Source organism: Homo sapiens, chromosome 11, assembly GCF_000001405.40.
Source record: "Homo sapiens chromosome 11, GRCh38.p14 Primary Assembly".
NCBI lineage: Eukaryota > Metazoa > Chordata > Mammalia > Primates > Hominidae > Homo > Homo sapiens.
Window position 1 is genome coordinate 55,801,490 of NC_000011.10, and position 67,655 is coordinate 55,869,144.

General features: G+C 36.3%; 4 protein-coding genes and 1 pseudogene across 4 annotated transcripts, besides 1 other annotated feature; all 5 read left to right on the forward strand.

Annotated features, from left to right (window-relative positions):
* On the forward strand, positions 9,878-10,987 carry OR5L1 (olfactory receptor family 5 subfamily L member 1). The gene has a single exon (NM_001004738.2). It carries the CDS (start codon positions 9,978-9,980, stop codon positions 10,911-10,913), a length of 936 nt encoding a protein of 311 aa, NP_001004738.1. The 5' UTR covers positions 9,878-9,977; the 3' UTR covers positions 10,914-10,987.
* Positions 16,405-16,568: a silencer, noted in NCBI's record as "fragment chr11:55585370-55585533 (GRCh37/hg19 assembly coordinates)". NCBI's record gives its function as "represses an EF-1alpha promoter that drives an FKBP-Casp9 reporter gene in an ReSE screen in K562 erythroleukemia cells {active_cell/tissue: K562}" and the evidence as "EXISTENCE:reporter gene assay evidence [ECO:0000049][PMID:32094911]".
* OR5D18 (olfactory receptor family 5 subfamily D member 18) lies at positions 18,141-19,082 on the forward strand. Its single transcript, NM_001001952.1, has one exon. It carries the CDS (start codon positions 18,141-18,143, stop codon positions 19,080-19,082), a length of 942 nt encoding a protein of 313 aa, NP_001001952.1.
* A 6,647-nt stretch (positions 19,083-25,729) lies between these two features.
* Positions 25,730-26,665, forward strand: OR5L2 (olfactory receptor family 5 subfamily L member 2). The gene has a single exon (NM_001004739.1). It carries the CDS (start codon positions 25,730-25,732, stop codon positions 26,663-26,665), a length of 936 nt encoding a protein of 311 aa, NP_001004739.1.
* Positions 26,666-37,262: 10,597 nt separating this feature from the next.
* On the forward strand, positions 37,263-38,249 carry OR5D16 (olfactory receptor family 5 subfamily D member 16). Its single transcript, NM_001005496.1, has one exon. The coding sequence runs from the start codon at positions 37,263-37,265 to the stop codon at positions 38,247-38,249; it is 987 nt and encodes a 328-aa protein (NP_001005496.1).
* On the forward strand, positions 54,103-55,032 carry OR9M1P (olfactory receptor family 9 subfamily M member 1, pseudogene; annotated as a pseudogene).

Consider the following 67,655-nt stretch of genomic DNA (forward strand, 5'->3'; position numbering starts at 1 on the left):
CACTTAAAGTCACAATTTCCAAAAACCTACTGAGGATGTTAAGTGAGGATGTACTATAATATAAATGCAATATGTAAAGATTAAAAATATGTTTTAACCATGTTAAGTATTTTAAACAATAAAGTTTGGCAGTAAGGGAACTCTCAGATTATAATAGTGTGTTCACAGAAGGCTTATCTAAAAACTTTACATTTGACCAAAACCTAAGGAAAAGAATTCCAAGCAGAGGAGACACTAGTCAGAATAGGTGGAGAAGACAGCAGGGAAAAGAACTAAAGAATAAGACAGAGATTTAACAGGGACTATATCATTTATCCAATTCAATGTTTGCTTTGTAAATATTTCTGTTTTAACTATAAATAAGTCAGGACAACCTGAAAGCTAGACCTTCATATTTTTCAATATGGTCCCAGTGTGCAGTATTGAAGAAAAGGATAATGTAAGGCAAATAGTAGTCACTCAATCAGTATTTGATAACAATTATCTTAAAATTACACATATTCTTATAATTATAGAAATATATGGGAGTTATCAGAGGGCTGAGGAAGATGACTTTTAAATATAAATTTTTTTATATGCAGTGCTCCTAATGCTCTTATAATTTTTTGCAGGTTTTGTAGTATATTGCAATTACATCAGATAATTGTGATTAATTTTAATTGTCTTTTTGTGACCTCAGGAGACTGGGACAATAGGTAGTCTCTAGGGTTCATGTCTCCTAGGTGTAACTGTAGATATAAGAATGCATGTATCACTCTCAGCCTGGAAACATCCTACCTTTGCCATCAATAGGTTTGCATTGAGATTCTAAAGACAGATTGATATTAATTTCAATCCATAAAAAAATCTAGGAGGAGCAAAATGCACCCTTAGAACTAAACAGTTCTTGAAAACTATGCGTGAATATGCAAGAAACAGGAAGTACTCTCTTTCCACACAACTTTGTATCAGAAGGCCTGGCTCCTGAACAACAGCCTCATGTAAAACTGGTACCTGGGATGGGGAAATAGAAGAACTTTGAGAATATTAGGAATGTGTATTTCCTTGCTTCTGTTAAGTTTTGGAGGAAATTTCAAGACAGAATAGACAAGTAGTTATGTAAATTGAAATAAATAGAAATGAAACAGACTCTCTAGTGAAAAAAACAAGGGAAGGGATCTGCTTTAATTAAGATTGTATAACAGGAAATGCATGTCACCCCTAAGAGCAAAAATAACAGCTAAATTTGAAGGGGTGGGGGGAATTGACAGAAAAGGAGATTTCATCTGCCATATTTCCTGGAATCAAATATCTAAACTTTTAATAACTATTCAATAGTTGCATTTGTGACACAAAACTCATTATGTAAAATATAACATTAGTTTAAAATAAAATTTTAAATGCTTTAGAGGAGTGAAATGCAGTATTGGGAAAAATGTCCTAATTAGATTTTCTGGGTTTGTGATGGACTGTCTTTTGAGATTGTCTTTAATACTCAAATTCACTAGTATAGGAAAAGAGGGCCATTGAGTAACTTGGTCTTGCATGTAACTGGAAATCTTTCTTGATGGGCCGTCTAAAACTTTCTTGGGTGTTGTGAATAGAGATAATGTCTTTGATGATAGAGAAAGCAAATACAGATATGACAGGATCTGAGAGGTGTTGGACACTAATTAGAGAAATTTAATGATTTCCTTTCCTATTCCTTTCCTTTCCCATTAATGTTTCCTGTTTTCTCATTAAGGGTCTTGATGTTGCAGTAGTACCTCTAGTTTTTAGTCCTTCTCCTTCATAGGTAATAGAAGGACAAAATTAAAATCCAGTGTGTCTTGAAGGGAGTGAAGAGAAATAGAGATGGAGATAGGGAAAGACAGAGAGGATCTTGAAGAGAAGAGAAATTTGCAAGTCATAGTCTTCCTATAGTTATTCCTCGGTGAGAAGATTTTCCTCAATCCCATTCTCATGTGTTTTATCTTGATGCTGCTTTCTAGTGTATCTTTGTGGCAATTAACTATTGTTGGGCTCTTTCTCACACATGTAGAGTCTCTAGACTGCTTATTAATGGAAATATAGTTATTAATGAAGGGAATATGTTAGTATCTACATCTGGATCATGGGGCAGATTTGGGGGCAGGTAAAGGGATACATGGCTAGGAGTCTGAGGATCAGAGCTCTAGTCATGCATAGGTAGATTGGTCTTTATACATGTATCAATGGAAAGGTCAAAGTTTCTCTTTTTTCTCCTTTGTCACCTCCAGAATAAAGAATAAACTAGATTATCTGTATAATCTGTTCTAATTTGATTATTTCTCAGGCAATGAGGAAAGATTGCTAATTAGCACACCCTGAGTTAAGGAGCATACACTCTAAAAAATTAATTAAGACGTATTTCTAAGTTATTTTTACAAGGTTGGACAAAGAGTAAAGCGCTATATGGAATTAACAATAAAGGCACAAATGTTAAGTGTTAGGGCTATTAATAGTTAATGTCACTGGGAACATATGATGTAAAAACTAATTTATTTTGAAAATTCTGATTTGTATTACTGATTACAGGATTTACATAATCAGCCATCATATTATACCAGGATTATCTTTTATGAATTTTCAATATTCAAGGAAGGCCTAAGGTATTATGTAAATTTCTATTTAAAATAATCACACATATTGGGAGGCCGAGGCGGGTGGATCATGAGGTCAGGAGATCGAGACCATCCTGGCTAACAAGGTGAAAGCCCGTCTCTACTAAAAATACAAAAAATTAGCCGGGCGCGGTGGCGGGCGCCTGTAGTCCCAGCTACTCGGGAGGCTGAGGCAGGAGAATGGCGTGAACCCGGGAAGCGGAGCTTGCAGTGAGCCGAGATTGCGCCACTGCAGTCCGCAGTCCGGCCTGGGCGACAGAGCGAGACTCCGTCTCAAAAAAAAAAAAAAAAAAAAAAAAAAAAAAAAAAAAAAAAAAAAATCACACATAATTTAACCTCATCTTCTTATATTTGTAAATATTAAAAATTACAGTTAATAACAATATATTATTCAATAATTATATTTTTCTCAAGAAAATTTTAAAAGATTACAATTTTCTACAACTTTAGATATTTAGTAAATCTTGAACAATAAACACACAGATTCTAGAAGAGATATTTTCCTTCATGCTTCTCAAATTATGGGAAGGCTACCACAAAGACTTCCCCAAATTTAATTATGTAATAATTGATTATCTTCTATTATTCCACATTGAAGTAACTTATTTAAAATAATAAAATTTATTTTAAATTTAAAATTGTTGATTGAATTAAAACTAGGTAATGCAATATTTTATTCATATGGCATTATCTTATGTGGTTTAAGTACATGTCATCAAAAGTGTAGTGCTTCACACTTATATTATTCGATTTATGGATAGTGACCTTGACATTTTTTCCAACTATTTTAAATTTAAATCAACTTTTAAAGACTCCTCCTATCTCTTTAAGCATAAGGTAAATAGGTAAGTAAAACAGCTTTCTTGTGGGTTGTCTATATGACATAAGGCAATACTGCCAATTATGTTTTCTATAGATGCATTTTCAGCTTTTCTATCATGACTCTCTTCCTCAAGAGAGACGCATTTTGTGATAATAATTTAGCAATACACTAAGAACAAAATGAATAGATAATTAACAAAGGTTTTCATTATTCTATTATATATCTGAGTGTATATAGTATACTATATATGTGTATTAGTTCATTTTCATGATGCAAATACAGATATACCAGAGACTGGGCAATTCAAAAAAGAAAGAGATTTAATGGACTTACAGTTCTACATGCCTGGGGAGGCCTCACAATCATGGTGGAAGGCAAGGAGGAGCAAGTCACACCTTACATAGATGGCAGCAGGCAGAAGGGAGCTTGTGTAGGGAAATTCTCCCTCCTAGAACCATCAGATCTCGTAAGACTTATTCACTATCACCAGAACACCATGGGAAAGACCAGCCCCCATGATTCAGTAATCTCCCACCTGGTCCCTCCCACAACATGTGTGACTACAAGATGAAATTTGGGTAGAGACACAGCCAAACCATATCGTTTTGCCTCTGGCCCCTCCCAAATCTCATGTCCTCAAATTTAAAAATCAATCATGCCTTCCCAACCATCCCCCAAAGTCTTAACTCATTTAAGCATTAACTTGAAAGTCCACAGTCCAAAGTCTCATGTAAGACAAGGCAAGTCCCTTCTGCCTATAAGCCTGTAAAATCAAAAGCAAGTTAAGTACTTCCTAGATACAATGGGGGTGCAGGCATTGGGCAAAGACAGCCGTTCCAAATGGAAGAAATTGGGCAAAAAAAAGGGGGCTACAGGCCCCAGGAACATCCAGAATCCAGCAGGGCAGTGAAATCTTAGAGTTCCAAAATCATCTCCTTTGATTCCATGTCTCACATCCAGGTCACGCTGATGCAGGAGGTAGTTTCCCATGGTCTTGGGCAGCTCTGCCCCTGTGGCTTTGCAGGGTATAGCACCCCTCCTGGCTGCCTTCATGTGCTGTCACTGAGTGTCTGTGGCTTTTCCAGGAACACAGTGAAAACTGTTGGTGGATCTACCATTCTGGGGTCTGGAGGACAGTTGCCTTCTTCTTACAGCTCTACTAGGCAGTGCCTCAGTAGGGACTCTGTGTGAAGGCTCTGACTCCACATTTTCCTTCCCCACTGCCCTAGCAGTGGTTCTCCATGAGGGCACTGTCCCTACAGCAAACTTCTGCCTGCGCATTCAGGCAATTCCATACATCTTCTGAAATCTAAGTTGAGGTTCCCAAACCTCAATTCTTGACTTCTGTGTACCCACAGGCTCAACATCACTTGGACTCTGCCAAGGCTGGGGGCTTCCACCCTCTTAAGCAACAGCCCAAGCTGTACCTTGCCCCCTTTTAGTCATGGCTGGAGCAAGCGGTATTCAGGGCACCAAGTCCTGAATGTATGCAGCAAGGGAATGTAGGCTTGGCCCACAAAATCATTTTTTCCTCCTTAACCTCCAGGCCTGTGATGGGAGGGGCTGCTGCAAAGTTCTCTGACATGCCCTGGAGACATTTTCTCTATTATCTTGGTGATTAGCATTCAGTTCCTCTTTACTTATGCAAATTTCTGCAGTTGGCTTGAATTTCTCCTCAGAAAAATGGGATTTTCTTTTCTATTCCATTGTCAAGCTGCAAATTTTCCAAAATTTTATGCTGTTTCCCTTTTAAAACTGAATGCCTTTAACAGCACCCAAGTCAGCTCTTGAATGCTTTGATGCTTAGAAATTTCTTCTGCTGGATACCCTAAATCATCTTTCTCAAGTTCAAATTGCCACAGATCTCTAAGGCATGGGCAAAATGCCACCAGTCTCTTTGCTAAAACATAACAACAGTCACATTTGCTCCAGTTTTCAACAAATTTCTCATCTCCATCTGAGACCACCTCAGCCTGGATTTCATTGTCCATATCATTATCAGCATTTTGGTCAAAGCCATTCAACAAGTCTCTAGGGAGTTCCAAATTTTCTCACACTTTCCTGTCTTCTTCTGAACCCTCAAAACTGTTCCAATCTCTGACTGTTACCCAGTTCCAAAGTTGCTTCCACATTTTTGGGTATCTTTTCAGCAGCGATGCCCTCTACTGTTACTGATTTACTGTATTAGTTTGTTTTCACAATGCTAATGAAGACATACCCAAGACTGGACAATTTACAAATGAAAGAGGTTTAATGGACTTACAGTTAGTCCACATGCCTGCGGAAGCCTCACAATCATGGTGGAAGGCAAGGAGGAGCAAGTCATATCTTACATGGATGGTGGCAAGCAAAAACAGAGCTTGTGCAGGGAAACTCCCCCTATTAGAACCATCAGATCTAACGAGACTTATTTGCTATCATGAAAACAGCACTGGAAAGACCTGCCACCATGATTCAATGACCTCCCACTGGGTCCCTTCCACAACACGTGGGAATGCAAGATGAGATTTGGATGGAGACACAGCCAAACCATATCAATATGTATATATTATGCATATAGTCATACTCAATAGCCACCAGCTTTTTTTTTTTTTTTGAGACAGGATCTCTCTTGCCACCCAGCCTGGAGTGCAGTGGTGCAAACACAGCACACTGAAGCCTGGAACTCCTGTGCTCAAGTGATCCCCTCATCTCATCCTCCCAAGTAGCTGGGACTACAGGTGCATGCTACAAAACCTGGTTAATTTTTTAATTTTTTGGTAGGGAAAGTGTTTCACCATGTTTCCCAGGCTTGTCTTGAACTCCTAAGATCAAGCAATCTGCTCACCTTGGTCTCCCAATGTTCTGGAATTAGGGTCAGTAGTCATCATGCCTGGCCAAGGTTATACTGGCTAGAATACATGTCAACTGCCTTTCTTTGCCATGAAAAAAAATATACAAACACCAAAGAGAAACAAGTCATACCATGGGTTTGAAGTGTTCTGATTGCAGGCAACTTCAGGCCTCATGGATAGCAGCATTTCAAGTTTAGGCTTTGCATATTTGCTTTTGTTTTTCTCATCAGAGTGATTCACGTGGAAAGATGTGTACGGATTAGAGAAATCCCTTGCTTTTAAAGAGTGAGAGAAAAGTGGTTGTGAGAATGCTAGGTACAAAAGGAGACCCAGATAGTCTCCTCCAATTCAGAGAATTCCCAGATCAATTTTGGAAAACACATATAGATTGTAACTCATTACATCCATGGAATTATTCAAATGTTTGGTTTATCTAGGGTCACACAGACTGAGATTTGAACACTTTGTTCAGGTTGACCTTCCTATATCTAGTCAAGAAGGAGGCAGAGCTTGAGGAGGTCCTTGAGAAATTCCCATTTAATGACCACCAGCATTGAAGAAGGAGTCACCCACACCAGTACCATTCTGGAGCTCTGCTCATCCTTATAGATACACAGATGGCACAAACAAAAAGCTACACTTGGCTGCTCTCTACCAGGGAATCTGTGTGTGACTGTGGGCAAGTTACAACTGCTGTGCCTCCATAACCTTATTTTTAAAGGAGAAATAACAACAGTACTGATGTCAACCATTTTTATGAAGAAAAACATGTGTTCACAGTTAGATATAGAATAGTACCTGGCACAGGTGAAGTACTCAGTAAATGTAACCAATTATTATTCTTAGTAAAATAGATTCATTATCCCCACCCCTTTCTGGTATTTGGAGGATCTCTGGTGTGGTTTCAGACTCTATGCTCTGTAGGAAGGAGTTTTTGAGTATAATAAGACAAACGAAGTTTATAAGACCTATTCATATATTTCATAATGACAGTGTGAGTATTGGCTCACAGAGGCAATACTTGGATGTGGCATACAGTGTTCTGCATTTCATCATGAACTCTGAATGTAATTGTATTAGATTACAATAATTTGTACCAAGTTGGATTTTTTCTCACCCCTTTTATATTCCATAATGGTCAGTAATTGTTGGAGTCCCAAGATATGATGGTTTCCTTGATATTTTGTTGATATCCCACAGAGATCAGTGATTGTTTTGGGAAGCTTATGAAACATGGCCCCAGGGACACACACACACACACAAACACACACACAAATATAAAACAGCATTTTCCATCATAGCATCTTCAGAAATAGGAGAAGCAATGGCCCTCCAATAGGTTGGTTAGTTGAACTACATTGTGTATTTTTTAGAATGAACATAAATTATATGTTCTGGGAGCTGGAAGCTTGACTTTTGTTCCTCATGGAGGTAATTTATTATAGTCATGCATTGCTGAAGGAGGAATTCTAAAGGAAGGAAATAGTATTATAAAATGTTTAAAATCTGTGTTTTATCCCTCTCTTAATCAGATAATGTTTTTTCAAATGCCATGGTTTGAGCACTGCTTGATGGCAGTATTTTTCTCATTGTGTATTAAGGGACAATTTGGTGGGAAGTGGAAACTATTTAATCTGCAATACCAAATATCTTACAACAGCTATTAATGTGAGATGAAAAGCAGTCTGAACAAATTGGGATGAACACTTGTTTTCTCTATCCTTCCCTCTTTCCCCTCTATCACACTAACTCTGTCCAGACAACCTAGTAAAGACTGCATGGAGATTATCTCCAAAGTCACCTTGATGCTGAGGGTGGTAGCAAGAGGCAATAGGAACAGGACTGTTCATGGAGGGACATGAACATGAGAACCACCTCTGAAGCAGAAAGAAGAGGAATTACTTTTTCTTTTTGAAAAGCATGTTGAAATGCCTCTCTATGGCAGGTTTCTCAACTAAGGCATCATTGAATTGTTGGTCCAGATAACGTTTTGTTGTATGTGCTGCAGGCAGGGACCTTCATGTACTTTGTAGAAGGCATTGTAGATTGTTCAACAACATCCCCACTACATGTCAATAGCACCCCCTTCCTCTTGTAACAACCAAAAATGTCCCCAGACATTGACAAATATGCCATTGGGATCAAAGTCACTTTTGACAAAGAATCACCGCTCTATGTGCAATTAACAGCTTGATTTTTTTTTTCTTTAGATTTGAAAGCAGGAAAGGGCTTTCAAAAGTGTGTATTAGTTTGAACTCAGGGGAAGATACACAACTCACCTCTCCTGGTCATTTTAAGAGAAAACACCATATTATCAAAACAATTTTTTTAAATTTTCAACCTGGCATTTAGCAATATGCATGCTGCATATCTTTGAAATCAGTTGAAGAATGGGAAAAATGTCTGGTTGTGTTGGTCTCTAGTCCAGATTTTTTTCTTGCAGGAGTGCTTGACTGGTGCTTCTACAATGATGTATGAACGTATCAAGGGTCAGGAAGAGAAAGAATGACAAGATTCTCACCCTCACTTTACGTTTGCTGTGTGTCAAAGGTCTAAAAAGTATGTGTCCCTAATTTTAAAAATTCCAACGTCTTTCCCCATTTCACTCACTAATAATGATGTTTTGGGAGAAGTAAGACAAGTTAACAGATTTTTTAAAATAAATATTTATGTTCATGGATGTTGTAAGGATTAAATATACGATTGTGTGTGGCATAAATATATGTATTTATATTATACATTATTATATACTATTTTTTCTCTACATTCTGGCTGTTTTTAAGTATTTTATCCCTTTTCACAGTCATTTATTGATATCATTAAGATGATTTAAAGTTATCCTTTATATGACTGCATGCTTTTATATTATATACACTACAAATGTGATCATCTTTCTCTTATTTGATATTTTATTTCTAAGTTTTAATATTACAAACAATACTGCAATGCAGCAGTGGGAAGTTTTCTTAGTAATTTCCCATGCACATCTTTGATCAGGTCTTCAAATAGATTGAAAGCAGTAAATTTATTTAAGACATAATTTTTTAAGACTGTGGAGTCATACTTACAGTAAGTTGTCCCCAAGAGTACCAATTCCCTAAACCATGGCTGACATTGAAAAATGTAATTAACCAAATCACCATACTAATTTTACAGAGAAAATACTAATACAGATTATAAAATGAGTTTCTTCATCTAAAATATATCAATAAAATGCAAACACTTGACTGCTAACATCTTAAATAAGTGTATTTCTCATCACTGTAATGAAAAATTCAGAGAGAGGTGCCGTAGATTCTAAACATTATTTTCTAGGATCCCAATATTTGGAGTTGGCTAAGAAAATGGGATTTGAATTTGAAAGAGTAAGGAGGCTAATTAAATAGTAAGTTGACCTCATTCCCAATGATTCAGTGAAAAGCTGTCAATTCTCAAAGACTAATTAAAAGAACAATATAAATTCATATATACGTTAATATTTTTGTTTGATCTTTGAATTAAACTAAGTTTATGCATTTGTGTTATACAAAGTTGAACTTTTTAAAATTTCACAAAAAGTTTTATTCTTTGCTGATAAGATAAACTATCCTACTTTTTCTGGTGTCTTTTTACAGGATACAGCCAAAACTAAAATTTAGACTATATAATGGAGAATAATTTTTAAGTTTCTTTTCCTCCAATCTCATATAAATTGGAGACATGGGCAAGGAAAACTGCACCACTGTGGCTGAGTTCATTCTCCTTGGACTATCAGATGTCCCTGAGTTGAGAGTCTGCCTCTTCCTGCTGTTCCTTCTCATCTATGGAGTCACGTTGTTAGCCAACCTGGGCATGATTGCACTGATTCAGGTCAGCTCTCGGCTCCACACCCCCATGTACTTTTTCCTCAGCCACTTGTCCTCTGTAGATTTCTGCTACTCCTCAATAATTGTGCCAAAAATGTTGGCTAATATCTTTAACAAGGACAAAGCCATCTCCTTCCTAGGGTGCATGGTGCAATTCTACTTGTTTTGCACTTGTGTGGTCACTGAGGTCTTCCTGCTGGCCGTGATGGCCTATGACCGCTTTGTGGCCATCTGTAACCCTTTGCTATACACAGTCACCATGTCTTGGAAGGTGCGTGTGGAGCTGGCTTCTTGCTGCTACTTCTGTGGGACGGTGTGTTCTCTGATTCATTTGTGCTTAGCTCTTAGGATCCCCTTCTATAGATCTAATGTGATTAACCACTTTTTCTGTGATCTACCTCCTGTCTTAAGTCTTGCTTGCTCTGATATCACTGTGAATGAGACACTGCTGTTCCTGGTGGCCACTTTGAATGAGAGTGTTACCATCATGATCATCCTCACCTCCTACCTGCTAATTCTCACCACCATCCTGAAGATGGGCTCTGCAGAGGGCAGGCACAAAGCCTTCTCCACCTGTGCTTCCCACCTCACAGCTATCACTGTCTTCCATGGAACAGTCCTTTCCATTTATTGCAGGCCCAGTTCAGGCAATAGTGGAGATGCTGACAAAGTGGCCACCGTGTTCTACACAGTCGTGATTCCTATGCTGAACTCTGTGATCTACAGCCTGAGAAATAAAGATGTGAAAGAAGCTCTCAGAAAAGTGATGGGCTCCAAAATTCACTCCTAGGGAAGATTTTATTAGCACAATTCAGGATTCCCAAGTAGTGGCAGGCGGGGGTTCACGGGAGAGGCACAGTGTTGGAGTACAGAGAAGAAGGAGCTCAGTAGTTATAAGCGAGTCTTTTTTGATTCACTTATCTTTGTGCTTCTTAAACTTTAAGGAGTAGGATTGAACATATTTCAAAATTTGCTGCCAACTTTTAAAAAATAAATACATAATGTTTAAATGGATATGAGCAATAGTATTATTAAGATAGACAAGTTTTGCTTTCTCTAAAACCATTACAAGTCTTCTAATGAAGAACTTACAAGGGTTACAATTTATTTCAGGATCCATTATGGAAACTACGATTCTTTTCAAAACAAAGTTTTCATTATTTTGTATTGATGATTACATTGTCATTGAAGTTTGTAGAATTTCATATATATATGGATTATATGTATATATGGAATATATATGTGTGGAATACATATGGAATATTTATATATTCCATATATATGTATAATGTGTATATATTTATCAGTTTTTGACATTTTAAAATTCTTTATTATTTTCTTGCTGTTGTTTTAGTTTCCAGTGTCATTGGAACTTTGGATAATATGTTATATGATAGATGAAAAACATAATAATTTCACAGGACTCTAGGAAAATTGAATTTAAAAAGCTGGAATCACTTACAAGGAGCTTAGAATAATCCCTGAAACATAATAAGTAGTTCTCTCTTTTTCTCTCTGTCTATGCTATATACATATATATTATATATACATAAACATGTGCATATAATAATTTAGAATTATTATGAATCTCAGCATTTCTGAATTAACCATCTTCTCTCACTTTATCTTTACTTCTTATCTTCAAACTAACTCTAAAATCCATTGAGGAAGACATGCTTACTGACACTTATAAGAGGACTTTTAATCTCTGTTCATGTTCTTTTCATGTGTTTTTAGTTTTGCTGAACTCCCTTTTATTTCACTTTCCATATGTACCCCAACCACATTTCTGAATTCTATATTGAATTATATGCACCATTGATGCTTTCTTTGTGACTTCATTATGATTTATGTCAATTTCCTCATTGTGTTTATTTGTTTGACAAGATTCAGAAAAATTTTATACTATGATACCGTGTGAAAGAATAAAGAAAGGTAAAACAAAAACTAATAGCAATAGGAAGAGGTGGAAGCAAACTTAATAAAGACAAGTACTTATTTAAGTGTTATTAAAACAAAGTTTGCCAGCAAATGAGAAAAGAATCACAGTTCGAAAATATGAAAAGATAAATAAAAATCCTTTAATCTTAATTTGAATTAGAAATTTACTTTGAAATGAAGTTTTTCTCCTAATTACCACTAAAAGCCATAACAGAGTCACTGTGAACATTCTTATTTCACAAATTTTCTCTGAAAAGAAACCTATTCCCTCTAAACAGAGCTAGGGCTTCTTGGAGAAATGGCTGTAAACATTTTTATTTTCCAAATTTTCTCTAAAAGGAAACCTTTTATCTCTAAACAGAACTAGGGCTTCTTGGAGAAATGGCTAATTTGAAGTCTAGGGTGGAAAATATGCAAGATGAGCCTTGGGCTGTTCGATGTTCCAGGAAGCTAGAATACTGTCAACAGTTAATCAGATTGTCTCTAAGACACATAGGAAGAGATTTGAAATTGCTGCCACTGGTTTATTGTTAGAAGATTTTAATGTAAAAATGAATATTGATGCAGCTGATTTAAAGGCCTCATGTATGTTTCTATCTAGATACTAAAAAAGAAAAAATATAAGAAATCATTGATTACTACTAATGGTTGTCAGGGTACCAACTCATTACTCTGAAAATACGTTATTAAAAAATCAAACATTCATTCCAATTTTCCTATATGAATTATATTTCAGCATCACCTCAGAGGTGAAGTTCAAAAGAAATAAAAGCATCAAGAATGAAATCAGACAATCACAATTGTAGAACTCCACATTTAAAAAGTGGATCAAGGTGACTTCAATGAACATAACAATCATTAGGAAAAAAGTTTGTGGGTAATTTTAAAACAAAGTAATTAGGTTGACACTACTTGAATCCAGAGATCAGAATGATCATCACTTAAAGTAGGACAACTAGTTGTCATCAACCAGTTATCATATGCTTCTCAATGGACTGCAACCAACAGTAGTCAGAAAAATCAATGAAGAATTTTTGCCTAAAAGACACTAAAAGAATGAACCTGAGCTAATAAGTCATCTTCATCTGAATATTAGTTTAAAAAATTGGTACAGAAATATATACAATGACACAAAATGAAGCACTAAGCCAAATACAGAGAATGCTTCATTATTATTATTTTTCCCCCAAAATATTGCCTAACACACACACACACAGAGGCTGTCACACAAAGAATGGTTATATAACAAAGTAAACTTTTATAACAACCATATTTATCTGAATCTTGATTCAAACTAACTGGAAAAAATATGCCTTTGAGACAATTGGGGTAATTTAAAAATGGATTGGGTATTTAATAATATTAAGAATATAATGATGATTTTGTTAGGTGCAGTTTTGGCATGAGTGTTTGGTTCAAACATTAAAGACTCTCCAATCAAAAAGTGATAAACTACCTATCAGGTATTATGCTTATTACCCAGGTGATGAAGTAATCTGTACAGCAAATCCCTGTGACAACAATTTACCTATATAACAAACATGCACATGTACCCCTGAATCTAAAACAAAAGTTAAAAAATGAAAATACTCTAATCAGAAGTCGATAGTTTGGCCTGCATTGTACTTCAGCATCGCCATGCCCTGGAGGAACTGAAGGGAGCAGGGAATCAAGTGGGATCTAACTGGGTGGAGCGGGAAGACTAACAATGCGCTCAAATTTCAACTTTTTCTCTAGGTCTGCTTTTAGTTCTGTAATTTTGTTAAGTAAAATCTTACAACTAGCCGTAATACTTACATGAGTTCTTAATTTTATCTGATCTTCCCATAAATGCCAATAGGCCAATTGTTTAGAAAGAGTGCTTTCTAATTTTTTTTTTAATAGGGAAGGCTTGGGCGGAGCATGGTGGCTCACGCCTGTAATCCTAGCACTTTGGGAGGCAGAGGCGGGCAGATCACTTGAGGTCAGGAGTTCAAGACCAGCCTGGCCAACATGGTGACACCTTTTCTCTACTAAAAATACAAACATTTGATGGGTGTAGTGGTGCATGCCTGTAGTCCCAGCTACTGGGGAGACTGAGGCAGGAGAATCACTTGAACCTGGGCGGCTGAGGTTACAGTGAGCTGAGATCATGCCACTGCACTCCAGCCTGGGTGACAGAGCAAGACACTGGCGCTCTCTCTCTCTCTCTCTCTCTCTCTCTCTCTCTCTCTCTCTCTCTATATATATATATATATATATATATATATATATATATATATTTATTTATTTATTTCAAAAGTTCTGATTTCAAAAGAAATATATATATATATTTCAAAAGATCTGTCTTCTTTCAATTGATAATTAAGATCTTCATTGGTGTGTATAATGCAATAGGACTTAATCCAACAAGGCTTTTGTGGAAAGACCAGAAGGCAACTTTCTAGAATTAGAATAAACCTTTACTAGGGATAAAAGGGGTCTTTCTGGAGTGAGTGCAGAAAAGGCAGCCTCCATGATCCAAAAATTCACTCACAGATCTCTAGTCTCTCACTGAATGTGAGACACCTTCAATAGAGGCCTGATAATCTGTGACACTGGGCAGGCAACACTGAGATGGGAGTTTCCCAGCACAAATCCAGGGAACAAAGTTGAGATGACAAAAACTGTGAGAGGTTGGCATGTTTGGACAAAGAAAGTGCTGCTTAAAATCATGTGTCTCCATTCCTCTGTCTTTTCATACTGACCTGCACCTGTGTGCTCTACCTTATGGTTCCTCTCCTTAGGACAAATGACACAAAAAGACAAAGACAAAGGAAGACAGACTATTTCTGAGATTAAAAGGATCAAATAGAAATGAAGAGTACTCACAAGAACACCGAAAGTCCCTTTTTAACCAAAGAACTAGTTCACAGTGTTTTCTCCTGCCAAATCCAAATTAGAGAGAGAAAAAGACACTGAGTAATTAAGAGAACAGAGATTTAACAGGGACTATAATATTTATCCAATTGAGTGTTTACTTCGTAATATTTCTGCTTTAACCCAAATGAGTCAAGATGACCGGAAAGCTAGATCTTCCTATTTTTTAATATGGTCAGAGTGTGTGGTGTGGAGGAAGAGGATTATGTCCAGCAAATAGTAGTTAGTGGATCAGTATCTGATACCAATGATCTTAAAATTACACATGTTCTTATAATTGGAGAAATATATGGAAGTGATAAGAGGGCTGAGGAAAATGACTTTAAAATATGAAAGTTTTATATGAAGTGCTCCTGATGTTTTAATTTTTTTTCTGCAAGTTTCTAGTATATTAGAATTACATGAGATAATGGTGATTAATTTTAATTTTTTTTGTGTGTGTGTGAGCTCAGGAGACTGGGGCAATAGGTAGTCTCTATGGTTCATGTCTCCTAGGCGTAACTATAGATATAAGAAAACATGTATCACTCTCAGCCTGGAAACGTCCTCCCTTTGCCATCAGCAGGTTTGCTTTAAGATTCTAAAGACAGATTGATATTCATTTCAACCTACTTAACAACTTAGGAGGAGGAAAATGCACCCTTAGGATTAAGCAGTTCTTGAAAATATGTGTGAATGTGCAAAGAACAGGAAGTGCTCTCTTTCTGCGAAGCTTTGTATCAGAAGGCCTGACTCCTGAACAATAGTCTTATGAAAACAGGTACCTGGGATGGGGAAATAGAAGAGCTTTGAGAATATTAGGAGTGTGTATTGCCTTGCTTCTGTTAAGTTTTGGAGAAAAAGTCAAGGTAGAATAGGCAATATTGAAGTAAATTGAATTAAACAGAGAGATAATAGACTCTCTAGTGAAAAAAATAAAAGGCGCCAGCTTTAATTAAGATTATATAACAGGAAACACATGTCAGCCCTAAAAGCAAAAATAACAACTAAATTCAAAAGGAGATAAACTATAGGAAAGAAGATTTCATCTGTCATATTTCGGGGATTCAAATATTTAAAGCATTATTACCTATTTTATAGTTACGTTTTGGACACAAAGGCCATTATGTAAAATGTAACATTAGTTTAAAATAAAATTTAAATGCCTTAGATAAATAAAATGCAGTGTTAAGAAAAAAATGTGCTGTCCAGGCATTTTGGCTCATGCCTGTAATCTCAGCTACTCAGGAGGCTGAGGCAGGAGAATCTCTTGAACCCAGGAGGCGGGAGGCGGAGGTTACAGTGAGCCATAATCACGCCACTGCACTCCAGTCTGGGCGACAGAGCAAGATTCTGTCTCCAAAAAAAAAAAAGGAAAGAAAGAAAGAGAAAAGAAAAAATATGCTAATTAGGATATCTGGGTTTGTGATGGATTGTCTTTTGAGGTTGTCTATTTTTTTTTGAGACGGAGTCTCGCTCTGTCGCCCAGGCTGGAGTGCAGTGGCGCGGGGTCTCTGCTTACTGGAAGCTCCGCCTCCTGGGTTCACTGGGTTCACGCCATTCTCCTGCCTCAGCCTCCTGAGTAGCTGGGACTACAGGCGCCTGCCACTACGCCCGGGTAATTTTTTGTATTTTTTTTTTAGTAGAGACGGGGTTTCACCGTGTTAGCCAGGATGGTCTCAATCTCTTGACCTCGTGATCCACCCGCCTCTGTCTCCCAAAGTGCTGGGATTACAGTCGTGAGCCACCGCGCCCGGCCTTGAGGTTGTCTTTAATACACAAATTCATGAGTATAGGAAGAGAGGGCCCTTGAATATGTTGGTCTTGCATGTAAATTAACATCTTTCTTGATAGGCCGTCTAAAAATTTGGGTGGGTTATGTGAATAGATATAATGTCTATTATGATAGAGAAAGAGATTACAGATATGATAGCATCTGAGAGGTGTTGGACACTAATTAGAGCAATATAATGATTCTTTCCTATTATTGTTTTCTGTTTTCTCATGAAATGTATTCATGTTGCTGTACTATCTCAAGTTTTTAGTTCTTCTCCTTCATAGGTAATAGATGGACACAATGAATATATAATGTGTCTTGAAGGGAGAGAAAAGAAATAGACATGGAGACAGGGATAGACAGAGAGGACCTAGAAGAAAAGGGAAGTTTGCAAGTCAGACTCTTACACTAGTTATTTCTGGGTAAAAAGATTTTCCTCAATCCCATTCTCATGTGTTTTATCTTGATGCTGCTTTCTAATATATCTTTGTGGCAGTAACTGTCACTGGACTATGTAGATTCTCTAGTCTGCTTATTAATTGAAAGTATGGTTATTAATGAAGGGAATGTGTTAGTATCTCGACCTAGATAATGGAGCAGAGTTTGGTGCGGGTAAAGGGTTACATGTCTAGGAGTTCAAGGATCAAAACCCTAGTCACAGATGTGTAGATTGGCCTTCCTGGGCATATCGATAGGAAATTCAAAGCTTCTCTGGCTTCTACTTTGTCACCTATAGAATAAAGAATAAACAAGGGTATCTGTATTGACTATTCGATATTTATTATTTCTCAAGCAATGAGGAAGGATTGATAATTAGTACAGCCTGATTTTGGAGCATACGCTCTGAAACAATTAGTTCAGCTGTATTTTGAAGTCAAATTTTCTGGGTCAGACAAACATTAAACTGCTATATGGAATTAACAATAAAGGCACAAATGTTAAGCGTTAGGGCTCTTGATAGTTAATGTCATCGTATAAACAAATTATGTGAAAACTAATTTATGAAATTTTGATTTGTATAACTGATTATAAGATTTACACAATCAGTCATCATATTATACGAGGAAGATCATTTATGTAGAATGCTTAAGGAGGCCTGAAATTATTATGTAAATTTTTAATTTAAAATAATCACAAATATTTAATCTCATTTTCCTATATTTGGAAATATTAAAAATTACAGTTACTAACTTACTCTTTTACTCAATAATTGTATTTTTCTTAAGAAATTAAAAAACATTACAGTGTTTTTACATGTTAGATATTTAAGAAATCTTAAACAACAAACTCATAGATTCCGGAAGAGATATTTGCTTCATCCTTCAGGAGCCGTAAAGGTATTCAATCACCCTTCTTATTTTCTCATTCTCCTTAACATTTTTGTTTTCAGAACTAACTTTCAGATTCGAAGAAACAGAAGCGATGCTGCTGACTGATAGAAATACAAGTGGGACCACGTTCACCCTCTTGGGCTTCTCAGATTACCCAGAACTGCAAGTCCCACTCTTCCTGGTTTTTCTGGCCATCTACAATGTCACTGTGCTAGGGAATATTGGGTTGATTGTGATCATCAAAATCAACCCCAAACTGCATACCCCCATGTACTTTTTCCTCAGCCAACTCTCCTTTGTGGATTTCTGCTATTCCTCCATCATTGCTCCCAAGATGTTGGTGAACCTTGTTGTCAAAGACAGAACCATTTCATTTTTAGGATGCGTAGTACAATTCTTTTTCTTCTGTACCTTTGTGGTCACTGAATCCTTTTTATTAGCTGTGATGGCCTATGACCGCTTCGTGGCCATTTGCAACCCTCTGCTCTACACAGTTAACATGTCCCAGAAACTCTGCGTGCTGCTGGTTGTGGGATCCTATGCCTGGGGAGTCTCATGTTCCTTGGAACTGACGTGCTCTGCTTTAAAGTTATGTTTTCATGGTTTCAACACAATCAATCACTTCTTCTGTGAGTTCTCCTCACTACTCTCCCTTTCTTGCTCTGATACTTACATCAACCAGTGGCTGCTATTCTTTCTTGCCACCTTTAATGAAATCAGCACACTACTCATCGTTCTCACATCTTATGCGTTCATTGTTGTAACCATCCTCAAGATGCGTTCAGTCAGTGGGCGCCGCAAAGCCTTCTCCACCTGTGCCTCCCACCTGACTGCCATCACCATCTTCCATGGCACCATCCTCTTCCTTTACTGTGTGCCCAACTCCAAAAACTCCAGGCACACAGTCAAAGTGGCCTCTGTGTTTTACACCGTGGTGATCCCCATGTTGAATCCCCTGATCTACAGTCTGAGAAATAAAGATGTCAAGGATACAGTCACCGAGATACTGGACACCAAAGTCTTCTCTTACTGAGCCTGTTACTTTCATGGAGTTTGTCACACATATAAATAAATTCTGTCCATAAATATTGATCTTAAAGATATCTTTACAAATAAACAAAGTTAGGGTTGTACAACTCAACGAAATGGATTTTCTTTTCAACAGACTAAACTTAGCTCTGTCTCTTACTTTCTGGGAAGCATCAGTAATCCCTCTAATCTTTAATATTTCATTTATGAAATTAGTATAGTATGGGTTAGATCATAGTCTGATTGTGAAGATTAAAATATAATGGACACCTTACGTAAGTCAATGGATATTAATTTCATGTCCTTTCCTTATAAGATACCGGGAATAGACTAAGTGCTTAGGAAACATATGAATTTCTTTTATAAATGTGCAAAATAAGTTAAAAGAAGAAATAGTCCTCATCTTCAAGGATGAAAACTGTGTTGATAATAGGACAATGAAGAAGTGGCCATTGTGTAAGGCAGAAATTAATATGTACCAAAGAGAGTTTGAGAGAAGAGAAAGTTCAAATCTACTTAGGGATTTTAGAAGGATGTCTTAATGAAATAGGTATTGTTTGAAACCGGCTTTTGAAAAGGAAATGGGCGGAGTTTATGAGATACATTCCAGGGAGAAAGGAGTTTTCTTCTGGAGAAAACAATGTGAATAAAACCAATTAGGTAAGAATGTAATACCTAGTCAAAGATCTAATACTTGTTTTATTGAGCTAACATAATATAATGTGTGTTTGTGTGTGTGTGTGTGTGTGTGTTTATGTATACGGGTTACTTGACATGAACTGAAATTTTAATATGATATGGGCTACATCCTGAATGTGTTTTCAAAGGAGCTCCAGTGTGACCATCTGATAAACCATAATAGACTTCACCAGATGCTGATGAATAATGGATCAGATCTTAGAAAATCCTATGTACCAAATTAGGGATGATGAACACCTGCCCAACCTGTATGTCATACTGTTAGACATCACAAACTTTATCAATCCATTATGATTTTTTTATGAGCATGGAAATAATCTCTGAATCCTTCTCAACAGAATTCCCAACAACCTTTATAAAAAGGTATTTGGAGTAGTCTTAAGTGTTGAAAGCTCTTTGGCTGCATAAACTTATTCAAAATAAATAAAAATCAGGTAATCATTAATATCAAGACCTCTTTAACACAGCAAATTAAAAATGCTAGCTCTTTCTTACCTTAATAACTCACTTTCATTCGAATAAATTGTATACCCTTCTCCTTTTCAATGTGTCTAGATACAGTTCCAAACAAATCATCAATATAGTGGAAGAAGTAAATTTCCAGGTGTTTTGTTAAGGGAGAAAAAATAAACTGGGGAACAATTTTATATAAACTTCTTAAATTTATTTAGAATGTTCATATTATTTTGACCTTATGATGATTATTAAAGTTATGATAATTATTAAAGTGATTCATCTTACATATATTATTTGATAAAGAATCCACTAAATAATCCTTGTAATAGAAAAATTTTTCAAAATGTAAGGAACAGTGTTTTAGATATTAAATGCCTGAGGAGGGAATACTTTTTCTCTTGATATCTGTATCTCCAGGTATTCAAACATTTATCCTTTGTACACATCTGGTACTTATACAATTTTTAATTTTCTCAGAAGTTGGGACATTGTTTTAATATTAAATCGAATACTGAATTTCACCATCTTTTGAAATCCTGAAAAGCTGCCATGGGAACAAGCATAAAATAGGATATTTGATAATGAGGAAAATTAGCCCATATCCCCATCACAAGGGCTTTTCTCTGGCAACCTACCAGACTTGAGTGTGAAGCCCTGTGAGATGATCTGACCTGCCAGCTGACAGTATACACACAAGCAAGACAAGCCAAGATCAGCCATGCCAGGGACATGTGAGCAGAACCACCTGGATGATCCATGCAATAGAGTCACAGGCAATAAGAGGTTGTTGTGTTTAGCCAATAGGTTTTGGAGTGGTTTGTTATACAGTCATTAGAGTCATTCACTTTCTCAAATTCTGGGAATGCTACCAAAAAAACTTCACGATGTTTTATTATGTAATAATTCACCATCTTCTATTATTCCACATTGAGGAAACATTTTAAAATAATAAAATGTGTTAAATTTTAAATTATTGATTTTATTAATACTTGCTAATACAATATTTTATTCAGATAGCATCTTATGTGGTTTAAGTACATGTCATCAAAAGCTTAGTGCTTCACATTTGTATTATTCAATTTATGAATAGTGACCATGAAATTAATTACAACTGTTTTAAATTTAAATCAAGTTTTCAAAACAACTCCCATCCCTTTAAGCCTAAGACAAATAAGGTATGCAGCTTTCTTGTGAGCCTATACAACATAAGGCACCACTGGTAATGATGTTCTCTATAGAACTTTCAGCTTTTCTATCATGACTCTCATCTTCAAGAGAGATGAGTTTGTGAAAATACTTTGGCAGTACACTAAAAATAAAGTGAATAGGTAGTAAACAAATGTTTTCAACATTTTACTATATATCTGAGTATGTATATAGTACATATCTGAGTACATATACATAATGTATACATTATGTATAAACTCATACACAATAGCCAGTAGGTAAAGGATATATATATACACACACATATATGTGTGTGTGTGTATGTGTGTGTATATATATATATATATATATATATATAGAGAGAGAGAGAGAGAGAGAGAGAGAGAGAGAGAGAGAGGTTCTCTCTTTGTTACCCAGGATGGAGTGCAGTGGCGCAAACACAGCTTGCAGTCCGGATCTCCTGGGCTTAAGTGATCCTCCCATCTCAGACTCCCAGGTAGCTGGGAATATAGGTGCACGCCACCCAGCTCGGCTAAATTTTGTATTTTTTTGTAGAGATAAGGTTCTTCCATTATGCCCAAGGTGGTCTGTAACCCCCGAGATCGAGAGATCTGGTCACCATGCACCCCTCCCAACGTGCTCAGATCAGGGGCATTAATCACCACACCTGGGCAAGGTTCTATTGGCTATAGTACATGTCAACTGCGATTCTTTTCAATGAAAAGATTTACAAACACCATAGAAAAACAAGTCATATCATGGATTTGAAGTGTTTCGATTAAAGACAACTTCAACCCTCATGAATAACATTTCAAGTTTAGGCTTTGGATGTTTGCTTTTCTTTTTCTCATCGGAGTGATTCACATGGTAAGTATGAATGGATTAGAGAAATCCCATGCTTTTTTAAAGAGCGAGAGAAAAGCTGTTGTGAGAATGCTAGTTACAAAAGGAAACCCAGAAAGCCTCCTACAATGCAGATAATTCTCGGATCACTTTTGGAAAACACATATAGATTATAACTGCTTATATCAATGGAATTATTGAAATGTTTGGTTTCTCTTGGGGCACACAGACTGTGCTTTGAACACTGCTCATTCAGGTTGACATTGCTGTATTAGTCAAGAAGGAAGCAGAACTTGGGGAGATCCTTGAGATATTCCCATTTAATGGCCACTAGCATTGAATAGGGAGTCTGCACCCCCGGTACCACTCTGGAGCTCTGCTCTTCCTTATGGTTGCACAGATGGCACAAGCCAAAAAGCCACACTTGACCTGTCTCTATCAGGGATTCTATGTGTGACTGTGGGTGAGTTACACCTGCTGTGCCTCTATAACCTTATTTTGAAAGGGGAAATAACAGTACTAATGTCAACCAGTTTTATGAAGATAAAATGTGTTCATAATTGTATTTAGAATAGTATCTGGTACATGAGCAGTACTCAGTAAATTATTAGTATTAGTATCAGCAATTATTAGTATTCTTAGTAAAAGGGACTCCTTATCCCCACCCCTTTCTGGTATTTGGAGGATCTCTGGTGTGGTTTCAGACTCTATGCCCTTTAGGTAGGAGCTTTTGAGTGTGAAACAAATTTTATAATGCCTATTTATATAATTTCATAACATGAAATGGCAATGTGAGTACTGGCTCACAGAGGCAATGCTTGGATGTGGCATACAATGTTATGCAATTTACATGAAGTCTGAATGTAATTGTGTTACATTATAATAATATGTACCAAGTTGGATTTTTTCTCACCCTGTTTATATTCCATAGTGGTCAATAATTGTTGGAGTCCCAGGATAGGATGGTTTCCTTGATACCCATTTGATATCCCACAGAGATCAGTGATTGTTTTGGGAAGCTTATGAAACATGGGCCCCAGGGACACACACACACACACACACACACACACACACACACACACAAAATACAAAACACATAATATTTTTCATCATAGCATCTTCAGAAAGGAAAAGCAATGTCTTTCCAATAGGATGGTTGGTTGAACTACATTTTGTATTTTTTGGAATGAGCATAAACTATATTTTCTGGGGGCTGGAAGCCTGATGTGTTTTCCTCATGGAGGTAGCTTATTATAGTCATACACTCCAGAAGGGGAATTCAAAAGGATGGTAATGGTATTAGATAATTTTTAAGTCTGTGTTTTATCCCTCTCTTAATCAGATAATGTTTTTTTAAATGCCATGGTTTGAGCACTCCTTGATGACAATATTTTTCTCATTGTGTATTAGGGGACAATTTTGGTGGGAAGTGGGAACTATTTAATCTGTAAAACCAAACATCTTATAACAGCTATTAGTGTGAGATGTAAAGCAGTGTGAAGACATTGGCATAAGCACTTGTTTTCTCTATCCTTCCCTCTCTCCCCTCTATTACACTAACTCTGTCCATGCGACTTGGTTAAGACTGCATGGAGATTTTCCTAACAGTCATCCTAGTGCTGAGGGTGGCAGTAGGAGGCCCACGGGACTGTTCATGGAGGGACATGGACATGAGAACCACCTCTGAAGCAGAAAGAAGAGGAATTATTTTGTCTTTGTGCAAATCACTTTGAAATGTCTCTCTATGGCAGGTTTCTCAAATAAGGCACCATTAAAATGTTGGTCCAGATAATGTTTTGTTGTGTGTGCTGTGGGCAGGGACCTTCATGTGCTTTGTAGAGGTCATTGGAGAGTGTTTGGCAGCGTCCCCTCTACATGTCAATAGCACCCCCTTCCTCTTGTAACAACCAAAAATGTCTCCAGACATTGACAAATATTCCACTGGGATTCAAGTCACTCCTGACAAAGAAACACTGCTCTATGGGCAATTAACAGCTTGATTTTTTTCTTTATATTTGAAAACAGGAAGGGGTTTTTGAAAGTATGTACTAGTTTGATCTTGGGGAAGGACATGTAACATACTTCTCCTGGTCATTTTAAGAGAGAAAATCTTATCTTCAGAACATTTTAGTAATTTTCAATCTAGCATTTAGTTATATGCCTCCTGTATATCTTTGAAATCAGTTGAAGAATGGGAAAAATACCTGGCTCTGTTGGTCTCCAGTCCAGATTCTTTTCTGCCCAGAGTGCTCAGCTCGTGCCTCTACAATGATGTGTGCATCTATCAAGGGTCAGGGAGAGAGAATAGGAAGCTTCTCACCCTCACTTTACACTTGCTGTGTGTTGAAGATTTGGAAAGTATGTGTCCCTAATTTTAAAAATTCCATCCTTTTCCCCCATTCCACTCCATCATAATGATGTTTTGTGAGGAATCAGGTAAGTTTATCTATTTTTTTGAAATAAATATTTATGCTCATTGATGTTGCACAGATTAAATATATGATGCAGCTTATGTGTGTGAGTAGAATAAATACATATATTTATATTATACATTATTATATAACATTCTTTATGTTCAATCTGACTGTATTATAACTTTCCATTTTATCATTTATCGCAGTCTTATCCTTTTTATAACTGCAAGCATTTCCATTATATATACTACATTTGTGACCACGTCTCTTATTTTATATTTTATTTCTAACTTTTAATATTACAAATAATAGTTCAATGCAGTAGTGGGTGTTTTTCTTAATCATTTTCTATGCACATCTTTGATCAATTCTTCAAATAGATTGAAAGCAGTAAATTTATTTAACAAATAAATGTTTTAGGACTGAACAGTCATAGTTACAATAAGTTGTGCTCAAGAGTACCAATTCCCTGAACCATGGCCAACATTGAAGAGTGTAATTAACCAAATCACCAGGCTAATTTTATAGAAAAAAAGATAATACACACAATAAAATGAGCTTCTTCATCTAAAATATATCAATAAAATATAAACACTTGTGAATTAACATCTTAATTAAGTATATCTCCCCATCACTGTAGTGGAAAATTCAGAGAGGGGTACCATATATTCTAAGCATTATTTTCTAGGATCTCAATATTTGGAGTAAGCTAGGAAAAGGGGATTTGATTTTGATATAATCATAAGGCAAATTAAACAACTTTACCTCTTTCCTAATGATTCTGTGCCAATGTCTCAACTGAGAAAGATTAATTAAAAGAATTCTATAAGTTTTTTAAATGCCAATGTTTTTGTTTGATCTTTGAATTAAACTGTATGTTTTATGCATTTGTATTATACAATGTTGAACTTTTTCAGATTTCCCAAAATTTCTGTTCTTTGCTGATAAAAATTAGCTATCCTACTTCTTCTGATATCTTTTTACAGGATACACCCAAAACTAAAATTTAGACTATATAATGGAGAATAAGTTTTAGGTTTTTTTCTCCTCTAATCCTGCATAAATTGGAGACATGGGCAAGGAAAACTGCACCACTGTGGCTGAGTTCATTCTCCTTGGACTATCAGATGTCCCTGAGTTGAGAGTCTGCCTCTTCCTGCTGTTCCTTCTCATCTATGGAGTCACGTTGTTAGCCAATCTGGGCATGACTGCACTGATTCAGGTCAGCTCTCGGCTCCACACCCCCGTGTACTTTTTCCTCAGCCACTTGTCCTTTGTAGATTTCTGCTACTCCTCAATAATTGTGCCAAAGATGTTGGCTAATATCTTTAACAAGGACAAAGCCATCTCCTTCCTAGGGTGCATGGTGCAATTCTACTTGTTTTGCACATGTGGAGTCACTGAGGTCTTCCTGCTGGCCGTGATGGCCTATGACCGCTTTGTGGCCATCTGTAACCCCCTGCTGTACATGGTGACCATGTCTCAGAAGCTGCGTGTGGAGCTGACCTCTTGCTGCTACTTCTGTGGGACGGTGTGTTCTCTGATTCACTCGTCCTTAGCTCTTAGGATCCTCTTCTATAGATCTAATGTGATTAACCACTTCTTCTGTGATCTACCCCCTCTCCTAAGTCTTGCTTGCTCTGATGTCACTGTGAATGAGACACTGCTGTTCCTGGTGGCCACTTTGAATGAGAGTGTTACCATCATGATCATCCTCACCTCCTACCTGCTAATTCTCACCACTATCCTGAAGATACACTCTGCAGAGAGCAGGCACAAAGCTTTCTCCACCTGTGCCTCCCACCTCACAGCCATCACTGTCTCCCATGGAACAATCCTTTACATTTATTGCAGGCCGAGTTCAGGCAACAGTGGAGATGTTGACAAAGTGGCCACCGTGTTCTACACAGTTGTGATTCCCATGCTGAACCCCCTGATCTACAGCCTGAGAAATAAGGATGTGAACAAAGCTCTCAGAAAAGTGATGGGCTCCAAAATTCACTCCTAGGGAAGATTTTATTCACAGAATTCAGGATCCCCAAGTTGTGGCAAGTGAAGGTTCGTAGGAGGGGTGCAGTGTTGGAGTAGAGAGAAGAAGGAGCTCAGTAGTTATGAGGGATCCTTTTTTGATTCACTTATCTTTGTTTCTCTTAAATTTAAACTAATAGGATTGAACATATTTCAAAATTTGCAGCCAACTTTTATAAAAATAAATTTGTGATGTTTTAAATGGATATGAGCCACAACATTATTAAGATACAAACATTTAGTTTTCTGTAAAACCTTCACAAATCTAGTGAAGAACTCAGAGGAGTTACACTTTATTTCAGTATCCATTTATGGAAACTATGATTCTTTTACAAATAAAATTTCCATTATTTATAATGACGATTACACCATCGTCAAAGTGTGTACAGAATGAGAATTCCATATATCTATGCATATATATGTGTTTGTCATTGTTTGATTTTTTATGTTTCTTGTTTTATTCTTCATTATTTTGTTTCTGCTGTTGCAGTGTACAATGTCATTGAAATTTTGGGTACTATGTGATTTGATAGATGACGAAAATAATAATTGCAGCGGACTCTAGGGAAATTGCATTAAGGAAGCTGGAATCACATAAAAAGAGCTTAGAATAATCCCTGGAACATAATTATTAGTTGTCTCTCTCTCTACCTACATTACGCACACACACACACACACACACACACACACACACACATATATAATATAAATATGTACAGATAATAATTTAGAACCATTGTTATGAATCACAGCATTTCTGAATTAACCCTCTTCTCTCACTTTATCTTTACTGCTTATCTTCATACTAACCCTAAAATCTATTGATGAAGAGATGCTTACTGACACTTATGACTTTTAACCTCTGCTCATGTTCTTTGCATGTGTTCTTTTTTTTTTGGCTTAACTTTCTTTTATTGTATTCTTTCCATATGTACCTAAACCACATTTCTTAATTCCCTGTTGAATTATATGCACCATTAATGCTTTATTTGTGATTCCATTACGACTTATGTCAATTTCCTCATTTTATTTACTTGTTTAAATTAAACTTCTCTCTTTGTGTCTGTAATAATATTAGAAAAGCAATAGGTTTGAGTTTTTCAAAACCGAGATTGGTGTTTTGACCCTGGTTTTTTAATTTGTCAAGTAATTTAACTTATTTGGTCCTCAGTTTCCTTTGTTTTAGCATTGGATAATAGTTTTAACCTCATGGAATTTTATTGAGATTAAAATTTCATAGCATATGTGTACTTACTGACATCAGGAAGAGACTCAGTGTATATCTAAATGAAGTCATTGAAGCTTGGGGTTTATTTAACTTTTTATCTACTTCATCATCAGTGGCATATGAGAAGTTTTTAAAAAATCTTTTATTTTTATGAAATGCATGGATGAGTAGATATTGGTGAATTTATGGTAAGCATATTGGGATTACTATGCAGATTACATTTCGAGAGACTTCAAGAACTGTGAGTTGGTCCACATTGTCACGAATGTTCTAGCAGTCATGGTCTACTTAGGAAAACAAATGCTCTGCAGGATCTAATTCATGAAATGTTAGCGATTAGAGGCTCAAAAGAGCACACAGGAGATGCTGTATTATTTAAAGATTGTTGACTTTAGGAAGTAACTATTGCTCTTGATATTAGAGGGCAATAGGGAAGAAACATTGTCCCCAGAACCTCAGAGCTTCGTGGAAGCAGCTCAGTCCGCCGGTGTTAATCCCTTGAGGAAGAGACATAACGCTTAGTGTGTCAGGGCCTCTGAGGCTGGGTTAGGACTCAGCAGATTTCCAGTGTCCTGTGGCACGCTCAGACATGGTCCAAAGAAGGCTGTGCTAGATGGCTGCTCCTGCCTCTGAAGAGGTTATCATGGAAAGCTGGAACACACCAAGTATCCACTGTGGCTAGATTCACACTAAGAGAAACTGGAAAATCAAGAAGAGATGTTCTTCTTCTCTCTTTTCCATTTCCTTCTCATCTTCCCTTCTCCCCCTCCTCCCCTTACCCCCTTACTTCCTCTGGCGGATCTAAAAGGAAGGCAGCTAGATAGGACATCTGGGGAATACAGTTTGCAAGCCCCAGCAGCAAGATCACAGCATAAGGACTAGGAGAGTGGACATGAAAATGAGACTAGGTTCAACAAACACAGCTTCTGAGGGACTTGCGGTGTACAATGCACAGGGTACAAGGAAAACCCTCTTCTCCTATTACCTAGAGTGTGTACATCTTTCTGTATCTGAACACTTCAGTAAAAATCAAGATTCTTAGTTTTGATCTCTTTATATTAATTATAAATGCAATTGATTCTTGGTAAAATTGGTAGAACAAATGCAACACAAGGCTGTGGTCACCCTTTAAGATCTGGGGAACAAATTTCCATGGTGCCAAATCACATATTTAATCTAATAATTTTTCCCACAATTTCTGTATAGTAAGAAGTCCTATATTTTTCTTGGCTATTTTTGGTAATGGTAACTAAGATGAGATTCACTGGGCAGCTTGTTTCAAAGGGAATGCCAGTCACCAATAGTAAGCTCTCTTAGCAATTGGTGACCTTGTTGGCCTGATAGAATGGAAAGGGTAATTCAGAATGAGGGAAGGGGTGTAAATGAATGAACCACAGGTGGTAGATCTAGCATTTAGGTTCACTTCTCTATTCCATGTTTTGTATCCAGTGAAATGATATACTCAAAGTCAATAAATCACCCAGAAAATTGTGTAAAGAAACATTGTCTCTGTAATAATGTATTTTGTACATAATATAGCTTTGGAAAATATCTAAATGCCAAGTTATATAAGACAGTAGATTTATTTCTGTCTCAACCTGAAAATTAGAGAGAGAAGAGAAAGAAAGGGAGGGATTTGTAAAACATAAGCATCTAATTTTCAATGACATTTTCAACTTTTCTTTGAAGTTTCTGTTCAATCATTTTCTCTTATTTTCACTGTGTGTTAATGTTTTCCATAATGATTTATAAGATATTCTAGATTTAAAAATTATTAGCTTCTAAGGATAAAATTTACAAAAAATATCATAATTTGGTAATGTAATTTAATTTTATATAGCAAGAAAACTTTTTAATAAGTAGTTTACATTTTCATGTTTTTATACTCATATTTTGGGCAACTTAACAATAAGTGCAGTAAAAATAAATCATAAATATATCCTAAAATATATCCATTATATATTTGTCTCAATTTTATATGATTTGATATCTTAAATTTATTGGTTTTTATTTGCTTTGTACATGTTTGTTGAATGAATGTATGCTTACAAAATAAATATCCAGCTTCCATTGCCAAACTATATAGCAATGTTCGCAACATCATTTATTGAGAGTGCTTTTTTTCCCTATAGGTATTTAATATTCCATTAACATATATACATTCCTCAATAAATTACATTTTTAGCATTGAAATGCTAAGAATATTAAGCCTTTCAGCCAAACCTTGAGTAATATTTCAGTCTATACCTCGACTTCTATAATAAAGATACCTCAACTTCTATAATAAAGAGTATGGCCATATTGTTTTATAATTCAGTTTAATTTTCAAAATACAATATTTTACCTGACAGACTCATTAACACTGTGCAAGGTAGTAATATATAACACCTCTCTTCTGTTAGTAACTGTCATATTAATACATAGAAAGAACTATATTATGTCTCTAGTTGTGTACAGTAATTATTGGTGGGGGGAGGGCATTTTTACACACCACTTTTAATGGAACAAATTACAGAGTTCCTTACAAATGTGTTGGCATAACAGTTCACGTTTTTCAACATCCACACTCCAAGGAATCAACCATATAAGCAGTTATTCATTGCAGACTGAAAATCTCTTCAACAGAAAAGTCAATAACAAGCAAAAAGTGATGCTAAAATTTAAAAATCAATTAAACATGTGAATAAGCAGCCTTCTTAAGAACACTGGAAACAAATTGCAGGGGTAAACTAACCCATATTCTAAAATTTGTTCTGATCCACCAACTTTCATTCTTTTGGAACCACTTTTTTTACTATTATTATAGGCAATCTAAGCAGAACCATCTTTGAAAATGTGAGAATTAGAGCTAGTTCTGGATATTTTTGGCCTACAGCAAAACGCATTTTATGTTTCTAATGTTAAAAACATAAATATTGACTTTGAAAAGAAGTTTGTTTCTTTGTTTTTAATATTAGGTCATTAAGGAGTAATATTAATATTTAGGTGGAGAACACATACGACAAACCAACAGACAGATAACAACACTACCCATTCTATATATAGCAGATTTTGCCTATGTCACTATCCGTGATTTAAGGCAAGCCTATCTAAACTCTTTGGCCACAATTTCATCAATAGCATTTATTTTAAAAGACGGCAATAGATTCTGATTACTTTTAAATTAGGCCTTCACATAGCTATAATTACCCTAATTATATAGATGATTACACATTTTCCAAGACACAGAAATGCTATCTCTGAAATATTTCTCAACATGTTTCCTTCTTCTCTATGGCCATTACCATTTCATAGTTCACACACTGTAAGATTTACCATCATTAGACGTTTCCACAAGAAATAAACTTTGTTAATTAAACCACAACACAGTGATTTCTTTACTGTTAGCCGTAAGATATATCCAGTCACAGAGATTTTATCATAGATAAAATGACTTATATGTTATCTTCTAGAATTTTTATAGTATCAGGTCTTAGATTTTTAAGTCTTGATCCATCTTGAGTTGACTTTTTATAAGGTGAGAGATAAGAATCCAGTTTCATTCTCCTATACGTGGCTTGCCAGTTATCCCAGCACCATTTGTTGAACAGGGTGCCATTTCCCCATTTTATGTTTTTGTTTGCTTTGTCAAAGATCAGTTGGCTGTAACTATTTGGGTTTATTTCCATTAATCAATGAGTGGATAAAGAAATTGTGATATATTTATATTTATATTATATATATATATATGTATGATATATATAATGGAATACGACTTGGCCATAGAAAGGAATGCATTAATGACATTCGCAGTAACCCAGAAGGGATTGGAGATTATTATTCTAAGTGAAGTAACTGAGGAATGGAAAAATCAAACATTTTATGTTCTCACTCATAAGTGGGACCTAAGCTATGAGGATGCAAAGGCATAAGAATGATACAATGGACTTTGGGGACTCAGGGGGAAAGGGTGGGAAGGGAGTGTAGGATAAAAGGCTACAAATTGGGTTTGGCGTATGCTGCTTGGGTGATGGGTGAACCAAAATCTCACAAATCATCAGTAAAGAACTTACTCATATAACCAAATACGACCCGTTCCCCCAAAACATATGGAAATAAAAAAATTTTTAAAAAGAAAAAAAGAAATGACTTAGAATAGATTAAATATGGTATGGATTCAAATGCAATTGATCTTTGCTAGAATTCTGTTGGGAAAAAGAACAACAATGGAGTTCATATTAGGATACATTATAAATGGAATTGTTTTGGTACAGTCAAGACTTTTCAATTCACAACTATTAGATATTCATACCTAAGATGTGAGGATCATACCATAAGGTAAGGCTTAAGGTAGGTCCTAATAGTACAGAGTGAAAATCAGGAGGCTATAACGTAATACCTGTGATTTATTTCTGGCTGTGGCAACTAACATATGGTCTTTAACCATAGCCTTACTCCTAACATGAAGAGTATCAGAGAGCAAATATTCCAGATGAAAAAAATAAAGCTAAGGGTTCTCTTTATATATACTTATATTTATATACACTCATGCTTGAGTAGACATAGAAATATCTGAGGTGGATACAGAGGTGAAAGATGAATAATTTGTTATCTCCAGGAATCCACACTCTAGTTAGAGAGAAAGCCATGCAAATGTATAAGCAGATAGCTACGTCACACTGTGACCTGAGCAACAATAAAATACAGGCTGTTCACAGAAATTGTGAGTACCCAAAAATACTGAACTTGGTTGGGAGGAGTCAGAAAATGTCTCAAGGAAGTTTTCACAACTCAGCAATGTTTTGCTGTATGGATAAAATAAATGACAATTTAGCAGTGGACTAGTTTGTTGGGAGCCAAAAGCCTGAGGGTCATGATCAACTCAGCATTCCACTGGAGGCTATATGATCAAACAGCAAACTGTTTATCATGAATGCAGAATGTGGGCAAACTCACATCTGTGCCTGCCGCCAGAAGGTATGCTGAGGGCAGTCACTCCCTGGCACCATGCTTCTTGAGGTTATCTACTGGAACATCTGGAGCCTACTGTTCATGGAAAGCAGTCACGCAAGACAGCACTAAATCAAACAACTGACCGACAATCACCCCCTTCTCCCTATCTCCTTTACTCAATAAATACGAAGGGCTCTAGAAGCTCAAGGCCCTTGTTCACTAGAAGCAAGGAGCTCCCTGACCCCTTCTTCCAAACATACTCTTTTGTTTTTGTCTTTATTCTCGCATTCGTCCTCCTTTGTTCAGTCCACCAGGGTCTGTGGCACCAGTTCATGAAATATGCAAATATGTAAAACAGGACATATGATACATTGATATTGATAATCATGTTTATGGACACTAAAATTTGTATATAAAAATGAAGAGGAATAAGTCTATTAAAAAAGCATTTGGATGTCAATTTTAGGAACTTGGATATGCACATATAAATAATTACAAATCACTAAGATTTACATGCTGGGGAATAATCCTATTGTAGGGCTGATATAACAGGTTATTTTATTTTGCTAGGCTTTGATTTGCACAACTCATGAAGTTTGGTGAGATTTGCATGTTTTACAGGACAATTTGATTACACGTTAATTATCCAAATTGTTGCAGTTAATATTGATTTTACTTGTAGGTTTTGAAAATTACATTTAAAAACATGAGCAGAATTATTTTATAACTTTTGAGGATGTAATTGTAACTTTCATTTGTTTAGTTTAGTTTACACATAATTTATGTATATATTTTGGAATAAGTGATATATTCACATGGTCCACTTTCTCTTTTATTATATCAGCCCTGCAAAAACTCCCCAGTATAGGCATTCAAGAGATATTTTGTGAAGATTTAAACAAATATACAAATACAAGTAGATTTATTTGTAAAGAGTTATTTTAGTGGTAGTGTGACAGGCATATATAAGAGGATAAATTTATAGGCATAAGGACCAATTTGGAGGCTATTGAACAGTGCAAGTGTTAAATTATAAAATGACCTAAAGAAATACCAGTGGTGATGAAGAAGATAATCAAGAATTTCAAGGAAGTTTGGGATTTGAAGAGATTTATGAGTTTGGATGGCTTGATGAAATTTATATGGTAAATCAGAACCAAAGAGGAGATGAACAGCAGATATTACTGGTATTATCATTACTATTATTATATTTGTTTACAGGATATGTGGGATGTTTGCAACAACATCAGATACCTTAATATATTGGTTGTAGCTAGACGTAATTTCTTATGATGACACTGAGAAACAAATTCCAAACGTTTGCAGTCCTGTCCTCTCTATACATGAAGATCGGATCTGCATCTAATATCCTTGGCAATAATTAACTAAGCAGATGAGAGACCTGAAGGAAGAATCTCCCTGCATCTCTTGTGTGGTTAGTGTAACAGAGAGAACAGTTAAGATTTGCAAAGACCAAGGGCATGGTAGATATATAAGAAATAATTGTTGAGTAAATAAAAAAGAAAACTCCTGCTATACTTTGTCATTTTACAAAAAAAAAAAAAATGGACATGTTGGAAATAATCTTGGAACATAAGGAGATGATATTTCAACTTTTAAGTTAACCTTCATAAAAATGTTGCTAAAGCTGTGATTGTTTCCTTCATATGAAACCCAAATTACATCAGAAAAGAGTCTTTAGTTTTAATGACTTGTTTTGAGTCTCCTGGGGATTAAGGCAACTAATGTTTTCTAGGTCATGATGCCACTGGGAGTGGTAGTAGAAATAAAAGTCTTAGCATCTCCCCCAGACAAGCTCTCCAGAGGCAGAGGGGGGGGGCTACCTTTTCCACCAACAGGTTTGTTCTCAGGTCTGAGAAAACGTGGATATTCTTTTACATGTAAAGTATCTAGAAGACACCTTCAATTATTTTCAGTTTTTCCTTGGGAAATTAATTTGGGGGGAATTTCAAATCACAGAAGATATTATGTATCTGGATATCTGGGGAACAGAAAGTACCCCTTTCCTGCAGAGCTTTGTCTCTGATAGCAGTGTCTTGAACAACTGTTTCCTGGGAATTGGAGAATAAAAGAGCCCAGAGAGTATTCAGGAATATATAACTCTTTGCTTCTGTAAATTTTTAGAAGAGCTGAGGAAGGGAGATAGGCATTTACATAAAATTGAATTTTTAAAGGAATAAAATGAACCTTCTGGAGAAACATAGTAAAGGCAACTTAATCTAAATATTTTAGAGCATGGAAAAAACAACATGGGGTCATGAAGGCAAAAAGAAAAAGAAAAGGAGGATATTACAAGGAAGAAGATTTTGGACACCACATTGCCCAAAGATAATACAATTGTTTAATCCTTGTAATAGTATAATTTGGGATACAAGAAACCATAATATTTAAATTGCACCTCAGTCTTAAATTGAATTCAGTAGAAGATACATTGCAATCTATCAGAATCAAGGAAGCAAGGCAGCATAGAGAATTATGCATTCCCTACCCTTCTCCTGATGGGAACATTTGGCAGTGTCTGGAAACATTTTTGATTTTCACATCTGGGTGAGGGCGTGGGGAAGTGAGACTTTCATCTAGTGGATGGAAGACAGAGATGCTGCCACACATGGTATAATGCACAGGGTAGCTTCCCAAAACAAAGAATAATCCAGCACAGTGTCAGTACTGCTGAAGTTTAGAAACCTTCAATGAGAATGAATTTTATAATAGTGAGAAATGGCTAGAAAGTACTGTCTTTTTACTGGTGCTTTAAATTCTTGCATAAATGAACATATAGCACTATGGAGAGTTCTCGCTGTTGCATGGGACCCTGTTGGTGCTGGAACATTTAGAACCTATTTGTTGGTTTACAGAATTGGAGATGACCTTACCATAAATGACAGTTCACATAAGTCTTAATTATAAAGGAATATGATTGAGAGATTTGGGTGTGAGTGGCTTACAGTACTAAAATGAGGAAAGTGTCAGGTAAACCAGGGTGTATTTCTTGCTATAAGATGCTGGGTTGTTTTGGATATAGAGTTGCAAGATTCAGCAGACAGAAATGCAAGACACTGAATTAAATTTCAAATTCAGATGAGCAAAAATAGTTTTTACTATGATTATGTTCCACACCATATTTAGGCCATAAACAATTTTTTTGTCTACCTGAGATTCAGATTTGACTGGGGTTCTAATTTTTTATGATAACCCCGCCCCTATGCCTAAATTTGAGAAACCCCACCATTCTCTCTGTATTAAAAACTCCTTTCTCATGAATGTCTTTAGAGTGGGGTGACACCTTAAGAATCTCATCTATATTATTGACAGGTAAGAGAAGGACAGAACGAGTGTCCTAGCTGATGATGTTAAGGGAAAGGAGAGGGGACCTAGAAAAAGAAAATGTCTTCGTCAATGTTTATAGGTTTTTATGATATTTATTCCTGAATGGGGACATTTTTCTAACTTCCATTCTCTATGTCTCATTTTGATAAATATTCAGAACACCTCTGCATCCATCAGCACTTTCACTGGGCTAATTTTTATAGTTTTATAATCTAAAGATTGTCTTAAATGTGGTCAAAAGAATTAGAAAAATGATATATGAAAATGTAATCTTTACAAAGTAAAATGTTGAAATTTCTATCTGTAATGTAGAGTAAAGCCTGGCATAGAGAGATGAGTCTATGACTGAGAGTCAAGGAAACTGGGTCCATTGCATCGAATTTGTACCTGTCTTGGTCAAGTCATGCCTTCTTCAAGCTTCTGTTTGTTTATCTGTAGAATAAAACCATTCAATAGATGTCTTTACTGAAAAACATAAATAATTACTGATTTTGATGTCTGGCCTATTTAGTTCAAAAGAATAATAACAATTAAAAGGCTGAACTAAAAATTAACCATAGATAGAAATGATAACTCTAAGACTACATTCACTATATCACAATATATGCCCTTATTATTATTATATAGAAAATAGTTGCAATTATAGAAATTATTTCAGACTCATTTTTTGTTAGAAATTGTTGGACTGATATAAATACTTATTTTACTTTACTGGATTTTTCTTTGCAGAACTGGTGAGGTTCAGTGAGATTCAGATGTTTTACATGAGAGTTTTATTATATGTTATCACCTGAATTGCTTGATTTCATAATGACAACTGTATGTTTTTAAAATTTTATTTAAGGACATGAACAGAATTAATTTTCTAATTTGGAGAAAGCAACATTTAATGGTAATTCTATTTTGAAACTGTAGTTATTCCTGTCTTGACACAGCACCTATCAGGATATTAACAGAGATCTATTTTGTCTCACCTTATATTCTACAGAGGGGATGGTTAAGCTGCTTTGTCAATCACTTTCAATATTTAATTTCTAAGACTGATTTTCGGATCACACGAAAGGAAAACATGTTTCTGACAGAGAGAAATACGACATCTGAGGCCACATTCACTCTCTTGGGCTTCTCAGATTACCTGGAACTGCAAATTCCCCTCTTCTTTGTATTTCTGGCAGTCTACGGCTTCAGTGTGGTAGGGAATCTTGGGATGATAGTGATCATCAAAATTAACCCAAAATTGCATACCCCCATGTATTTTTTCCTCAACCACCTCTCCTTTGTGGATTTCTGCTATTCCTCCATCATTGCTCCCATGATGCTGGTGAACCTGGTTGTAGAAGATAGAACCATTTCATTCTCAGGATGTTTGGTGCAATTCTTTTTCTTTTGCACCTTTGTAGTGACTGAATTAATTCTATTTGCGGTGATGGCCTATGACCACTTTGTGGCCATTTGCAATCCTCTGCTCTACACAGTTGCCATCTCCCAGAAACTCTGTGCCATGCTGGTGGTTGTATTGTATGCATGGGGAGTCGCATGTTCCCTGACACTCGCGTGCTCTGCTTTAAAGTTATCTTTTCATGGTTTCAACACAATCAATCATTTCTTCTGTGAGTTATCCTCCCTGATATCACTCTCTTACCCTGACTCTTATCTCAGCCAGTTGCTTCTTTTCACTGTTGCCACTTTTAATGAGATAAGCACACTACTCATCATTCTGACATCTTATGCATTCATCATTGTCACCACCTTGAAGATGCCTTCAGCCAGTGGGCACCGCAAAGTCTTCTCCACCTGTGCCTCCCACCTGACTGCCATCACCATCTTCCATGGCACCATCCTCTTCCTCTACTGTGTACCCAACTCCAAAAACTCCAGGCACACAGTCAAAGTGGCCTCTGTGTTTTACACCGTGGTGATCCCCTTGTTGAATCCCCTGATCTACAGTCTGAGAAATAAAGATGTTAAGGATGCAATCCGAAAAATAATCAATACAAAATATTTTCATATTAAACATAGGCATTGGTATCCATTTAATTTTGTTATTGAACAATAAATTTTTCCTGTTTTTTCAAATGGACTGTGCATCAAGAGTTCACTAAAAAAAATCACTTTAGATTTAAAAAAACCTTTTTTGCAATAGAATGGCTATGAGTTTTAGATCAGGGAAGCTATTCTTGGCTCAGCTTATATAAGCCAGACAAAACTAATTGACGTTGACTACAAAATAATAATTGTCTATAAAATATTTTGTCTACAAAATAATTGTCTTTGTCTACAAAATAATATAGTTTTATTTATTTATTTATTTTGAGATGGGGTCTCACTCTGTTGCCCAGGTTGGAGTTCAGTGGTGCGATCTCAGCTCACTGCAACTTCCACCTTCTGAGTTCAAGCAGTTCTGCCTGCCTCAGGCCCCTCAGTAGCTGAGATTACAGGTGCCCACCACCACGGCTGGCTAATTTTTTTTACTTTTTAGTAGAGACGGGGTTTTATCATGTTGGCCAGGCTGGTCTCGAACTCCTGACCTCAGGTGATCCGCCCGCCTCATCTTCCCAAAGTGCATGATTACAGGCGTGCACCACTGTGGCTGGCCATGTAATATGATTTAGTTCATAAGACATTGTGGAAAGCAAATGAAAATGTAAACAATATAGCTGGCATATTACATATGTGTAATAAAGGTTAATTATGTTATCCTTTCTTTCCTGGTGACTGATAGGTGTGTTAATTGAACAAGCAATTTGGTACTATAAATTTAGTGAAAAAAATGGTATTCAGAAAAAGATAGACCCATTTTCTAGGACTTCAAAATCCAGTAATGTTGGTAAATATCCTAAAAGGATTGGTGGAGAGAGTTACTTCAAATCCATTTGGAGATGCAGGAAAGATTGTTTCAGAATTGCATGCTATTTTAATTTGGCCTTGAAGGATGAATAGGTTTTTGAGAGAAACAAAAGAGCAAGACAGAAGTTTTAATCAGGAGTAAAGAGCATGGATAATGTTAAGGAGGTGATTATATATTATTAAGTTAATATTTCAATAAATGTTTTTGAGCTACAATTTTATGTCATATACATCCAAGGTATATTGTTAGGTACGCGAAGAAATGTACATTTGAATATAATGTTACTACTATTCTAATCTATTTCAAAACAGAATTCCAATGTAGAGAATGAAATAATTTTTATTTTATTTTATTTTTATTTATTTATTTTTAGACAGGGTCTCTCTCTGTTGTCCAGGCTGGAGAGCAGTGGCACGATCTTGGCTCACTGCAGCCTTAAACTCCTGGACTCAAGCAATCTGCAAACTCTTGGACTCAAACTCCTGGGCTGCGTCAAATTCCTGGGCTGGCTCCCAAAATGCTGGGATTACAGACATGAGCCACTGTGCCCTGCCAAGAATGAAAGGATTTATGCGAGGTTTAGAAATATTAATTTGCTTCTTGAATTATTGAGAATGAACACAGAGATGATATATTCACTTTCAATGATTATGCTTCTTTTCCATCACCTACCAGTTACCATCAGTATTTATAGAGCAGCTTGAACAAGGGCATGTTGCAATTCTCTTCATCAGGGCTCTTTAGGCAGCCTTCTTAAAACAATTGGGTGGAGCTGTTATAAGTATTGAGAGCTTATTGCCCACTTGGACTTGAATGTTGTTTTAAATTAACTGTCATTTTTAATTACAATCTAAACAAAGAAAGAAAGATCAAGACAATTGTGTATATTAATGAGGCTCAATAGCCCCCTGATAATTGTAATATTTATTTTAAGAGGTCCTCACACACACAATATCTAATTTAGAAATTTTATAATGCAATCTTTATCTTTTTTATCTTTTCTTTAATAATTTTTACTCGAATTACTTATAATTCAGTCTTCCTTTGTTCTATATGCTATGTATCTGAATGAAATTCCAAATTAAGCCTGAAAAACATTGAGATAATAAATTATGGCTATTTGGGGAAAGGTAAAATGAAAACCAGGCAACATGTTGTATTGGTTCAATGAAATAATTTGCAATAGTTACATGATTATAAACTTATCATGATGAACTGAAATCACTTTTATCACAGTTTATATGTGAATACGTAACGTTAGTCAACACTGTTTTATATATTCACAAGTGAACTGTCTTCCATTATACATTGTCACTTTCTTGATCTTTAACACCTGGAACAATGGTGGAAAAGTAGCAGAAAAGCTGTATTAATCTTGATCGAAATCAGTGAGGAATACTCCATTTCAAAAGAGTAAATTCTTGTGTTTCTTCCTTTACTTAGCAAAGGATAATTACATTTTTATAAAGTAAGAGACACAATCTTCTAAATTTTTATTCTGAAGAAATTATATATATTGTTTAAGTACTCAGATCAATGATTAAATTAGTCGGAGACATAAGACAATAATTTGGAGATTAAACCATAGAAGCATGAACACTTTTCATAAATACTGATCTCATATTCTTCTTCCTACAAATTTAAATTTCAAAGTATCTTTGGTAGCTCCTATTCCTGCTATGTAGAACATAATTTACTTTACCATACTTCAATTCTTTTATTCATGTGTCACTTAAAAGATTTAATTTTGAAAAACTACATAATGATTGAAAACTTAGTATACTTCAAAAATAATTCATTATAAATTTATTTATTTATTTATTTGATCTCTGGCTCTTCTTTTTTTATTATTATACTTTAAGTTTTAGGGTACATGTGCACAACGTGCAGGTTTGTTACATATATACATGTGCCATGTTGGTGTGCTGCACCTATTAACTCGTCATTTAGCATTAGGTATATCTCCTAATGTTATCCCTCCCCCACCCCCACCCCACAACAGGCCCCAGTGTGTGATGTTACCCATCCTGTGTCCATGTGTTCTCATTGTTCAATTCCCACCTATGAGTGAGACCATGTGGTGTTTGGTTTTTTGTCCTTGTGATAGTTTGCTGAGAATGATGGTTTCCAGCTTCAACCATGTCCCTACAAAGGACTTGAACTGATCATTTTTTATGGCTGCATAGTATTCCATGGTGTATATGTGCCACATTTTCTTAATCCAGTCTATCATTGTTGGACATTTGGGTTGGTTCCAAGTCTTTGCTATTGTGAATAGTGCTACAATAAACATATGTTTTCATGTGTCTTTATAGCAGCATGATTTATAATCCTTTGGGTATATACCCAGTAATGGGATGGCTGGGTCAAATGGTATTTCTAGTTCTAGATCCCTGAGGAATCACCACACCAACTTACACAATGGTTGAACTAGTTTACAGTCCCACCAACAGTGTAAAAGTGTTCCTATTTCTCCACATCTTCTCCACCACCTTTTGTTTCCTGACTTTTTAATGATCGCCATTCTAACTGGTGTGAGATGGTGTCTCATTGTGGTTTTGATTTGAATTTCTTAGATGGCCAGTGATGATGAGCATTTCTTCATGTGTTTTTTTGGCTCCATAAATGTCTTCTTTTGAGAAGTGTCTGTTCATATCCATTGCCCACTTTTTGATGGGGTTGTTTGTTTTTTTCTTGTCAATTTGTTTGAGTTCATTGTAGATTCTGGATATTAGCCCTTTGTCAGATGAGTAGGCTGCAAAAATTTTCTCCCATTCTGTAGGTTGCCTGTTCACTCTGATGGTGGTTTCTTTTGCTGTGCAGAAGCTCTTGAGTTTAATTAGATCCCATTTGTCAATTTTGGCTTTTGTTGCCATTGCTTTTGGTGTTTTAGACATGAAGTCCTTGCCCATGCCTATGTCCTGAATGGTATTGCCTAGGTTTTCTTCTAGGGTTTTTATGCTTTTAGGTCTAACATGTAAGCCTTTAATCCATCTTGAATTAATTTTTGTATAAGGTGTAAGGAAGGGTTCCAGTTTCAGCTTTCTACATGTAGCTAGCCAGTTTTCCCAGCACCATTTATTAAATAGGGAATCCTTTCCCCATTTCTTGTTTTTGTCAGGTTTGTCAAAGATCTGATAGTTGTAGATACGCAGCATTATTTCTGAGGGCTCTGTTCTGTTCCATTGGCCTATTATAAATTTAAATTGAAAAAGAAAAAGTATAATTTCCATTGCATGCCATAGTTACCCCATTTCTAACATGATTAATTTAAAATACATAGATTATCAAATTTCTTGTCATTTCTTTTGTCCTGGAACTCACATTTAAGTTCTATTTACTCTCCAGAATTGTGTCTCTTATGATTCACATGAGTTTATTACTTTGTAATTAATAAATATATGTAAATTAACCTTTTATTTCTTGTGGTAATAAAGTTTTATGTGATTTTTATCTACAACAAATAATCACTACAACAAATATTACCATAGTTCTACTAAACAACTTAAATGTGTTAGAAATATTTATAAAATACTCAAAGAGAAACTGTAAAATTATCTATGGAAATGCATCTCTTAACTATATTAATTGGGATGAATTTTTATTTTTATTTCAATTACTAAAATTATCCATGAATAAATATGTTTATTGGTAGAAGAGCACAGGTTTCAGCATTCTTTATTTTTTCAAGTTTTATTTTAGATTCAGGGAGTATGGGTGCAGATTTGTTACAAAGATATATTGGTTGATGCTGTGGTTTGAAGTATGATTGAAACTGTCACTCAGGTAGTGAGCATAGCACTCAATAGGTAATTTTTCAACCCTATGGCTGCATAGTGTTCCATGGTTTTTATGTACCGGGTTTTCTTTATCCAATCTACCACTGATGGGCATTTAGGTTGGTTCCATGTCTTTGCGATTGGGAATAGTGCTGCGATGAACGTATGGGTGCATGTGTCTTTTTGGTAGATAATCTATTTCCTTTGGGTATATACCCAGTAACAGCACTGCTGGAATGAATAGTAGTTCAACTCTCAGTTCTTTTAGAAATCTCTAAACTGCTGTCCATAGGGGCTGAACCAGTTTACATTCCCACCAGCAGTGTCTAAGCTTTCCTTTTTTTCTATAGCTCTGCCAATATCTGTTATTCTGACTGGTATGAGATCATAGCTCACTGTGGTTTTTATTTCATTTCTCTGATGATTAGTCATTATCAGCATTTTCTCATATGATCATTGGCTGCTTGTATGTATTATTTTGAGAAGTGTCTGTTTAAGTCTTTTGTCCACCTTTTAATTTGGTTGTCTTTTGAATGTTGATTTAAGTTCCTTATGAATTCTGGATATTTGACTTTTGTCAGATGCACAGTTTGTGAATATTTTCTCCCATTCTGTAGATTGTGTGTTTACTCTATTGATAGTTTCTCTTGTTGTGCAGAAGTTCTTTAGTTTAATTAGTCTTACTTGTCATTTTTTTGCTATTGTTCTAATTGCTTTTGGTGATTTAGCCATAAATTATTTGCAAAGGCTGATGTCTAGAAGTATATTTCCTAGGTTTTCTTCTAGGATTTTTATAGTTTAAGGTCTTAAATTTAAGTCCTTAATATATATTGAGTTAATTTTTGTAAATGGTGACAGTTAGTGGTCCAGTTTCATTCTACTGCATATGGCTAGCCAGTTATTTCAGCATTATTTAATGAACTGGGAGTTCTTATACCAATGTTTTTTGTGTTGACTTTGTCAAAGATCAGATGGCTGTAGGTGTGTGGCTTTACTTCTGGGTTCTCTCTTCTGTTCTTTTATTCTGCGTGTCTGTTTTTGCAGCAGTACCATATTGCTTTGGTTACTATAGCCTTTTGGCATAGTTTGAATTTGGGGTAATGTTATGACTCTGGATTTTTAGTTTTGCTTATGAGTTTTAGAACAGTTTTTTTTTCTAATTTTGTAGAAGAAAAATGATGTTAGTAGTTTAATAGGAATTGTGTTGAATCTGTAAATTGCTTTGGGCAGTGTGGCCATTTTGACGTTATTGATTCTTCCAATCGATAAGCATAGAATGTTTTCCCATTTGTTGTGTCATTTCTAATCTCTTTCAGCAGTGTTTTGTAGTTCTCCCTGTAGAGATTTTCAACTCCTTTGTCAGACGTATTCCTAGGTACTTCGTTGCCTAGTATTGCATTCTTGATTTGGCTCTCAGCTTGAATGTTGCTGGTGCATGTAACCACTACTAATTTTTCTACATTGATTTTGTATCCTGAAACTTTACTGAAGTAGTTTATCAAGTTTTATCAAAAAGCCTTTGACAGAGTCTTTAGGGCTTTCTAGGTATAGAATCCTATTGTTAACCAGGAGAGATAATTTGACTTTTTCATTTCCTATATAAATGTCTTTTATTTATTTCTCCTACCTGACTGCTATGGCTTGGACTTCCACTACTATGCTGTATAGGAATGGTGAGGGTGAACATCCTTTTCTAATTCGAGTTCTCAAGGGTAATGCTTCTAGGTTTTGCCCATCCAGTATGATGTTGGCTGTGAATTTTTCACAGATGACTCTTATTATTTTGAGGTATGCTCCTTTGATGCCTAGCGTATTGAGGGTTTTCACTATGAAGAGAGATTGAATTTTTTAAAAAATGTTTTTCTTGTCCATTGAGATTATGATATTTAGTCACATTAAAATGAAGATCAGAAAGGAATTGTGTTGTTGTTGTTGTCTTTGTTTCTTTTTCTTGAGATGGAGACTTGCACTGTCACCCAGGCTGGAGTGCAATGGCATGATCTCGGCTCACTGCAACCTCCGCCTCCCAAGTTCATGCAATTCTCCTGCCTCAGCCTCCCGAGTAGCTGGGATTACAGGTGCACACCACCACACCCGGCTAATTTTGTGTATTTTTAGTAGAAACAGGGTTTCACTATGTTGGCCAGACTGGTCTCAAACACCTGACCTGCTGATCTGCCCTCCTTGGCCTCCCAAAGTGATGAGATTACAGGTGTGAGCCACCGCACCCAGCCCATTTGATGTTTTTTAAATATCACTCACATATGTCAAAATTCTCATGAATCCTTATCATCAATTATTTAAATAATTGACTACATATAATTATGTCACTTTTATTTGTTGGTGAAAGCAAACTTGGTAATCTCCTTATATCCAAGTGGAATTGATATTCAGTCAATAGAGATTCACTTACTCAGTTTCTGAGAAATTTATTTGCTAGGGTTTGGGGAAGAACCTTTCTGAGTTACATGAGCAAGAGGAAGACTTAAAACTTAGATAAATTAGACATCCAGAATCTCTGACAAATCAGCCTCTTACTGAAATATAAGGTTACATTAGAGGAATTTGTAGTGTGTGGTGCATTAATATAACCATAGTATCAACAGAACCTAAGCCCAGCTTAACTCTACACATTTAATGTTGTTTACTCAGCATCTATTGTTCTACAAATAATATCAATCCTTAACAAAAAATATGTGGGAGAACATATATGTAGGGGAGAACAACTCACTGTAAGAAAACAAATAAACAGAACCAGATTCAGATATAGCCTAGACGGTAGAAATATTATACAGGCAATATACAATAACTATGATTGCTAGGGGCTCTATTGGAAAAGACAGACAACATGCATAAATAGTGAATTTCAGCAAAGTCGTGGAAAATATAAAACTGAATCAGTAAAACAACTAGAAATTACAGTAAGAAAGTAATAGTTATAAAGAATTATTTAAGGGGCACAAGAGTAGTCTCAACATAGCTGAGTAATACATTAGTGAAATTAAAGATCAATCAGTATAAAATGCCTGAAACTAGACACAGAGAAAAAAACACATCTAAAATCTGTGTAACAATATCAAATAATAAAAACAACTGTAATTAGAAACTCTGAGGTTTTTTTTTTAAGATAAAGGTAAGGCAAAGAGAGTATGTGTAAATATAACGACTAATAATTTTCTCAAGTTAACAAAAGACACCAAGCCATAGATTCAAGATCTTAGAACTAAGCCAAATTCACACACACACACACACACACACACACATCACACTCAGGGAGAAGAAAACAGGAAAAGAGAAAATATTGAAAGGAAGGGCCATTACACATCAAGTGGGGCTTTGCAACATCAGCATTATTAACATTTTTTTACTGGAAAGTCGTTGATGTTGGGCACTATCCTGAGAGCAGTAGGATAGCTACCTGCATCCTGACCTCTATGCACTAGATGTCAGGAGTATCTCTTTCCAGCTGTGACATCAAAATATCTCTACCTTTGCCAAATGAATCTTTTTGGTGGTGGAGACACAAATTGACTTCCACTTTAGAACAACAGATTTAAAGGAATAAATCTGTTGTAATGTTGTAAGCATTACATTCCAATGTTGTAAGCATTACAACAGATTTCCTGGCAGTAACTACAAAAGTTATTATAGAAAAAAAGGATGAGAAACTGAAAATGTTGATGGGAAAACAGCAAAACTGTCAACCCAGGATCATATACACAGTGGAAATCTCTTTCTAAAATTAATTAAAAAAATTAGTCTAACAAAAACTGACATAATTCATTGACAGCAGCTATGTGCCACCAGGAATGTTAAAATAACATATCCAAGGAGAAGCAAAATGATATCAGATAGAAACTCAAAGCTATGCAAATAAATACAGAGCATGGGAAATTATGTCAATGATCTAAATTCAAAAGTGATTTTAAATTGCTCTGAAATATATCAGTCTTAAGAAAAGACACCAATTAAACAGCATTTATAGACTCTGTAAAAGTAAAGTCTACAACAATAGCATCATGAATAAGGAGGACTTAGATGTTTATTCTTTTAGGGTATGTAGAAGATCAATAATTTATTAGTAAATATATTGTAAATTGCTGTAAAAGTATCACAATTTTAAAAGACTTAAAATAAGAAGTCAATAGAGCATACAAAATAAATGGAATCATAAAAAAATAATCCAACTCAAAAAAATAAAAAGTGAATGGAAGAAACAAGAAATACTTGAAGCAAGTAAAGATGAAGTATCAAGATGGTAAACTTAATTCCGCAGAATCAGTAGTAACATTAATTCTACCCATATGTACATTAACCAAAAGTACTCTAGACACAAAAATCACAAGATAAAGTTTGCCAGATTGAACAGAAAAGCAAACAAAACTCTGTGATATCAAAAAATATGTTTTCTATTATAAAATCCTAATAAGTTAAATATAAAAGGCTCACAAAATTTTATGCAGTAATAATTGAAAGAGCTCTGGAGAGGCTATATTAATACAAAACAAAATAGACTTTAAAAGAAAAGCTATCAGTCACTAATAGCACCTTAATTTTTCTGTAGGGATCCAACCTCTCCTGTTCTTGATGGGTCTCTGTCTTTGCATCCAGTGTATTTTGGGAAGCATTCATGGCCAGTCATCAAGAGACCTGCTGATTTGTTTCTGGATAGGTACTAGTGAGCCAGTGCCTCAGCTGTGGGATTTTGTTAGAATTATTGGAAAAGAAGAGCTTCTTTCTACTGAGGCTAATCCTCTGGGCAGGTAGAAACTGCACAAAACATCTCATAGCTCTCTTTACTAAAAAAAGAGAATCTGCTTGAGAGTTTAGTCATCAAAAAGAAAAGGATAGCAGAGAGCTGGAGAATGGGAAATTTTTTGAACACTTGGATCCTCTCTCAACTAATCTATGTCCAGATTTTTGTCATGTAAACAATAAATTCCCACTTTTGCTTAAGCCACTTAAAAAATTTAATCTGCCACATGCAACCAAAGATGAAAAATGCACCTTCTTATAAATATTCTTTTTTTATAAATATTCTCTTCATTAATTGCATAATGTTCTAGTTCCTTGTAGTGAATTTCAAGATAATTTAGCCATATATGTGTGTATGTATGTATAGATGGGTACATATATATATACACATATATAGGTGTGTGTATATAACAATATAGCTATAGATATATACATACACAATTTTAAATTAACACATATATATATATATACACACACACATAGTTTTAAATTAACTTGTTTTATATGTCTTTCAGCTATACTTATCTTTCTCCACTAGAAAACACATTCTCAATCTCATTTTCAATTCTCCAATCACGCCATGGACTTTCCAATTTCCACTTAAGTGTTTGTGTTGTTTTCCCTTCTATTTCTCATCCACTATTTTTCACTTGATGTAATTCTTAATGCCCAGTTCAAGTTATTCTCCTTTTCTCTGTTTTGTACCTGGTACCTAGAACAATCCCTGGAAGAAAATACTCATAGAGTGAATTTATTTGTTCGATGAAGGCCTTTTGATGTTTTCTGACCTTGTGTGGCCAGCATTTCATTTGAATGCAGATGCAACTCTATCATAGTACATATCGGAGTTATTAAACTCATTTATAATTGTTTTTCTCAATCACTAGATACATTTTTGCTTCTTTTCAATTTATTGTACCATTGATTTGCATAGAATATTATAGCAGTTGTTTGATAAGTTGCTTTGAGCTGGCTAAATCAAATTAGATAATAAATATAATCAAATTTTTCATATAGTAACCTACCATTTCAAAAGCCAAAGTATGTCTCTTTGCAGCATTCTCGTGATGTAGAAAAACATCTTACATCATTTCATTTTGTGTTTAATCAATTCCCCAGTAGAAATGTTTAATTGCTCACATATCTTTTCCCATTAGAGATTTGAATATCAGAGTTTGAGTTCTTGGGATCTGATGTGAGATCAAAAGCTGATCTCGAAAGCCTCAGAGCAAAATATAAAAAGCCTTGTTTCTCCTAAGGAACCACAGTCTTTTTAAGAAAGGCACAAATGTCTTCTATGAACACAGAATGTTTGCCCCAAATGGATTATACCAAATGTTACAATGGATCATTTTTTTGTAATATTTCAGTGTCAAATTTAATTTTTCTAGTGGAAAATGAACTGGAGCTCAAAAACAGTGAAGTCAGAAGGTGAACGGGGAATAAAAAGTTAGTTACCTGGTAAGTATTTCTAACATAATCCTAGGGATATTAGAGCAGAAGAGATTTTGTGTTTACCTCCTTATAGTTTCTTATTTTACACATAGGAAACTGATGTTTTGAGAGTAAATATGTCTAGAATAACACAGGTTTTAAATCTTCAAGGTGTTTTCAACAAAAATGAGAGCAACAACCAAAAGCACATTTAGCACACAATATTCATAATACAACCATCAACATTATTGGACTTTGATTAGGAATCGAATGTAAGCACAGTTTTCGTTACATATTATTTATTTTTAAAATTTAAATACAGATTAAGGCTGACTCAATTTTATATAATGTTATTTATTATATATTATGGCAATGCATTGGTACCAAGTCATCAGTGCACTAGTAACAGGCCTGAGGTGGGAAAAGGGAATTAGTTAAGAAATAAAAAGTTAAAAATATCATAAATTAATATAGATTACCTACATAACAGTATGACATTTTGCTGAGCTATTTCAGAAACTTCCATTCCCACCTGCCTATTCCATAGAAGAACACCTGGTTTGTCTCATTTTTTGAATCTTCTTAATCTTTGGATCCCTGTGATCATTTTTTGCTTCCATTGTTCCATTTAGCATTAATATTTAATTTTGAATTCCTTAAGTTTCTTTCAGTCTTGAAGTATATAATGTTTTTGAAAAATTATTATAAGTTGTACTCTTTATATAAATTTATTTCTTTGTTGAATTTAATTCTGTAAATTTAATTCTGTGATCAGAAATAAGAGTTTGGAATAGAAAAACATTTTCATCAAAGAGGGCTTTTCTCCGATGGTCTAGATTCCCAGTTTATTTAAGCATTATCCCTAAAAATAAGTCTGTTTATTTGATGCCTGTTTTTGTCGTTGTTGTTGTTTTGTTTTTTTTTTTGAAGGCAGAGGTTGTTTTTGTTTTTGTTTTTTGTTTTGTTTTGAGATGAAGTCTTGTTCTGTTGCCCAGGCTGGAATGTAGTGAAGCCTACTTTTTAACTGTGAGTCTTCAGAAGTACCAAAATGGAGGATCGCACAACACAGAAGCACATTGATTGAACATTCATTCACTAGCCACAGGATACAATTGTATCTTTCCTTTGCCTTCCCAGCAGTGGCCATTGCTCTGCTCCTTGGTCAATTCAGAGTCTCTTCTCTCTCGTGTGTAGACAGGAATAGATGAGCTTCCTCTCCATCAGAGTTGATATTTTCTCAGGTGGAAACCACATGTATTTCAGTAAAGGAGAAATCCAAAGAGTTGACTGGTAGCTCAATGATGCTTTCTTTCTCCAATTAAGTCCCCTTTTTAAAGCGTAAGAGGGAATCCTGATTGATCAAAAAATAATAAATATTAATTTTTAGTGAAGAATAAACTTGTCCCAAAGTTGGAATAATTGTAGTTAATATTTTATTGAATATTTGCTATGTGAAAAGCACTCTTTAAAATACCTTCCTATTTTAGGTATTTAATCATCATTTAATATTAGCTCATTTAATCATCAACATAACCCTGTAGGCAAGTGCTACTATAATATGCAATTTACATATCAGAAAATGAAGACCAGAGGATTATTGAAAATTTACCTAAAGTCACACAATTTAAATGGTAGAGCCAGGATTTAAACCCAGGCCATCTGGCTCCAGGGACCTTGCTTTTATTCACCACATCATACTGCCTCTGTTTCTATGTTAAAAGATGTAAACCTTTCTGTTGTAGCATATACATCAAACACATTTTAACTAATGCTTAAACAAATAGCCCTATATTAAATTTAGCACATAGATCTTTTTTTAGGAGATGACATCATACACTTAATCTTCTTTTTCAGCTCTGCCATCTCTCCCTCATTTGCATCTCTGGGAGGCAAGATTTATTAGAGAGTGCACTAGCCCAGTGATACAGGAATTCTAATCCTTAGCCCTGGGTCTTTCAGTGTAAAGCTTTGTAAACCCGGATTCATTAATTGTCTTGCAATTATCAATTCCTTTTTTATGAAATGGAGAAACAATGAATCCTTAACATATTTTAAAGATCTTTGAGAGTTAAATTATAATTAAAAGAACTTTGAGAATTACAAGTTCAAATTGTTAATGCCAGGTGTACCACACATACCCAGACCTCATCTAATTTAGCTGGCTGGAAACAGAAGGTAGAAAAATAAACATGGAGTAATAATCCAGAATCCGAGGTTATTATATTTACATTTCATTATCTGTACCCAGAGAATAACTTCTCAAATAGTAATTTTCTGCTTATTAACTCTAAATATACATAAAATTTTAATATGTATATTTAGTTATATCAAAAACTTGCCACAAACAGGGCAGGAAAAAACAGGAGATTTAAGATTTTAGTACTCTTGTTATATCGGGTTCTGGGATGGATAATATGAAATAAAATAGAGAATATATGTCAAATCTGGCATTTTTACATGCAAGCTTGTAGGAAACAGATAATCATTTAAGGGTTTAAGCAAGAAGGCAGCATGACCAAAATATATTTTGTACAGATAACTGTATAGTGGCATTCATATAGATTTTGTAGCATGTTTGGAAGTAGGTTGGGGAGAGACTAGAGGAATGAGGCCAATTAAGGGGTTCAAATGGGGGAAAAGGAGTGATGTTAAATAATGGAATGTCAGTCATAATAAAGCAGAGATATTAAACAGTTTCCACATTTTCCAAAGTGAATCAATAGACCTTGGTTGTGTTTTAGCCAGAGGGAAGTTTTTTCTTTGGACCAGGAATATAGGTGGTAAACATGTATACAAAGATGTATTACAGATTAGGCTTAAGTTGTAGGAGGTGATATCAATTAAGTGTTATTTTAGACATGCTAAAATGTACCTATTTTGTAGCCAACTTTGAGATGGACAGGTGATTTTGGATTGGATATATGAAAAACGATCACTGTATAAATTGTATTTTTAAGAAAATGCATAGAATTAACTACAGAGAGTATGCATGGTGGGGAGGAAAGTCCTAAGAAATTGTTACTCACGTGAAGGAGGCTTAATAGGGGCATATTGAGATTAGGAAAGAAATCAAGATACGTGTATAGAAGCCACAAGAGGTGGACATTTTAAGAAGAAAGGAAAGATGAAGAAGAAAGGGGAGGAGAAAATTTTAAGAAGAAAGGAGAGGTCTATCACATGATATGGAGAAATAAAGTGTGTTACACATTGAAAAATCTTTGGGTCTGAAAGCTAGAATGTTCTTCCTGAGTATGATAAGTGAATTAAATAAAATTGTGCAACATGCTCATTTTATATTTGTATGAATCTTAATTTTAAATTGTATATCTTTATCTATATTTATATATACATATATAATTGTGCTTTAATATTTCATATTACACACAACTGTCTCCCTAATAGCTATTTCAAACATTCAATATTCTAAGGCCTCATTCTACCACTTTCTTCTCATTGCTAGAAAATAGTTTATATTTTACAGAGAAAAATAAAGAATAGGAAATAAGCACACACTCAACTTACTTACAAAGTTATGGTATAAACATGTGAATTCATCAGTTACTCCCTTTCTTCTTCTCATCTGTAGGGAGAGTGTGCCCCTCCTCTCTGAGGTTAATCTCTTCAACTGTGTTTTGTCGATTAAAGTACCTATACTATTACTAAAAGTCATAAACGTTTAGCATATCATGATATTTATGTCAAATGTATCTGTAAAAATATTACCTCAAATCTACTCCCTTTTAGTTTCCCTTATTCATTGCAATGTTTCTCTATAGGCATCTACACTGGTTTACACATTCTCACTTCAGCCTACAAAAATAGGACTTTTGTCTCAAAAAACTTAAACCCCTTTTTATCATAATCAGAAAGAACATTAATTATACTGATATAACTGGTAATAAAGAGAATTCCAAAAACCATAGTATCAGCTGGAGGGAAATCAGTTGTCTCTTCACTGGACAAAATCTGCATGTGTGTGCACAAGTGTTTGCACTGCTGTCACTTACCTATTAATAAAATTCAGAGTTGCAAACTAGAGCAAGGACAGTCAAAGCTGAGATAACTCAGAGGGTTACATAGGTAAGCATATTTAAGTTTTAATACTTTTTCACTACAAAGAGCCTGGAAATATTCCTTGCTATCATTCATGGACATGCCAGGATGAATATGGTGTATTTGGAAACATAAAGATTTATGCAGTTTTATTCCTTCCATAGTTTGGATTCCAGATTCTCACACACACACACACACACACACACAAATTTCTGGATTGATCCAGAATTGCTATCTTGCTACTTTATAAAAGTGAATGAACAAGATGGTGAGGATATTGAGGCTATGGAAGGAAATTCATGTGACATTTATGATTGATGAGAAAGATACTATCATTGTCATAGTTGATGAAACTGAAACTAAGTGAGTAATTTGTCCAAGGTTTCACAGCTACTGAATAACAGAGCTACTGAGTAACAAGGCTGGACTCAGTCACTGAAATAAAAAATTCAGAAACTTTGCTCTTTTGATCACTGGTCATCAAACAACCCTAAGGATTTCCTTTGCTCCTCAGAGAGGATGCCACATCTCCACGTGAGAAATATAGAGCTTCTGTTCCTCCATTCACAAGGCTTCACCTGGAACAGCAACAAGTTGGTGGTAGAAACAAACAAAGATAATGGAGACAGGCACAGAGGCCATTTATTTAGGGTTTGCCATGACAAGATGGTTAGCCACTTTTTCTAAACATTAGTGGTAGATGAAAGAGTTGAAGAAATTAAGAGTGAAGGCTAAGTTTAGAGTTTAGCAACTGGCTTGATAATGGTGCAATTTAATGTGGAAAACAATAGTATTAAGGAATAGAGGAGGTAACTTATTGGTTTAATTAAAAAATAATTAAAAACTGATGCATTACACTACATTACCTATAGACATGCCTAGTTGTATCAGGATGCCTAAGTGGTTTTAGAATCACTGTTTTATTGATTTTGACCTTTCTGTTTTCTTTATCTTTTTCAATGTTGCCAGTGTCCAGGTTATCATTAACATTTGTTTTGTCATTTTGTGACAGCTCCAGAAATCCAGAAGCACTGCAGATAATGGAGCTGGAGAATGGCACTGTGAAGACTGGGTTCTTTCTCCTGGGATTCAGCGACCATCTGGAACTTCAGAGTCTCCTTTTTGCAGAATTTTTTTCCATCTACTCTGTTACTCTGATGGGGAACCTTGGAATGATTTTATTAATCACAATCAGTTCCCACTTGCACACTCCTATGTACTTTTTCCTCTGTGTGTTGTCCTTCATAGATGCATGCTACTCTTCTGTCATTGCTCCCAAATTACTTGTGAACTTGGTTTCTGAAAAGAAGACCATTTCTTACAATGGCTGTGTTGCACAGTTATATTTCTTCTGCTCTTTAGTTGACACAGAATCTTTCCTCTTGGCTGCCATGGCTTAAGACCGGTACATAGCAATCTGTAACCCGCTGCTCTATACAGTGATTATGTCCAAGAAGGTTTGTTGCCAGCTTGCAATTGGAGCATTTTTGGGGGGCACTATGAGCTCAATTATTCATACCACGAACACTTTCCATCTGTCATTCTGCTCCAGAGATATTAACCATTTCTTTTGTGATATCTCCCCACTCTTCTCTCTGTCCTGCACTGACACATACATGCATGACATCATTCTGGTGGTCTTTGCCAGTTTTGTGGAAGCAATCTGTCTTCTATCAGTTCTCCTTTCTTATGTCTTCATTATGGCAGCTATTCTTAGAACAGGTTCTGTGGAGGGAAGAAGAAGAGGGTTCTCCACTTGTGCTTCCCACCTGACTGTGGTCACTATGTATCATGGTACCTTGATCTTCATTTATTTGCGTCCCAGCACTGGCCATTCACTGGATATTGACAAAGTGACCTCTGTGTTCTATACTTTGATTATACCTATGTTGAACCCTCTAATTTACAGTCTAAGGAACAAAGATGTCAAAAATGCTTTTAGAAAAGTGATTGGCCGAAAATTACTTCCTTAAGGTGAAACTGGGCCTGACATCATTTCAACAATACCTGCTCTTTGACTTGGTTCTAACTGTTGGAAAAGTCAGTTTAATATGAATGTTCTCCATATCTATGGGTAACGAATCTTCACCCACAGAATAGGGTGAAAGCCTGACCTTAGAGTATGGCTCTCTCATATCATTTATATTACGTCTATTATTTTAAAGTTGAAATTTTTAATATTTACTTCAGGGGAAGATTTACCTTACATTTAATTTCCTGTATCTCATATTTTTACTTTCTTTCTCTTTTCACCACAAACTTTTGAGACAGCCATGTGGGAACAGCTCCCGGCCAAAAATCTAATCGGCCTAGGTACTGGGACAACTGCGCATTGAGCTGGAGCCACAGAAGTTCAAAGTGTTTGCGGTGGGGAGGAGCCTGGCCCCTCCTCTTCCTGGGTGGAATCTGGAATTCAATCTGTGAAGTGGGAAGCCTACATTAGAATGAACTCTAGCCTTGCATAGAGTCCCTGTTACCCCCTCTTTCTCTTTTTGCACAATAAATCCCATTATGAGCACCCTTCAAATAATCTGCAAGCCTAGTTTTTCATGGCCGTGTCATAAGGACCCAGCTCTTAGCTGAACTAAGGAAAAAGTCCCGCAACATTCTTGGTGCACAATATAGGGGCTTGATAAGCAATGAGTGAAATGGGGACTCAAAACCTCTCACTGTCCTTTCTAAGGCTTTTCATCCTTGGACTTCTGAAAGAGGGGAAACTGTGCCCCCACCCGCATGGCTCCTGGGAGTCAGGAAATTTGGCCTCGGCTCCAGGCTCCAGGTCCTTTTCCTTTCTTTTTCTGGACGACCTGCAACAGTGGCTCCCCACTTTCCTCGCTACTCTCTCCTCCCTGCCAGGGACTGGGATGCATGGGCCAAGGGCCCTGCACTGCTGTTTCCCCCAGGCACTGGGGTTCAACTCCATTGGACAGCAATTAAGCATAAGCTTCTCTCCCTGGTGGAGGAACATCTTGCAAGAGAATAAGAGTTTTTTTCCTCAGGCATTTTTGAACTGTCTTTTCTTCCCTCTTCTCCTCCCATCAGCAGTTAACTTTGAAAGTTTTTTTTTTTTTTCTTTTAGAAGATGTTTTGCTAGGCTAGGAATGATAATGATCCCTGTGTATATTCTCTATAAGTTTTGGTTGTGAAAAGGATCTTGTGGGGACTGGATTTTCTTCTGCCTGTCTATGTTTGTGTTGTGTTGTGATGTCTGTAAAAAGAGCTCTAATTAATTTGGCCTAAAGGAAGACACGGGCTTGGATCAAATATTTTTTAAAGGGAAGATAAAAGCTGTGGTACCTTTCAGTTCATGTGACTTTAATCTTTGAGAAATAAAAACAGCCTTAAAGATTATTGGTAAAGTGCAGGTGGCATTAAAATATAAATAGGTGGGCTAAATTATGCTGGTCAGATGCAAGCTTTGATAAGTGTTTTGAGGTTATAAACTGCTTTTTGCATTTTGAGAACTATTTAACTTGCCAGCTTCACATTGGTAAGGCCTGGGGACAGATGGAACTAACTCAGCCCTTAATAATGCTGGGAATCAAAACTTGGCTGCCCTTAGCACACAATTAAAACAACTTACCAGGTTTTACATTAAATTTAAAAATTGCTAGGAGTTACCATTATAACATGTCACTGAGACTATTGGAAATAAATTTACATACAAGGTATGTAAGAACGGTAAAATGTATTTTTTAGTAAAAGGTTATAAAAAGCATGGAAATGTAAATTTTTGTCTAGGGTTAAAGGATTGCTTTAAATTGGATAAGGTAAAGCTGAAGTTTCAAATAAGTGGTGGAAAGATTATGGAAATTAACCTCGCAGAAGAGGGTCTCTGTGTGAACATATTAACCTAAATTCAAAAGGGTATTACATGGTTTTTCTGTAAATTGAGCATTGAAATAAAAGCACAACAAGGTATTCTTAAGGCAACAAGGTATTCTTAAGGTTCTCTGTGTGAACATACTAACTAAATTCAAAAGGCTACTACATGGTTTTTATGTAAATTGAGCATTGAAATAAAAGCACAACAAGGTATTCCTAAGGCACTAACGTACTCTTAAGGAAAATTTGTAAAGGTGTATAAAAGGTTTTTGCTTCTTTAAAATTTCTGAGTCATCATTTTGGCAAAATAAATAACGTATGGTAATCTGGAATTCTATTTCATAACATAAAGTGTTTTAAACCTCAAATATATAACAGCCTTCCCAAAATCAAACTTCAGTTTCAAAATTGTCTTTCCTGACACCTGGTTTTTCAGATACTTCAGAGGTCCCCTGGAGTGTCCAGAAAAGGGAGGTAAACAGGGTTATTTGACATGTTTAGGTACATGGGATTGTCAAAATGATGTTCAGTCTCCTTTAGGTTTTATTTTTGTGAACAATGCTAATATATGTTCCAAAATTGTAGGAGATTTCTAAAATTCTAATGTTTGAGTATATGCTGTCAATCATAATTAAGGTTGTTAAGTTATTGTAAATGAGATATATCACCAAACTTCTTTGTCAATCATGTTTCTAACTGTAACTACCCTGGACATTTTGCTATTCACAGACTACTGTTGTCTTATTTTAATCCTTTTCAAAAGATGGTTTATAATAAGCTATAGAACTCTGACAAGTTCTCATGCTCTCAAATATAAGTTTCTGATGACTTTGGAGATTGTGATATTGGAGTAATAGAACATGTACAGGATTCATGAAGAGCTGAAATGTTCATGAACATCAGGCAAAACAAGAGTTAACTAAATGGACTGAACTCAGAAAATTGAAACAATCTTTTAACCTTGCTTAGAACATTGCTGATTATGTTTTGTTTTTCAGAGTCAAGGAAACTTATTTTGAACTATTTATGACTTTTAATAATTGAGTAAGGTATATATATCCTGTGATCAAGATTTGGAGCATGTTTGTTTCTCTCTGCCTGGTTCCTCTAGAATTTGGAAACTATCTCTGAGTATTCTTAACTTATGGCAATATAGTTGCATCAGTGCAATAATAACCCAATATTTTTTAGAAAGCGGACACAATTGGAGAAAGTGGTTATTTTACCAAGGCTTTGACTGGAAGGGTATGCTTCCCTTTAAAGAGTCAATCTCGACTTACAGAGCTGGTAAAAGCCCCATTTTAGACTGGCCCCATAAACCCATCTACACAGTCCCTGTACAGAGTCCATGACCTGTGGTCAGTAGAGAATGTCACTTTCTAACAAGCCTAGGAGCTACAAGTTTTTCTTGGGACTTTAAGAGACGAGGATCACCCAACTCACAAGTATTTGAGGATAGAAACTCATGGCTGAGCTCTACTTTAAAAGGTCTTATCCGAGATTCCTTGTGGAACAGAGTTCCATCAGAGCCAATCCAAAAGGCCTATGTAGAAACAATTATTCTTGCTGTACTTTGTGCAAATTATCAGGCCAAGAACAAGACTAAAGTCTATTTTGCAAACAACTCAGTACTACCATAATTTGTTTTTTTAACAAAAAGGATGACTGGATAGAGAGAGAAACTATGTTCCAAACTTATCATACATTTGTCTTTAAATTCTAAACTTATTAGTTGTTCATTAAGAAGATTCAACCATGAAGACCCAGAAACAGTGTCAACCTGTGACTGAGCTTCATCAGAATGACAGAGAATGCTTCTCCATCCTCATCGCCACCCCCAACTAGGCAAAAAATTGTTGAGTAACAGGTCAAAGCAGTGCCTTCTGGGGGACTGCGCGGAATTTGGAGTGAAACTTAAAGTTGAAGATACAGCAGATGCTGAGAAAAGCTGCTGAACCAGTCCCATCCGAAACACAGAGTAATGCTAGATGAGCAGGAAACCTATGGTGCACTGGAATTAACTCTAAGAAGAACAAGTCTCAAAACCAAATCAACTCCTGACTAGATGGATTCAACCTTCTCCCTCAAAACACACACATACAGCCTAGTAAAAGGGAACACATGCGGGTTTTGCTTTCTATATGTCTACTCTACATAGTTCACTTTTTGAGTAAAACTTACCAGACATATATAGAAACAGAAAAGATACATAAAGAAAACACTGTTAAGAGAAAAAGCAGTTAATAAAGCCAGATTCAAATGTGGCAGAGGTGTTGGAATTATCTTTCAAGTAGATCTCATGGGTACCGTTCTAGATGCCCTTAGTAGGGTATAAAGCCTCTTTATTTTTTTTATTATACTTATGTGACAAGATCTTCCTTTTATCCTCTTATGTAAAAGGTATTTCCAATCCATATTCAACTCTGTATTGGCAATCACATTTTTTGACACTTTACATATATTAGTCCACTGTCTTATACTTACATTTATGATTATGGAGCAGTCTGTTGTCATTCTATTAAGTGTTCCCTCAAAATGAAACAGTTTATTTTGGCTGCTTTTAAGAGATTCTTCATCTTTGGTGGTGGTTTCAAGCTTAAACACATCATAATGAATCAGCCAACAAAGACAGAGAAATACTAAAAATCAGCCAAAATATATTGTTTTACACATTCAAAACAAAGTAAATTTATGTTTTATACATCCCAAATGGGGATTGTTTGGCTTCCTGAATTCAATTCATTTGCTTACTCTGAAAAAATTATCAAACATTCTACCCTTGAATATATACTCTCCTCATCTTCTCTACTTAGCTCTACTGTGTGCTACAGCCAATCACACATTATGCTGTTTATAAAGGACATACAGGATACTCTCATCCTCCTTATGTCACTATCACTCTCCTAGTTTACCTCTATTTGTCCATCTGTGAAGCCTTCATGACATATCTTTATATCTATTATCCAATTCACACTTTCTGCAGCTTCATTTCACTTGCTACACAAAGTTTTCACTAAACAGCAAATTTTACTTATTTCACTAATATAAATTAGAATTTATATGGTAAAAGAATTTCTTAAATGACTGCCAAATGTGAAAAAATTCATGTATATATTATATATATTTACATATGTATGTGTTATATAGACATACACAAAATTGCTATTGGTAATGGCCATTTTCACAGGAGTCTATAACTACTGAAGATTTTATTTTTCCTAAAAGATATAATATTTCCTTAAAGATATTCTGTTTCTTAATTTATAATAAAGATAATTCTTATGCTTTTATCAACAATATAAATTAATAGGCTGGGTGCAGTGGCTCACGTCTGTAATTTCGGCTCTGTGAGAAAATGAGGCAAAAGAGTCACTTGAGCCTAGCAGTTTAAGGCTGCTGTGAGCTGTGATTGCACCACTGCACTTTTATAATATATAAAATATATTATATATATAAATTGACAGTAATACATTAAAACCTGAAATCAAGCTTTGAAAGCAACAGCAAAGTGCATTTCCAGTCTATTTCAGTGACTATTAGAATTAAAGCCAACTTCAGGCAAAACATTTCCAAAAACATAAGAAAAAAAAAAAAAAAAAAGAAAAAGGAGAAAAACTATTCCAGACTTTTGAAGACATTTATTAAAATCATAAATTGATGGTATCTTCTTTCTCATCTTTTGATGAGTAAAATATTAAAGGACTCCAAAAATTATCTACAAATTTGGCACTTGAGGGTTCATTTGTTGTAAACTCAGTGGTTCTTGATAAGAGGGAGTTCAAAGTTTGTTTATGGAGATTAGCCAAGGTGTTGAATCAATCATTTCCTCTCTTCTGGTGAAACCTAATCAAGAACCCTAATGGCTATCCTAAACTCCAAGAAATGTACAACCTGTTGGAAATGGCTGTGATTTTTCAGAGATTCAATATAAAGAGGTACAAGTAGCCAAGTTCATTCTTTTCTGGGACACACAGAGTGGCTTTGGAACTGGCTGTGAAGATGTCTGAAAGCTACTACCACTATATGGTGGGGCCCTGATCCCTGATCAGACTTTATAGTGTTACTTCTACAGCAAGTTTCAGTGAGACCATAAGTATATTTCTAGGGTGAGAACACAACTAACAGAGGAGGAGTTCCTGCTACTTTTCCAATCCAAAACAGACTGCCCTATGTTTAATTTTTCAACAAACTGAGCTTCTTTCTATAAGTGATGTCATTTGCTTACTTAGTAAAAATGTTTTTACTCTTATTTTGTCATCCTGTCTTCCTACATACTTGTGAAACACAGTGAAGATTAATTTTACTTGTATCATTTATGTATTCCTTAGTTGTTCCTATGTATTCTAAGAACACAGAAAATAGTTTTCAGATATCTTGCAATTTCATACTTGTTGTATATCCTAAATTTTATTGAGAATATTTTATTTTATATGTTGTACACAAATGTAATACCCTCTGTTCTAAAGTTGGCACATAAATATATGCACAAGACAGAATATTCTATAATATACAACTTAGGTAATGTGTTGAATAATTTGAGGATAATATTGTTTTAGAGTATAGTAAATGCCTCTTCAGCATTTCTGGGTAAAATCTGATCAAATCTCACAATATTCAGTAAATAAATGATGGTTATTTAGAAATCATTTTGCAGTGGTGGATTGTGATTGAGATTTTTTGAAATACTTTAAAGGAGAAAATTATGACATCTAAATGAAACAATAAGAGCAAAATTGCAGTTAAATACCATTTCCTAAACCAATCACTTTTTTTCTTTTGTACTGAATCAATCTTTTCTAATCCAATCACAATGAGCATTAAGAATGGTTTTCAGAGTATTCAGGACCCATCATCTAATGGTATAAATTGGTCCTAATTTCATACGCTTAAACCTGAAGTTTTTTGGAGTAAAGTCAAAACTCAACAAAACTGAGGTTTCTTTTCTTTTCTTTTCTTTTCTTTTCTTTTCTTTCTTTTTTCTTTCTTCCTTTTTTCTCTCTCTTTCTCTCTCTCTCTTTCTTTCTTTCTTCTTGCTTTATTGTCCAGGCTGAAGAGCAGTGGCTCAATCTCAGCTGACTGCAACTTCAAGGTTCAAGCAATTCTCCTGCCCAGTCTCCTGTTTCTGGGATTACAGGTATGTGCCACCACTCCTGGCTGATTTTTGTGTTTTTAGTAGAGACAGGGTTTCCCCATATTGGCCAGGCTGGTCTCCAACCTGATCTACCAGCCTTGGCATCCCAAAGTGCTGGGATTACAGGTGTGAATCATCACACCTGGCCTCTCTGAGGTTCATTTTTCTATGCAAAAGAAAATGGTAGGATGAGGATGTAGTGCCCTGTGAGTTGTGCACGAATCCAACAATTTTACCTACAGATCCAAGAGCTCTCTTTGTGTCTCAGGTTCTATTTTTGTCTTAGACAAAATAAAGCCTGTTCTACTCTAGACAGAAGTTTATCACTGAGTCACAACCTGAGTCAAATTTTGCTTTGGTCTTTGTTTATCCAAGGCAAAAGATGAAGTTTTAATCATACCTTTCCTAATTTCCTTCCTTCAGGAAAATGGTCTCAGACATCACACAAGCCTTCCAGAAAGAACCCATCTGCCTCTTCTGTCTGAACTAACTCGTAGACCCCATCACCACAGGCTGTGGACCCAGCTTCTGTAGGCCCTGTCTCTGCCTTTCCTGGGAAGAAGCCAAAATTCCTACCTGCTGCCCACATGCGGGGAACTGTCACAGCAGGAGGACGTCAAAACCAATATTCTTCTGTAGAATCCAGTGTGCATTGCCAGAAAAGCCAGTCTCTGGCAATTCCTGAGCTCTAATGAATAAATGTGTGGGATCCACAGGGAGAAAAAAAGATATTTGGAGCGGTGGATAAGAGCCTGCTTCATTTGCTGTTCTGGAACACTCAGGAGCAAGGGGCTCCCAGACACTGTGAGGGGCAACTAAGGAAATCTGGGTTAAGTGATGATTCTGAGAGCACTTTGAAAGCTGGAGGATGGCACAGGTAAAGAGATTAGGGGGAAGATGAAGAGCATGAGGATTATTCTGTTCTGTACTGGATGTCATGTAGTGCCTAGGTATCAATGATAGAAATTTAAATGGAATCTGTGAGAATACCTTCCTTCCTGGAACTTGCCTTTCACTGAGGGAGTGATGAAGTTAATAATCATTAAAATAATTTGACTATTTCGTTTAATGTTCAAGGCACTGTAAAGAGCTCAATATCAGAAAGAGTTTCTGGCTATCTAAACTACAAGTTCAAAAGCCTTCTATATAAGGAAATTATTTACCAACACTGGAAATAATAGAATAAAATATGCTAGAATTAGCAAGGCACGGTGTCAGTAGATTCCAATTCTGATGCAAGATGCCACATTATCTGCAAATTAGCCCTGCTTATGATTTTCCAATTAAACTGGTTGCGTTCCATGTTGTGGTTCTACAGTCTGAGATCTTCCCAAATCTCTTTTATATCTCATCCCTTGATTTCCTTATCAATGGGGGTCTGACACCCAAAGCGATTTGTTTCTCTGATGTTCAAATTCATAGTTCTTTTATAGGAGACGATAATGAAGCAAGTGAGATCTTTTTGGGCAAAAATTCAAGAAAACCAAGAAAGTTAAATGAGGAGAGCAGGAAAACCAACCAGTGGATTGTAAGTATTAGGCCTTTTCCCTCAGATTCAGCCTCAGACAGACATGCTACAAATGTATCCACTTACCACTTGAGTGGAAACCATCTTGGTTAGGCTGTGAGGAAGGTTTTTCTCATGGCTTCCAATCCTGAGGGTACAATGCAGCATTGATTACTGCTCAGAGAGAGTGGTCAGGCTATGGAGTAGGGAGGTTTGGTACTAAAGACTAATTGAAAAACTTAATACTGCAAAAAATTATCTGTGAACCACCATAAATTCCAATGACTCTCATGTAGGTTGTCCAATATCAAAGGGTGTATATTGAAGAAATGATGAATAATAACCTTTCTTCGAGTGTTTTAGGAAGTCATATAATGAACAAAAGAAGTTTAAGAAAAGAATAAATTTGGCTTCAAGTATTGTTAAGAAACAATAAAAATAAATGAAAGAAAGGGAGGAATGATTGATTTCATGGTTCTGAGAAGTGGGAAGACATGAGTTTATGTACATAGCTTATTGGTAGGATACATCAGTCAGTCTAGGCTCAGTGGCTGAAGTTCGTAATCCCTACGATTTGGGACTGCTACATCAGGAAAGGGTTTTAAAGACGAATTTCCCTTGAATGATTATTTGTTTTTAAATCCTGTGATGAAATATTTGCTATTAGAAAGCTCAATTGTATTTTCCTCTTTAAAAGAGTGAGTCAGAGCAGCGGCACATGCCCCAGTGTGTGAGCTCAGAGCTCAGTGCTCAACCCATCACTGGACTAATGGACAGATTTCATGACCTCCAGGTGAGTGTCAACCTGCTGAAGTGATGAACACACAGTGTCCTTCAGGCATGGCTTTCTTTCTTTTTCTTTCTTTCTTTCTTTCTTTCTTTCTTTCTTTCTTTCTTTCTTTCTTTCTTTCCTTCCTTCTTTCTCTCTCTCTCTCTCCCCCCACCCTCTCTCCTCCCTCTCTCTCTCTCTCTCTCTTTCTCCCTCCCTCCCTCTCTCTCTATTTCACCAAAGCTGGAAGGCAATGGTGCAATCTCGGCTCACTGCAACCTCCACCTCCCAGGTTCAAGCGATTCTCCTGTCTCAGCCATCCGAGTAGCTTTAATAACAGGCACCCACCATCATGCACAGATAATTTTTTTTTTTTTGTATTTTGTAGAGCTGGGGTTACGCCATGTTGTCCAGGCTGGTATTGAACTCCTGACCTCAGGTGATCTGCCCGTCGTGACCTCTCAAAGTGCTGGGATTACAGGCATGAGCCACCACTCTTGGCCTCAGGCATGGTTTTACTACAGGCAATTTTTTGTTATTTATTAATCTTTCATCTAATAAAAGGGAACAGACTGTAAATAGCATTTATAAACATACTTAGTAATACAGTTCTTATGATCATATGGAAAAAATAAATGAAAGCTGACGTAATGGTAAACGTCATTCAGTTTCCTCTTGAGTCTGGGCCTTTTGGGTCTGGGTCCCTCTGTGCAGCCAAGGCAGGTCAGATGGAGAGAGATGGTCCACACCTGGCCAAATGGGTTCTACATGAGCCTTCTGGGTCAACACTGCCTTTCAATAAAGACCTAGGCTGTGATGACTCCAGCCGTGTTCTCCACCACAGTGGGCGGAGTGCTCATAGTGAGTCCTTGGGCCATGGGAGACCCCATTATATACATTGAAAAACATGCCATCAAAGCATTTCCCATCTGACACTGCCCGGGGCCCATAACAGGCTACAGCAGCATCATAACCTTTGCCAGCACGAAGCCCGGTGTCCTTTCAGTTTATCCGTGTGTATGAGTAAACACACTTACACTCACCTGTGCATACCCTCACACCATAGTGTACACTGTCCACAGTGGCACCGCCTGCTACTGAGGGCCGTGACTTTTATCAAGTCTTATTTCAAGCTGGCTCAGCATGAGGAAATTGTGTATGCAACACTGACTTTCAGCTGAGTCACTCAAAAATTAGTAAAATCATTTCAGGTAGTGTGTGTTTTTCTTTTTCCTGCTTTCAAAAACAACCTCCAGAGGAGTTTTTTTAGCCGCTTATTTAAAATGTTAATGAAGGAACCTGTGAGTGCAGGGGCACAGAAACGAGCAGCTGATTTAAGTCATTCCAACGCATAAGCAAGTTCCAAATGCACTGAGAGGTGAGGAGGCGAAGATGCAAAGGGTGCCTTGGGAAGAACTGCTTTTGCGGTAAGCCCTTGGCGCCTCCCAGCATGCCCGCTGCGATGGCATTCAACCCACTGCAGTCGTCGTCATCAAGGTGACTTTGTTGTTTTAGAAGGATCTGTTGTGCTCAGGGTTCCACCTGTCCTTCACTAGACCATGGCCCTCCAGGCAGTTCTAGGCAGGCCCCAGCGAAAAAGTACTGGGGTAGAAACCAAGGACCAGGCCCACAGAAACAAGGATCCCAGGGGCTTCCAAGGGGGAGTGCTGACTGCCAGGTGCAGAATTCATAGAATTACCCACCATGGGAGCCAGAGGGACCTGCACAAATCCCTGGGGAGTGTGTTAGAATTTCCCCAAATACTATAAAAGAGAAAAGTGCTCATATTTTATCACGTGAAAGACTAATGATGTCTAGGAGATGACACAGAACAGGAGGACTCTGACCACCGCAGGATCAGCGAGATGTGTCAGGACAGAAATGAGCAAGCTTGAGTCTCCAGGCACACCTGGGGAAAGAGTAATGCAAGGCACACATCAGGGCTGTGACTCACTCCTCAAAGCAGGCTTGGTTCCCCAGGGTAAGAGTGAAGAGACAGCCTCCCCACATCATGTAGTGTGGACGGCAGGGCTGCAGGGGATGTAGTCCTCTTGCCGGTGGGCTGCCAGAGACCTGGCAGCCAGACCCACTTCTTAGTGACGGCACATTCATTTCCTCTCTGGGATGCATTTCATCATATTCACTTTGTACCCACGATTCTTCCTGACAGCCTGAAACAGCAGACTTTGCATCCTTTTCAGGCCTGGGATCTGGCCTTACCCCAGGGGCTTCTGTTTCACCCACAACAGACTCGCCTCCACACCGGAGACCTGGTCACTGCTGACAGCAGGGAGAGAAGAAGGCAGAGGGGTCCAGCACGGCCCTCCTGCATTCATAAATCCTATTTTCCAATGAACATCACGAACTCCCTGTCTCCTGCTCCCAGGAGAAGCCTCAGGTCTCAGGAGTGGTCAATGCTGAGATGACAAAGCGATTGAAATTCTGATCTCCATAGTCTTGAGGCCTCTAGTGTTGCCAGGAGATGTCAGGAGGAGCTCCAGAAGAAAGAGGCACAGGATGTTTCACACTGCTTTTCCCAAGTGCAGCCAAGGGACAGCCTCTGCACACCAAGGTAATTCTAGATGATTGGCTCCACGCTCTTCCCTCCTCCTTTCTAGTGACTTTAGTGCTGGCTGACTGTAGAACACTTTATTCACAGAAGCAAGCAGAAAAAATTGTCACTCTTAATTCACATGCTCCAACGTCAGACCAGGAGTGCCCGGTTCTGGAGGGAAGTGCCAGGACTGGCTCATTTGTGTTCTCATCAGCCGCCTCCATGCACATGGAGGTGGATTTCACTGGTGTTGATACATGCTTTCACATCCACAAGAGGCTCTCCAAGGGACAGAAGTGACTTCACACCCACCGCAAACTATTTCTGCTGCCAGAGTCCCCAATCTCCAATCAACAAAAAAATTCTCCACCAAGGGGCGAGCTCCACCCATCTCACTTGTAATCAGTAGCATCGACATTGTCTGAGAAATATTTAGCCTGTCCAATTTAAGCTTAATGTTCACAAACACTAAAAAGTAGTAAAATAGACTTTAGCTTTTCCTTTAACTATATTTATATATAAATCCCTGAGAAGGTAGCTGTCAACTTGAAATTCACTATGTACAGTTAATTAATATCAGGGTGCAGGGAGGGACCCTAAGCCCCATCCCTGTGCACAGCAGGGGCTGGGCTGTCATTGCAAGAGAGCAAACCTGGTCTCCCTTCTGAGCAAAGAGAAGGGGGTGGGAGGGGCACGGCAGTGTAGGAATTCTTAGCCATCAGCACAGATGCTGGCAGGCCTGCTGTTCACTCACTCTGGGGGCCTGGAGGTCCCACCATGATAACACCACATTGCCTCACAGAGGCC

Coding starts and splice junctions, on each gene's coding strand:
- OR5L1 (NM_001004738.2), top strand. CDS start 9,978: ATGGGCAAGGAAAACTGCACCACTGTGGCTGAGTTCATTCTCCTTGGA.
- OR5D18 (NM_001001952.1), top strand. CDS start 18,141: ATGCTGCTGACTGATAGAAATACAAGTGGGACCACGTTCACCCTCTTG.
- OR5L2 (NM_001004739.1), top strand. CDS start 25,730: ATGGGCAAGGAAAACTGCACCACTGTGGCTGAGTTCATTCTCCTTGGA.
- OR5D16 (NM_001005496.1), top strand. CDS start 37,263: ATGTTTCTGACAGAGAGAAATACGACATCTGAGGCCACATTCACTCTC.